General features: G+C 42.4%; 3 protein-coding genes across 5 annotated transcripts; all 3 read right to left on the reverse strand.

Moving 5' to 3' along the window:
* Positions 1-7911: 7911 nt before the first annotated feature.
* Positions 7912-19354, reverse strand: LOC108940860 (SHC-transforming protein 4-like). Its single transcript, XM_018763266.2, has 11 exons — positions 18750-19354; positions 15541-15611; positions 13146-13209; positions 12693-12812; positions 12364-12417; positions 11256-11307; positions 10755-10881; positions 9707-9881; positions 9537-9609; positions 8569-8864; positions 7912-8423 (listed from the first exon to the last, which is right to left on the reverse strand). The coding sequence occupies exons 1-11, from the start codon at positions 19227-19229 to the stop codon at positions 8292-8294; spliced, it is 1644 nt and encodes a 547-aa protein (XP_018618782.2). The 5' UTR covers positions 19230-19354; the 3' UTR covers positions 7912-8291.
* Positions 19355-22325: 2971 nt separating this feature from the next.
* Positions 22326-38423, reverse strand: LOC108941272 (SECIS binding protein 2-like). Of its 3 annotated transcripts, XM_018763980.1 has the most exons (18): positions 38236-38423; positions 32325-32512; positions 31375-31699; positions 31128-31257; positions 30388-30608; positions 30085-30109; positions 29858-29964; positions 29535-29684; positions 29332-29421; positions 29032-29199; positions 28647-28788; positions 27826-27995; positions 26823-26955; positions 26566-26728; positions 25581-25801; positions 25117-25271; positions 24803-25022; positions 22326-24564 (listed from the first exon to the last, which is right to left on the reverse strand). In XM_018763980.1, the coding sequence occupies exons 1-18, from the start codon at positions 38254-38256 to the stop codon at positions 23945-23947; spliced, it is 3249 nt and encodes a 1082-aa protein (XP_018619496.1). In that variant the 5' UTR covers positions 38257-38423; the 3' UTR covers positions 22326-23944. The 3 variants fall into 3 exon arrangements, with proteins under 3 accessions (XP_018619496.1, XP_029112293.1, XP_029112292.1); XM_029256460.1 differs by lacking the exons at positions 31375-31699; positions 32325-32512; positions 38236-38423 and having other exon boundaries at positions 30081-30109; positions 31128-31251; XM_029256459.1 differs by lacking the exons at positions 31375-31699; positions 32325-32512; positions 38236-38423 and having other exon boundaries at positions 30078-30109; positions 31128-31251.
* A 1048-nt stretch (positions 38424-39471) lies between these two features.
* Positions 39472-45720, reverse strand: LOC108940959 (COP9 signalosome complex subunit 2-like). The gene is made up of 13 exons (XM_018763364.2): positions 45594-45720; positions 44083-44196; positions 43827-43904; positions 43386-43511; positions 42928-43017; positions 42743-42820; positions 42271-42445; positions 41764-41942; positions 41334-41386; positions 40987-41084; positions 40765-40847; positions 40602-40660; positions 39472-40077 (listed from the first exon to the last, which is right to left on the reverse strand). The coding sequence occupies exons 1-13, from the start codon at positions 45645-45647 to the stop codon at positions 39933-39935; spliced, it is 1332 nt and encodes a 443-aa protein (XP_018618880.1). The 5' UTR covers positions 45648-45720; the 3' UTR covers positions 39472-39932.
* Positions 45721-67811: the final 22091 nt, after the last annotated feature.

The raw sequence follows: 67811 nt of genomic DNA on the forward strand, positions 1-67811 counted from the left end.
ATTTAGGCTCATCTGCAATCCACCCATGCTTATCTTACGAAGGTACCTCAATAAAACACTAAAAGAAGAAAAGACTCTTCTGACAAATACATACCTAAGCCACACTGGGATCTGCACGTAAAGTTTGTAACTGTGGGAAACTTGTTTTCCCCAAAGTGCTCCGCATTCCTGAGTCTTTACTGACCCCAATCTGACAAAAGCCTTTTGCAAAAGAAGAATGATGATTAATGAGACTCAGACCAATGCAAATGGATCCTGGTGGGATACGAGCTCTTCAGTCCAGTTGTCAACAAAATGCTTTCACCAGTGAGTCACTTTTTTCAAATAATCTTCTGAATATCTTCCTATTGATAGCTGTTGTGTAATCCATGGCCAAAATCATTTTTTTTTTGTGGCACTCTGTTTTTGTCTATTGGTTTCGCAAGGCTTATAAACTACCTTGTAAACCAGCTAATGAAACCCAAACAAGCAAGCGGATGAAGGACGCATTACACAGATATCACATTTGCATTTATTAAGTATAATTTTAGCTGGTACATAATATTTGCGTACGAGGTGTGTGATGATGTGTCTGTGTTAGCTTGCCATTAAAGTGTCATTGCCTGGTTTTGTTAAAATCATTATTTAGGAATATACATAGTTCTCATTAGAACTTGACCTCAGGCACCATTAGCCAACTAGGGGCCACTACCAAACTATTCACTTCCAGCATGATATATAATGATCAATTTACATTTCCATGTGAGAAACTATTTGTTTTTAACTAGTAAAAATCAATACTTTTTAATCAGTGGGTCATTTGTTACACTGTTAGCATTATTTTTATATGAATCGTCTGACCTCATGTCCTCCAACAAACACAATAGAAAAACTGGGGAGCAGTTAGGCAATGGCCTGAGAACTTCAGATGAAGACTTCCAATAAGCCAGCACCAGAAAATAATTTTCATGCATATTAAAGCTTTGAAGGGGCCACCATTTTTCAGCATCAATGCACCTAGCTGCTGCCAAAAGAAAATCAAACAGAGGACTAAAGCCCATGCAGGACCAGAGGGTACCGAGACCTGGAACCAGCTCCCAGGCCCCAGCCAATGCTCGCCCATGAGCCTCTTGTGTGATGACTGTGCAAGATGGCCGGCACTCAAAGCACAATCAAATAACCATTTGAGTGCAAGACCAGAGCACAAATAGTGTGTGATTTGAGGGCACGGGACAGAAAAGATGATATCAGTTCTACAGGTATGACTGCCTGTCCAGAACAAGAGTGAAGGCTTGTGCTGTGACTGTGTCTGCGCACCAACCAGCTGCCTACCAGCTGCCTTGTCATCAATAATACTTCTGATTCTGCCCCACCCACTCCCACCAGTCCCCCCAAGCAATCTTTACAGCATGCAAAAAGGCTGTACTGGGAACACAGTGTCTTTTCTGCCAGGGCGGTGCTCCTATGAATACATCGAAAGCATCTGGAAACAATAAAGAAACAATGGCATGTTTAATCATAAGATAATAGGGAAAGTTACACATTCAGACAGCAATTCTGCTGCCTTCGAAAAGCACCTCTGAAAAACCATGTGAAATATTCAGGAAGGGTAACCCACAGGATTAATCGTCTTTACCACTGGCAGGATGATACTATTAGAGTAAAACTGACCTGGATGTGGGAGGGAAATGTACCAGAAGAGTTTGTGGCAACTGCACACTGGAGGTTAGCCATAAGACCCAGACAGGGACACATTGCAAAAGAGGACCTTAAATGAGGTGAAAAAAGAAGTTTTCCAAGAGTAATTTTTGTGTAAGTGCTTGGCAGTAATGAAAAAGAGCGTATGATAATTACATGAAGAGTGTGGTAGAGTGAACATCGTCCAATGGCCATCTGTAATGTGTAAAAGTAAATATACTGTAGAATGCAAAGACTCCAATTCATCACATTAAGTTGTGCTTAAAACTCCGTCCATCACATCACTCATTGGGCAGTGTTACAGAGTACTTGAGTACGTATTAATACAGAAGACATACATTACATTTTCTGTAAACACTTTTTTGTCCAATCAAACACTACAACATAACAGAATAGGCACTACATTTAAAGGCCTGCAATTTCCATTGCCTAAATAAAATAAGTGATTTTTAGGATTACTTATGGAATCAATTTTGAGCAAGCTAGTTAATCATTTTAATCAATTTTTTTTGGTCATTTTGCACTAAGAATAAGAATTGGGAAAAGAAACTTCAGAATGGAGATGAATAAAGTATATTAAAATTATAAAATAACTGGGTCCCTTTGTACCTTTACATTCGACATCACTGCTTTGAGTGGGGAAGGCAGTGCTCTCCTTAGATGCATTCTAAATACATATGGCCTATGACTAAATTTGCACTACGGACAGAATAACAGTTGGCATATCTGACGTTATTTTGACGCTTTGTTTTGCTTACATTTCCTAATACGAAAATAAAACATTCTTGAAATTTGTTTAATGTGAACAGGCCAGAAATGAAATATTGCAGATTTGCTGAACTTCATAGCCTACTGTCTATAAACATCACACTGAGTGATGAGCACCAGATAGAACTTGTACAGCAAAGTTTGGTTATGTCACAGAATGTTGCCTTGATTTGACATCACTGGTATCTGTGTGATCTATGTGAGCCAGTGTTATGGAAGGAGAAAAACAAATGCAAATAAAGGCAGTACTTAACAGAACAACTGTCAAAATATTTAGAATTTAACTGAAATACCAGAGGTATTTTTAACAGCAGGAATAATGAACAATTAATAATGATTAATTGAAATATGGTTCAATTCTAATTTATTCTGTTTTAAAAATCTACACACACACACACACACACACACACACACACACACACACACTCTGAAACCAGAGCCTAACCAGGCAACACAGGGTGCAAGGCTGGAGGGGGAGGGGACACACCCAGGACAGGACACCAGTCCATCACAAGGCACCCCAAGCGGGATTCAAACCCCAGACCCACCAGAGAGCAGGACTCGGCCAAACCCACTGCACCCCCTTTTAGGAACCTAGAGAAACATATTTTGCTGATGCAAACACGGCTACTAAAGTTGTCACAGACTATCACAAAATAAAAATAATACCTTCCAGTGAGGCTTGTCATGCATGTGATTCTTTGCATATTCTTGAGTGGGTTAGCAAATTCTGTGTGGTTTTTGCAGTAATTTCACATTGTTATGTTGTTAGTCAGCCTTATCTACTCTGGCCAGCGAAGTCAATAAATTTAAGATATTCTTTAAGAGGCACTTGGGCTGTGCAGCTGACCTGCTAGGGAAAAGATTTAAATAAGTCTCTGTCTGCACATACATTTAAACAGTGCTTGGAACTGCAGTTTGGATGTTGTGTCTAGTTCAGCACAAGTGACGTAAAAGTCTGTTCAGTCTCCGTGTTCTTGTTTCGAGTTTTATTGTGCTTCTCTTCACCCCGTGCTTGTTTGTTGGAATTAATTGCTGAATTGCATTTTAATATCACTGCTTATGTTTAGTCATTTTAACTTACTTTAATGACAACCCTTTGCTTCATAGCTCATCTAGCAGGGTAAAGGTAATGCAGTGGTGTCAACTACCATGTAAAATTCTGTAGTGAGGTTGGGACAAATGACAATTCAGGAGAGGAAAACAGGTTTATCATACTAGAGTGCTTCTGGACCCTGGGAGGTGGGCAGTCTTTGAGCAATGACTGACCCTAAATCCAGACTGATATTCATCAAGAAGATGATTCTTGGTTATCAGTGTGAATACCTGAATGTAAATGCCAAGTTCAAGGACTTTGGAAAGGAAAAGGAGGAATCTGTATTTTTGCACTGATTTTGTTTTCAGAGAAAGTCTGAAGGTCTATCTTTAGCAGACAGTACTGGAGGCAATTTTTAAAGTCAGTCAGCCATCAAGTTCATTTCACAAAAGGAGATCCTCACAAAGAACAATAGTAACAGTAATGAGAGAAAGTCCTCTACAGTACACATCAGCGACACAAGCAAGAATACAAGCTCACCAGCAGATTTACGCAATGTTAGCTCTCCCCAGCTCCACAGGCACAGGAGAAATAAAAGATATGGGGATGTCACAGTCACACACTGTACACCCTATGAGGAAGCACAGCAAATCATGTCCTGTTCACCTGCTGTTTGCCACTCTACTCATATACATCCATGAGCTGTCACCCAATTACCCATTTATGCCAATTAAACTCTTAAGTGATTTACCAGTTTTGTGGTGCACAGCTGCAAGCCAGTAAATCCTACTTTCAGTTGTCGATATTTTCAGATCTTTGTTTCCATGCTTCCTGCTTCCATCTGGGTAGGGACAGAAAGGATAAACAAACCGGTAAATAAAGTCTCTGTTGACAACATTACAGTACTAATTGTGGATTTCTCCAGATTAAGATTGATGTTGCGTGTCAGTGTCTGGAAAAATGGCTGTGCACATCCCATAAATAAAGTCATATAGGTGAAACATGCCAGCTCTTGGTGCCTACATTTCTATCCAGAGCTCAGTTTGAGATTTCTTTGTGAAGCTGTTGCACAGAATGAACTCTGTACGCAATTGGAAAGCAGATGCTGAAAATGGGAGAGCATATCATTGCAGATATTTCATCATAAGGCACTTGAGCAGAGTCCTGCTGTCTCTGTGTGTTTCCCATTGGTTTGTATCTTATATTCCTGAATAAAATCTAGAATCCTTAGTACTTTTCAGATTTTCTGCGGCAGAGCTGCAGTCATAAACTAATGGTTAATTAAAATGAATGAATTATTGACTCTTTCATAGCTGTTGAGCTCCTTATAACCTGATGCATTGATTGAATTTTTTCTTAATCATGTTCATTCCTTACTTACAGACACCTCCTTCCATCAGTCCTGGCATTATGTGCAGAGTCTCTAGAAAGGCTCGTTTCCTGGAAGACCAGTTTCTTCTCCATGAGGGTTTGCAAGAGCAACTTGCCAGTTAGCCCCCTCAGCCCAGATGTTGCTCTGCTGGGGCCTTCGAAAGGCTGTATGGTGCTCAGAGGACCTGTCGTGGGCTGTGTGTGCGCACCAGTCTAGTACCTGTGTAAAAGAGCTCTCCAGGACGAGCCACACAAATTGCCCTGGTCACTGCCGATGGGGTCCAAGAGACGCCCATAGCAAAGAACAAGTGTTCCGTTTCTGTTAACTGGAGCAGAAACATTACCACTTATCGTCGCAAACAAGGTTCACACATGACTGACTGTCTGCATATTCACACAAAATTATGACAGAAGCACAAAAGACCCTTGTTGGAAAGGCAAACCGATATCCTCGGGTTTTCACTTTCTACTCAAACCAGCCAGTGGTATGTACAGTGTGGTCTTTTCCCTCATTTTTCTTCAGCACAGTCAGTTTCAGCTGAAACACATACATATTTAACTTGTAACCCATCATTGCACCAAATCGTGATCTTTGCTAAATGCCAAATGAGGGCTTTTTTTGTTGACTTAGATTTTTTTTGTTTTCATTTCAAAGCTTACAGTTCAGAAGGGATTTTAACTATAATTAAATAAAAGCAACAACCTATAACTGACTTAAAAGTCTGCATAATAATAGCAACAAGTAGGTAACTTGCAGTAACTTGGAAGATAAAAGAAACTGTAGTGTAGCACATCAACAGTGAAAGCATTTTTTCAGATTGAGATTGATGTAATCGTTCACACAAGCATTAAGTCCCCACTGAATGCGTTGTTATTCCCCACAAGACGCCGCACTGAGAAAGAACACATCTGACCCACTCATTTTGATGGATGGCCTGCTCTGCCAGTTGTGCCAAACCTAATGGAAGAAATCTGGAAAACTGGAGAGCCGCACTTTCAGGCGATGGGTGCCAGTTTGGTGACTAGCCTGACACGTGAAAAAGCAATTTGATCCAAAGTGCTCTTCCAGATACAGGGAGCGACGCCCAAATTGGAGTTTGGGTGGGGGGGGGAGACATAAAAAAATGATCCGCACTGCATGGCAGTGCAGTGGGGGCGCAGAAGCGGCGCAGTAACACGCATCTGCGCTGCGTTCACTCCTTGCCGTGTCACATGCACAGGAGCAAAGTGTCCTCAGAGGACTTGCACACCTGAAGGAATGCAGCGACAGAGTCTCGGCCGCTCGCCCTGCTGGCGCTGTATACGAGCCCAGGCCCAGTGCACACGTGAGGGGAGACGAACGAGGACTGCTGGGTGTAGTCTGATCTCACTTTCCCCGGGAAGCCCCGTAGAATTTCCTCTGATACTACACCCAGAGGACTGACATCAGCTCAGGAGAACTCTGCTCTGGAACAGAGCTGGCCCTTCACCCTGCGGATGGCAACGTGGGTCACTGGGTCTGTGCCGGAAACCGGCGCGCCAGGTGCCAGCGGACCGCCCTGCCACTTTCTGTCCTGCTCACGTCGTCGTCGTTCGTCCCCCAGCGAGCGCATCTCTGAAGGCCTACTGTTCGGCTAAATGAATATGTGTAAAATGTACACGCAATTCAGCCCAAAGGCAGAGGAAACTGCAGTTTTGCACAGTTTTCAGGGGGAACACATTACATTTGATAGTGCTTCGTGCTTCACTGTACATTTTGGAGTTAATGTCATCACTGAAATTTAAAAACATTAAACGTTATAACGTAACGTTATAACATAACTAGTGATGTATGCTTGCCGATTAAATCTTGGTACAGCACAATTTAAATAAAAAATAATAATTTGTAATAATCGCAGCTGCAGATTATTATTTGATTCTACAAGCTGCTTTCGAACAAATAGCTTTGTTTGCAGCAGCGAGAGGAACAGTTCGACAAAATGGCACCAGAGTTGGCGGGAGTAGCTGAGAGTGGATTTCCTGAGCAAGAATCCACACTGCGGCTATGCGGGCTGCCTGTGCGGTTTTAAATGCTGTACAACAGCGGCATCTTGTGGCTAACCAGTTTATGGGCCTTTAAAGTGACTGCACAGCTGTCTTGGGTGGATGTAGTGGTATAGCACAGCATAACATAGCAGGCCTAGCCTAGCCTAGCCTAGCGTAGCGTAGCGTAGCATAACATAGCATAGCATAGCATAGCATCACTGCCCTGCAAGTTTTCCACTTTCACCAGTTTTGGGTGAATTCTCCCAGAGTGAAAATAGTGGGGTTCCCCATTATGTACAATACTATTTGAGCTCAGTACAAATGACAGACCTGAGAAACAGGTAGAGGAGTGATTAGGTCTCTTGATTTGTAATTCAACAGTCCTACTCCTGCTGTAGTACCATTGATCAAGGTAGTTACCCTTAATTCATTCAGCAAGAATACTGCCCTTCTAGCTCACTGTACTAAAACCTAAAACTGAAGTCAGCTTGGAGAAAGGCGACAACTGAATGACAATTCATGCTGCCAGCTATATATTTACTACAGGGAAATATAAACTGCATGTATTTTACATTCTGTAATACTTGACTTCAAATATGTATATACAACCTGGAAATGAAGCCATTTAATCTCTCTTTTGAGACTACAGGGGAACCATCCCAACAGTGCTCTAGGATAATGAAATATTGGTATAGACTTAAAATGTCTTATTTGTAAGTATTTTGAACTGGAAACAAGAGGCATTGTCTCAAGTGCATGACAAGAGAGGAAAAATATTTATGGTCTCTTACAAAGGAAACAACTGGATTACAATGTCTTGCATATTTTAAGACTCAGTTTTTTAATTTACCACTAAAACTAGACAAAAAAATAGAATTGATAACTTTCAAGTCAAGCTGCCTGTAATATTAATGATGTATTATCAATATATTAATAAACATACTCAGTGTTAAAGTGCCTTCAAATGAATACACTAATCAAGTATAGCATTCACTTAAGAGAATTATATAAATCAAGCAAACATTAAAAATGAAAGAAGGAAAAAAAAAAAAAAACTCAGCCACTACAAAATTCATTCTACAGCTGTTAACAAAATGTGGTATAAACCTACCGCTTTGACCCACATTAACTAGTCAAGGCACAGATTCAAAAATAAAAAGAAAAAGGAACATTTTCACACACAGCAATAAGAGTCACCCGGTTTCTTTACAGCTTAAAACTTGTGCTTTGAAACACTAGTATAAAATGCAAGTCATTCTGTGGCCTTTCATGACCCAGTATAATTAATGGTTACTAAAGCTGGTGCCTGAAGCAGTAGAATATCTGTTACTTTAAAGGACGAGGACATGCAGGCATCGGGACTCTGTAGAAAGTTCCAGAGTACTCGGCCGAGAGCCGCAGGGCTGTCCAGGGCGAACACGTTCCCACATGCTGGTCAGTGTTGTTTCTGCACCACGGGCTGTTTCAGACACAGCTCACTGCCACATGAAACTATGGGCCGCTGACTGTCCATATGGTAACGGATGAGGTGTCCCACACTCTTGAAGATGTGATCCTTTGTTCTTACCTGTAATGAAATCAATGGATAAAAAAAAAAAAAAAAAGGCAGCACAGGTGAGCATTATACATTTTCTCCATATATGGTTAAAAAAACAGCAGCTAATAACCATTCAACTCCCATGATGTATGACAGCATGAATGGTCCAGCATACCATTCCTTCAGGGTCAACCAGCAGCAGGTGTTTGGCTGTGGCTCCCTGCAGGCCACTCAGCACGTACTGGCCAGGCAAAGAGCTGCTTTCGCGCACCAGGAAATCGCCACTGTCCATCAGCAGGCTCTCCGCCTCGTGCCGGCTCATCTGCCCATGGTACCAGGCCTCGCACTGCAGGAGCTCCTGGATGTGCTGGAGGACGTCTGGGAAGGTGCTGGCATCTCCTAGTGTGCTGTAAGCCGCCTCTGCGCCCTCCACACTCTCCACCGGGATGGGGGCAACACCCTGCTTGGCATCTGACGCATGCAGGATGGGGGTGACTTGAGTGAATGCCGACAAACTCGGGTTTCCCAGTATCATTTTTCATACAGACAACTTATTGATTTGAAATTAAGGAAGAAACAATATCCTGGTAAGTGCTACAATGATAGTGCCCAGTCAGTCCTTCATGGTAGAACAGATACTTCCTGTAGGAAGTCACTGCCACATCTGACAGGCCCTTTTCAGTCTTGTTGACTCTACATCCTCTGTATATCAAGTATCTGTGTCCTGCAAGGCTGCCAATAATCTTGCAAACATATTGCTTTTGGGGGCGGGGGGGCACTGAGAAAAATGAATTTCAAGCAGATTTCTCCATTTTAATCCAAAGGTCCAAGGGAAACAACAATTCACATTTTCCTTTGTTTTCAATAAATTTCCAATTAAGTCAGCTAAAGTGTAAGAAAAAAAGGAATAAGTCAGCAATCCCGGATTAATAAAATGATGGGCATTCCAACCACACAGCCTGCAGTCTTTTTTAAAAAAAAAAAAAAAAAAGTCCTTCATTCTTCCACGATGTCTTCACTAACATCCTTCAAACACCCAGGATGACTCCACAGCAGTATCAGTATCACACAGCGCTCACCACACAGCCCTTCGTAACAAAGGTCCTGTTACATGTGACCACAGATGTCACGCGTCTGTCTTACCTGCAGCGGAAAGGAGCCGTTTGCTGGTGAGAGCACAGTTTTCATATGTGCTGACGTTCTGCGGACAGCCAATCTGCAAGACAATGAAAACAACGGGGGGATGAGTCACTCAGGAAGCTGCAGCATGAGTGTTATGCGATGGATTACAAATGGGAACTGGGGGGTCTTACCCATTGGAGCTTCTCATCCTCCATTTGACAGCCACCAGGAGACACCAGGATTGCTTCCGTTTTCACCCGCATATCCAGTAGCCCACCTGGGGGAGGCTGCTTGCCAGGAATCTCGTTGTAATACTGGTGAACCTCAGAGCTCTCCGGACACCAGCCGCCGTCAGCAACCGCCCCCCTGCCCGTAAAGAGCCCCAAAAGAGAGGTGGTTGACAGTGTAACAGAGCAGTTTTAACACTTCAGCACAGCCACTGTTGGGGTGATAGTTTAAAAAAAAAAAAAAAAAAAAAAAAGAGGACTCCAGACCAACCAGTCTCCCAGATACCCATGTAGATTAGCACCCTGTTTCCATGGATACAAGAGCCTTATTCACATGAGGATTAGGCAGGGAGAAAGTCCATTGCAAAAGATCCCTGTGATAAACGATGGCTCAGTTTCAGCCGTTCAAAATCTGCACCAACAGGCCAGAACACAAGCAGGGTGTACTACAGCTGCTGTCTGGGGGGGGACAGGGAGACCACAGAAACCACAGGACTTAACAGCTGGATCTGCACTTGCAACACACTGACTGTCCTTCCTTCAGTGAGGAACTGTGTTGTGAGCAGGTTAAGTAGCAACGTATTTTGCCTGAAACCTGAGCCGAGCTGGAGAGAACAGTCACTTCCTGCTAATTTATCACATCAGTGCGCACATGGGTGGCACTGCACTGTGGCCATGAACCTGGAAGGGTACACAGCCTTCAGAGATGTAAAATATCTAGGTGAGACACTGCATGTTATGGACTGTTGTATGCAAGACATGCATTTAGATTAGACAGGAATGATCTCTCACCTGTTGCAGATGCTGTTCAACAATACCCATCGAATACTCAGCTTTTAAACATGCAGTATCATACATTAAACAAAGTCTATTGTCTTCACTATTAGTTCATCACTAAGATAAAGTCACTTGCCACTTGATGTCATCGGACCTGCCGAAATCCTCGGGATCAATAAGACAGAATGTGAGCAGGGCCTTAGAGACAGCCTCATGAAAAAGAGGAGACACTGACCTCTGTGTGGTTGCAAGTAGAGCAGAGGGGTTGTTCAGAACCTGCCGGAAGCGCAGCTCAAACGCTTGTCCAATTGTGTTTATGACCTCCTGAGCTACTCCATCTGGGCATTCCAATATGTGACATGCTGCAAAAAAGCATCAAATGCAGCAGTGCTAACATGCACAAATGCATTGTAAGTGTCGTCAAGTCAAATCTGACTCATAGTGACCACAAAAAGGGTTTTTATGGTAAGGCAAGGTAGAGAAATGGTTTACCATTGTCTTCCTCCATGCACATCATTGGACTGCAAACATGTGGAGAGCATATAAACTCCACTCCCCTGAGCTGGATTTGAACCTACCCCCAAACACGCATCTCAGGGATTGTGTGGCACTCGTATTACCCATTGCACAACTGTGCCGCTTGGACTAGCAAGTTCACACCACTCTCATAAACAGTAATTTTATAACAACAGCACCTTATAATAATATGTTTGCCTGGTTTTTCAGGAATACTCACCCCTATGATTAACTGGGTCTTTGGCAACATAAGCCACATAATCAGTAGTGTCCTGTAAGACAAGACAGAACAAGAGGAAACTTAGGAGTACATACTGATCAAAATAAAAGAAAAACTAAGTGCATCCAAAACCAGAACATATTTCCCTCTCTGTTACAGATGGAAGTACGTTCTGGTACAAGCCCACCATGGAACAGCATGCAAGTCTGTGGCTAACAGAGACCTTCTGCCAAATGACACCCTCTCCACACCACCAGAAATGGTGGCAGAAGCCCCTGTGGGACCTGCAGGAGAGAGCACCTCCCCAGCCAAGAAGGCTGCTGAAGGAAGAGGGAGCAGACAGTGTTCTGTGAGTCAACAGGAAGCCGACCTCTCTGTTTGCCGTTGCCCACAGAGAAGTAATTAACAGTAATTTAATGACATGGTGCGTGTCACATATACTGCTGAGATTATGATTAATACAGAAGCAGCATCAGGAAGTGGAAGGTGCGCAGGGGGAGGACTGTTACGTTAATGAAATCACCGCGTGCTTATCAACCCTGCATTACATCCTCTTCTATATTACAATCACCTCTTACATCTGCTTATTTTGTAAGGCACGGTCATCAAAAAACTGTGTCTATGCCAGCTGCTCTCTTCCCACTGCTGATGGCAGTCTTCTTCATACGAGAAGCAGAAAGGCCGCAGGAAATCAGATAAGAGAGCAGTGCAGTAGGATACCCCTGGAACTTCTCTCTGACATTTTCATGTGCAAACACCACATCCACACCCCCAACTGTAGTCCCCACCCCCATCCAACATATCCAGTGTCCAACCTCCAGCCGACGTTCGACGGCAAACCCTCACGCTCCACCCAACATTGCTAACACAAACCATCATTCTTTACCAAACATCAATAACCCAAATCCCCATTCCTTACCGTGCTCAAATCCTGAAAGGCTGAACCTCTGCCTTACGTCCCCATCCGCTATTTTCTACCCCATATTCCAAACATCAACCCTAGTCATCTATACCACATTCTCATTCACCATTCACACCAAACAATACCAGCACCACCCCTCACATAAACCGCACAACTCCTACACAAATATAATTTAAGTAAACATACAGGGTCCCCTCCAGAGGCAAATGATATGGACTGCATGTGGTGATGGACAATAGTCTAGAGAGGAGAGAAACGGGAAAAGATTAGTGTTAAATCCATAACCAGCAGTACAACGTGAGCATCAGTGTGGGGCCAGAATTGATCCAAAAGAGTGGAGCTTGCCGATATCCTGCATTTACACCAGAAAGATGAAGCTACCATTTCTTATAATCCTTTGTAAAAATATTTGTCCTGGTCTTCAGATTAAATTACCATCTTGGTTAATGCAGCAGTTCTTATATAGCGGTCTTCATTTTTTGAGCTTGTACTGCAGCCGAGTAAATACTTCTTACCTGTTGAGAGCCAAGGGTGGTTAAACTCAAACTGTTTGTGGAGATGTTTAATTTGATGTTCATTCCAGAAAACTGCAGATTGCTCTTGCCCAGAATGGCTGAAAGTTCTTTATTTGGAGGCTGCGGACAGATAAACAATCTGTTCATCTAACTTTACAGCACACATAACCTGTGGGTGTATATGCATACTGCCACATGTGACATAACGCGACTGAAGGCCAAACCATGAACCAATTGCAGCCATGCAGAAGCTCGGAAGTAACTGTCTGTAAACACACACGCACTGTGCATTTTGTAGTGGGGCAGGCGTGGATGTGTACAGATAATTGAAAAGTGTGTGTTTGCATACATTCATGCAGTTGCATTTTTGTTGATACACTGTATGTGTGTATGTATGTTTATGAGGACATGGAAGTGCCTCTGTGTGTCTGGCTAGTTCCTCACTCTCCTTACCTTCCTGTGCTTCAGTGCTGCCTTTACTCCAGGCACACAGTCACACAGGCGACTTATGGCTTCCCTGCGATGATCAACAGCACAAAACAAGACAGGAATTTTACAGTAACTTGAGTAACAGGATATGGTATCTATCCAGTAACTGCCGTATTGACCACTGGCTTTAGTCTACTTTAAGAGATAATTCTGCATTCTGCTTATGAGACTTTGTCAGTGAACATCTCCAACATAATAGCCCCACAGTTTTATTTGTTCTTATTATAGCTTATAATTTATACTGTGGCACGCGTGTCCCTTGTGACTGAATCTCAGAGGTCCTGGAGATGAAGTGATGTCACAGAGCGACAAACGCACGTTTGAGCTCCGAGTGTTTCTGGATCTGCATCATTCTTACATGCCTTGCAGTGACTCACACGCTGCACAGTAATCGAACGCAGCGCAGCAAGTGTGTGACATTTGATTTCCTCTTCGACAGGGGGGGGATAGGAGGGATGACTCCAGGGGGCAGGAGCCAGTGCAACTACAAGATATACAGTAATAAGGAGGATTTTTCATCGGCGTTCTGTTACTGGTCAGTGCATGGCTAGTATAAACCCTGCGTGCTTCTTTTGAAGGCGAGCAGACAGACCTTCAGTATGCATCAAGCCCCCCCCCCCCCACACACACACACACACACACACACACACACAAGAAAACAGCTCAGGTATTAAGGAAAAATTTGTATGTAGAGTAATAAGTACTGAATCACAACAAAGTAAGAGTGGAGCCAGGAAGAAGACAGGGAACACAATATAGAAGCACACATATCTGCACACACACCAAGACCCATCCACGCCTGTGCAAACACACACAGGAAACACTTGATGAAGGTGCAGTCAAATCAATAGCAGATTTTCCAAGCGAGCTGTAGTACCAGTCAGGGTCAAGCGGTGGGGAGGGGGGGTGGTCCACAGTGAGAGCACAGGGAAGATACTGATGCCTTTCAGGGTGTACTGGCACCAGGGCTATAGCTCTGCTGTCTGAAAAACAGCCTTTCCCAGAATTTCTCACATCCACATCCTAGAGCTGCCTTCAGGAGCTACAGCTTACTGTCTGAAAGAGCCCCGAGTCCTACCAGCATCCCAAGAGGAGTTTACAAGGAGAGAGCTGGGCCTCCAGAGCTTTGAGAGGACAGGCCTCCGAGTTTAAATAAGAGGTCGTACTAGGGAGCATAAATTATAGTCATCATAATTTCTTGATTATGACAAATTTATTCTCTTTTCAGATCAATTAATGGAATAAAGCAAATGTTGCTGTAGTACGCATATTGATTTTTGAGGAAAATCAAACTGATTTATTAAATGTCATGCACTTGGGTTGAGAAGATGAAATGAGAACGAAGAGCTTAGAGAGGAATGTTCAGTCCCAGTGAAATCTCCACCTCTGACAGCGGGAGGAAGGGGCAGTGTGGGTGTGAGCTGATGCCCAATGTACATTGCAGTAAGAGTCTGGACAAGCTGAAATTCTCAGCACCAGGGATTCAATTACACTCAGTCAATTACATCAAAGTTATTCAAATAGATATCATATCAAACAGATATTGGAAGATCAAATTTCCTTTAATGATTGTAAGTTCATAAAAAAATTTAATAAATAATCCTGGGACCTGTTCTAAAATCTGGGGGGTTCTTGAAGTACCAGAACAACTATTCACTTAAAGGAGAACAAGTATTCATGTTTCAATACCACTCTACACAAAGTATTTATTCTTTTTAAGAACAAACTGCAAATGCTGAACTATCCAACTTTTTTAGACTAAAATTCTATTAGTCTATTACCAGGAAGTCTGTTCAAATGTAATTTTCCAGTATGCAATTCCTTGAACGCGATATTAGTCTAAACAAAGTTCTTATCAAATTCTTATGTTCTTGATTCCCTTCGCTTTGATAACTCTAGCAATAGAGCTTATAGCTCAACGAAAGCAAGAAGTTCTGTTTCTTATAGGTTCTTAGGATGAAACTCTAGATTCCTTTAGCTGCCTTGTTAGGATTGCAGGCTGCTGGATGGTAACATAGTAGATGTGCACACCAGCATGTGTGCACGCACGCACGCACGCACGACAGAACTGCCTTCCTTCATTCTGTAAAAAAAAAAAAAAAAAAAAAAAAAAAAAAAACAGGACTGGCACACAACAAACAAAATGTGATCTCATTTAATGAGACACAGGAAGAATTTGCCCGGTTCCTAGAAGTGTTTATGTTGATCACGTTGACCTCCAGGCAGCACCATTTTGTCAGCTGGCCGGGACCAGTTGGAACCCAACCCTGAGTTTACTGCTCCTGGGCATGAACCGAGTTTCACTGTGGGCTCTACTTGTTTATCCGTTTTCTTGGAGGATTGTGACACTGGGTCCTACCGTGTGACTTGCGTTCTTGTTTCGAAGTCCAAGAGCCTCATGGACTGCATCACTTCCAAGCAGCCCATGTACTGTGGAGTAAACAAGGCAGAACTCAATCAAGACGGGTCCACCCCTGTCAACCAGTGCCCTTCCCGAACGCCCCCTGATGTTTCGGCCTCATTGTCAAGGACTACGTTAACCCAACTCACACACAGCAACAGTCAAAAACACAGCTGAGACCTGCAGTAACTTCACTCACATACAGATTCAGACAAAGAGGATTCAGTGTAATTTTGTTGAATTTGCCTTCTCTGAGTTGTATGTCTCTTTGGAGGAAAGCATCCACTAAATTAATCAATTTAAATGTAAGGTTCAATGTGCCTAAGCCTCAAGCTTTAACCTGGCCAACAAAATCATGCTTGTCTTGAGATGAGTCAGCACTGTTTTACATGTTGCCTAAAGCTTGTACAAGTCATGTTAATGCCACCGGGAGATGATAGTTTTATGTGATATTACAAAAAACTGTTTTCATCCATCATAAATAACTACTTGTCCAGAGCCTATCCTGGAAGCACAGGGTATGATGACAGCATATACAGCAGATAAGACAGCACTCCTTTGCAGGGTAGCTACACACAGCCATCCACTTATACACACACACACACACACACACACACACACACACACACACACACACACACACACACACACACACACAGAAACCACTTGTCCCGAGCAGGGTCGGTGCAACCGGAGCTTAACCCGGCAACATAGGGTGTAAGGCTGGAGAGGGAGGGGACACACACAGGACAGGACAGGACAGGACAGGACGCCAGTCCGCCACAGGGCGCCCTAAGTGAGACTCGAACCCCAGATCCACCAGAGAGCGGAACCCGGCCAATCCCGCTGCACCACCACACCCCCCCTATATGTACACATGCTTTAGATAATTATGAGTCCTTGTTCCACTGGAAACACACATCCTAGGCATGTGGGAAAAGACTGGAGCACCTGGAAGAAACCCACCGAGAACCTGCGAACGCTCTACAAACCGAGCTGGATTCCACACCATATCTAAATCCACAGCTCAGCATCTGTGAGGCACCAGTGCTACCTGCTGTGCCACACATTTCAGGCAACGTATTCAAGAGTGTTCCCTAAGCTTTGTAAACATCACCATGCTTCTTTGGCAGCAACTTTTGGTAATGAGAAGGGCTGCATTGGGCAGCGTGTGGTGTTGGGGACAGGTGAGCTGTTCCACCTTCTAGCTGTTACACAAAGGTCGCGACGCAGCCCTCCATAGCACAGGGAGGCAGAGCAGTGCAGACCCCAAGTCCACTCGATGCAGTTAGATACGGCCCCTCGAGCAGCGCCGCACAATTCAGAAAGGCACTTTTACTATTCCAACCTTGACAGGACAGAGCCTTCACAAGAGCAGGTGAGTCATACCACAAGCTCACACCAGGATGAATAAGTCCACAGCTGTTTCCTTGGCCGGGACGTGGGAGGCTACAATGCGCAGTGCAAAAATCAATACCGCGCGCGTGCACGTATGTGGCCGAGCGTGTGCGCGGACGTCTATATCCATGCACGTTTTTTTGTGTGTCATGTTAATAAGAATCATATTTTTAGTACAAAGAATCATCCACAAAAGGAGCGCAAAAAAAAGTATTTTGTTCTGCTTCACTTGTTCCCTGTTTTAAGACTAAGCTCATTATGAAACAAGGTTTCTCTAAGAACAAATTCTTTACAATAGTTTTAACCTATTTACTTGACAGTGAATCTAAAGGGCCCCAAAATTGAAGGAGGACTGACATGACATGTTGAACGATACACAGGGGAACTTGTTCGGAGCGCTCTGTTGAATAGAGAGACAGTGCTGGGTGTATGAGAAGTGATTTCCTTCAACATATTTGTGCAATATTTTCTTTGCTGCATTGTCATGTGTTGTTACATGTTGATGGGAATAGATTTTGAACTGGTCTTGATGTGCTTCTGGGGTACTGTGGTCCATGTGGCCGTGGGCGCTCCAAACGGAGTCATGCTCTGCCCCCACCTCGCACCCCGCACCCCCCCGGCGTGAGCCTGCATCTCTTTGGCCCGAAACTCAGCCTCACAGAAAGCCCACGGAACGTCACAAGCGCACGTTGCCGCGGACGTGTCACTGACTGAATATTTCTCTCTGATCCAGCAGATCCAAACTAGAATATTAAGAGGGGATGAGTCATTTCTGGTTGCACAGGAAACAGAGCCAGTGTGTAGGTGGTGGTGGAGGGGTTGCGAGAGGAGGGCGGATGTGGGGGTGTACAGTTCCGTCTGCCTCAGATCTCAGTTTGCCGTCCACTTAAAGAGAAAACTGCATAAACTCCACATACTTTGACATGGCAGTTCGCACAATGTTTTGTTCCGATGTTTGTTCCACGCAAATTGCCTCAATATCCTAAGAGCGGAAAAGCTCCAGATTGCAGAAAGAAGTTGCTGGAGGAGGACTGGAAAGAAGAAACTAACCAGGAGCAAACTCCACCGTGGCTAATTTCACAGAAGGGCCATAAAGAGTCTTGCCTCTTGACTGTAAAGCAGTGGGTTCAGCTAAACAGAGAGCGACATTTTTAATGAGACGTGTTACATTCAGGACGTTGCGTTTACTATGATATAAAACCCGACGCGCACCCGCTGTGCTGTCATCTGCTCAAAGCTTCCTTCAGATGTTCCGAATTACAGGTTTAACTTTTGACATAACACCGACAGCCTTCATCTTGCACCACAAAATTTTACACATAAAGAAATGTGTAATTTTACACATAAGTCAGCAACAGCCAGGGAGCGAAGAAAAATATAGTCTTGATTGACTGCCATGTGTTCACATAAAAACTAGAGGGGTTATGATGTGGATGGAAAGTCAGGGGCTGCCAGTAACGTAGTGCTTAGAGCTGCTGCCTTTACGACCCAAAGTTTGCAGGTTTGAATCCCAACTCCAGCTATAGAACCACTGAGCAAAGTACTTACCCTAAATTGCTCCAGTAAAAATTACCTACCTGCATAAAGGCGTAAATAATTAAGTAGTTTAGTACTGTCAGTTGCATTGGAGATAAGCATCAGCTAAATGAATAAAACATATTTGAGATGCAAGGACACACAAATTGACATAGTGGTCTATACTAGTGTGTTCACATGCATGCAGTCCTCATGCAAGCCTTGCTACTACATCTCATCTCAAGTACACATACCCTGATGTTGAAGGATGTCCCCAACTCCAGATGACTTTCACACCCCAGGCTGGGCTTGAGGAAGGAGAGTAGTCCTTCAGGCTGGGCAGACCCCCTTTCGCTGTCAACATGGGGTGGGGACTGGAAGAAGGCTGCTGGGTTCCTGCCAGGGCTGCAGTCGGCAGTCAGTTTGCTGCGAGGGGTCTGCTTGGAGGACAGCGCCAGCCCTTTGAGTGCGAGCAGGCCAGAAGAAGTGTTGATCTTCATGCCGGCCATCCTGGGGATCAAGGTGCAGAGAGTAGTGGCTCCCTCCTCCGGGGCACCCGTTGGAGAGTGCGGGGCACGGAAAGCCGGCCAAGGGGCCAGGTACGGCAGCGGCGTGGCATTGGGGCAGGGGGCCGGCTTTGCGACCGCGGGCAGAGCTGTCGGGCCCCCTGAGCTGTCCTCTAGGGAAGTGACCGAGTCGTTGCGGAAGCGGCTGTACTTGGTGCGGTGCAGCATGCCTGACTGTCCGAAGTGCGTGTCCCCTGAGCCCGGGCTGATGCTGCTCTCTCATAGCCAGAGCCAGCAGGGAGCGAATGGCAACGCGCGCACACACACACACACACACACACACACACACACACACACACACACACACACACACACACTCACTGTCACTCACTCATTCACTCACCGCTGGGACACCAGAGGAAAGAGCAGGACAAAGAAACATATCTGAGAAACAACCAAAAAAAAAGAACAATTTCTCCTTTCCCCACAATCACAGTGCAAATCCAGACCAACGCGAGAACAGAGAACCTTCTGCGCAACTTTTCCTACAGAAAACTGATACCACTCATGCGAGGAGTTGCTGCTCCAACCACGATTCATCTAATGCGCCACATATTCATTCATAAAAAACTATATCAAGTAAAGAAAGCATTAGCTAAGTTCAGTGCTGCGGTTGGGACGCAGACGTAGTACCTTCTGGGTGTTGAACCTACCAGCCCCAGCGCTGTGACCTGTGTTCTTCACCGTCTATTGTCCCCCCTCCTCTTCAGCCACACCGTGACATTTATTTCATCGTCCCACGGGCACACACGCGCCAAGACACGTGCTCATCGCTGCACTCCCCACGAACACCACCTAGTGAAGCCCCCCCGTCCCCCTGCCCTGTCACTTCTCCGCGCACGACAGCTGCCTTCTCATGAATGAACTTTTCGCTTTTTTATGAATGAGTTTCCCCCTCTGGGCGCGCATGCTCAGAAAGGCGCGAGCGAAGCGAGCGTTTCCTGTAATTGGCTGGCAGTCCCTTGGGTGTTTTTTTTTCCCTTTAAGTTACCGTCCAATGAGGGAAGGGCAGGGTGACTCATGCGCGATAAATACAAGACAGTCGAAGCGATTTGAATGTCCTTCATCATGATAGCGGTTTACCGGGGCGTGGCAGCATCACACGGGAAACCTACCAGTACTTTTAAAACAAAAGGTGGACTTCGTAAATGGAAGGGGAACAATCTTGTTTAGTGCTGCTTTTTCCATGCGTTTGGGAGGTGGAACTGAGGACCTGCGTTACTTTTATGTGCGGTGATTCCATGAGAAAAATGAAGATGTTTCTCAAATAAGAACCACATTCATTTTTTTTTTCCAAGACTTAATGTGCTTGTCCAGGGTAATATCCAGAGCCTATTCACATGAGAGCTGCAGGAGCTGGCGTTATATTAAGCGATGTATTAACAGGACATTCCCTAACGCCTCTCTTGTAAACTGATCTGATCAACGAGGTCCGCCTCAAAACTGTTATGAACTTCCGTTAAATAAAGAAATGTCCAGACGGGCACACTAAAGTAAAAACACTCACTGAAATGTTTTACTTAGTAAATCGTCTAGTACTAATTATTACTTAATAGAAATCACAAATTTACTTAATTGATGTCTATTTGAAATTACCTGTAAAATGGAGAAAGCTGAAAGTGTCAAATATAACAAATGCGCCTGAGTGCCTATATTATGATATTATACTATTACTCCTATGTCTAATAAGTACACTTAATAATAACAGTAGAATAACCCTTCTTATGTGCCAAAGGTACAGGGAGGGTTATTATAGTCTTTCCTCTTATGATTTTGTAGTATAATTTCAAGTAAGAGAATCAGAAGGAAGCGAACAAAAGTGACTTTTTAGGAGTGTTAAGAGACACCGAGAGCCACACAGAAGCAGCAGATCAAGTTTAATGTTCATCAGACTGAAGTGTATCGGTCACAAAACGTGAGTCCTACGACTGCACTGGGTCGCGACCCCTTGGGCACATTAGGAAAGCGCAGGATTGGGACGCTGTCCTGGGGGGGCGGGGTCACGAGAGCGTTCAGGTTTTGCATTTTTTGCCTCAGGGATAGCAAACTCCATCCAGTTTCTGAGCTTATTTGTAAAGTTGCTTATGTTATGAAGTAAATTACTATACTAATAGCAATAGATAGGTAGGGAGTCCTTTAATTTAAGTTGCGGTTAAATATTCCATCAAAACGTTTTTTTAAATCCAAATTACGTTAAATCGGTTTAGACCACACCTCCTGCTTTAGTACCCTTGAGCAAGGTACTTAGATTATATTTACACAGTAAAAATTGCGCGACTGTATAAATGGGTAAGTAATTGTAAGTAGAGTAACACTAAGTGGCTTTGCAGAAAAGAGTCATCTTAATTAAATGTAAACCATTGGATATGTTTCCAGAAAGCCTGCCAACAGTTGGGACTCTGGTTCCCTCTAGTGGCTGTAAAAATAACCACAGTCGAAAAGCGCTCAGTCCAGTGCAGCTTTCTTCTGTTATCTCGGATATCTCGTATTTAGAATACTGCATTGAATAACTCAAATACGCTTAATGGGTTAATTACTTCAAATCCGGCAAAGTGTGAACGTGTAGCTGACTAACGGCATGCATCTTAATTTTTCCAGTGGCTTGAACCTTTTGTACTAATCCAGGAAAAAATCCCTGGTTTTTAGCCTGTCTGTGTGTGTACCACCATGCCTTCCACAAATATATCCCATTGCTTGTGTTTCCCAGTTTAATCTGAAGACATACATTTTAGTTTAAGTATTTTAATATTAACATTTAGTCAAGATAGTCACACAGTATAACAGACATGTATAAGAAGCACCTATAAGTTGTCAGTGCAGGACAGTTTCAAATAGCCATCCTCAAAAAGCACTATAAAGATAAGCAATGCACACAAGAGGTTCTTCAACACCACTCTTTCACATTAGTGACACATTTTACTAGTATGTACATAGTGCAAAGGACGCATTTGCTATTACCACACACACACACACACACACACACACACACACACACACACAAACTGCATAGACAAAATAATGTATAACAACACAAAGCCTCAACATATCTACAGTACAATACACCCAACAAGAGACCTTCATTAATCACTTAAAATTACAACCTCTTCCCAAGGGGGAGGAGGAGGGGGAAGGAGGGGGGGAAGAGGGGGGAAAAAAAAAAAAAAACAAACTGTTCAGGAATACCATCTTGCAACCATCCCTTAGCAGCATAGTCACATACTGCAGATGTAAGTGGTGAAAGATGGGCAACAGCATTTAATTTCCTTTAAATTTTAAATCTTTAAAACAAAGATTTCAAGTTACTTAAAAAAAATGGGAAAATATGTTTTGCTATGTAATCATATATAGCCATTTATACAAGTTAATAAAAGGTCATAATCATTGGTAATCTGAAGATACCAAGGGATCTGGTGCAGACCTCAAAGGTGAAGGATAATGCCTTCCTGTTTGCAGCTGAACCGTGATCATGTTCCTGGTCTTCAACTTCATATTTCATACAAGGGCTGTGATCAAACTGCCATCTGGAAATCACAGTCATCACACTGTGTAGCATATAAAATGGAAGGGATTCAATGAGAGTAAACGGAGATAGGGAAGAGAAGAGTGGTCCCAGGAAAGGATGAGGAGAAAAGAAGACGTGAGGCACCAGCTGAGAGACACTGATGGAAACTGACAGATGTGGACACACCTGTGTGAGCTACTCTTTACAAAGCACTCCTCTGCAATTTACAGAAACAGTCTGACCTTTTAGATTCAACTGCCTCTCTCCCATGTCTTCAGAACTGTTTCAACTGAACCAGGAACGCTAGTGTCATAATGAATTACACAAATTCTATGCTATATTCCACACAGAAGCAACATTTTACATTCTACTCCTGATAACTCAAGCATTGGTACCAAGAAAATGCCAAAGAAAAACACAGCTATAAACCAAATTACAGTGCTGCATTAGACAACCCTCTTATCAGTTCAAACTCAGCAACACAAATATTACAGATTAAAGGATGTTTGAGTAAACTACATTTTGAAAATCTGGATTATTCTGCGATTTCAGCTTCTTTTCATTTTAGAGCACCAAAGTCCTGACAATCTTTTCTGATTTGGGGTTGGCATTAAAGGTTTCAGGCATATGACACCATGTCAAATGTGTTGTTCTCCATGGTTCTATCCATTTCAGTGTACACGTTGATATGTATACCTGCTTAAAATTCCACAAACTGAGAACTCAAAATCCTGTTTAATGTACCTCAGAAGTAAACTGACTATTGCTATAACAGATATAAAAACAACCGTTTTCAATGCCAAGCTAAATCTGAAAAGTATAGTCTTCAATGTCAGCAAGATTTGCATCCTCAGTGTGATGTAAAAAGAGGATTAAAGAAAATGGGTTGCAGTATCCTTATTGCCAGCACCAACCGTAATGCTCTGTATGTGGAACACTGATTAACTTCAGGCATCACAGAGTAGAGGATCGACCATAAAGAGGGAAGCAAGGCTACTAAAATCTGAATGGAAAACTCATACTCGTTTCTTAGTAATGGAAAACAATCCCAACAATATTTAACAAATTTTCCTCAGTGTTTTGATAAAAGAAAATGTTAAGACTTTACGACTTCAGAAAACATGAGGAAATTTTCCATGACAGAATGGTATTCTCTAAGAACACAACAGTAATACTGAAATGACCAGAAATGCTTAAAACATGGACTAGGCAACTGGACAGTGTTCCTCTTTGTGTTTCAGAGTCAGTTGGTCAGGTCCGGATTCCTGAGTTACCACGTCTCCTGTGGCAGTCCAGAGTCAAACCGCCCCACTGAGCCTTGTCGGAGAGAAGCTGCTGGTTGGTCACTGGGATGGAGCAGGAGTCTGCAAGGGCCGGTGAGTCAACACAGGATGTTCTTGGGCTCAAGTGCTTGCTCTTTGTGGCCTGGTCCTGGATCCACCAGCTCTGCACGGTGCAACTCTTCCTCCTCGCTGTGTCCAACCTGGTCCTGCTCCTCTTCATCCTCAGTGCTCTCCCGACTCTTTCCTAGTTGCAGGTTCTCCAGAGTCTCAGAGACCCAGGACTCAATTCGGCTGCTGAGGGGTGGCACTTCCACAGAGATGGGCTCGGGGGCATAGTCTTCCTCCTCTTCATCATCCTCGTATTCCTCGTCACCCTCCTCCAGCATACCAGGAACCAGCGTGCTGGTGGTGCTGGTGATAGAGGAATTGAGCAGGTCCCGGCAGCTGCCATCCAGGGAGCCTGTCTCCGTGCTCTGCTGGGATGCCCACTCCAGCCTTTCATCCATCCTCCCCTCCTCCCGCTCAGTGGTCCCTGTTTTCCCAGGGGCTGGGGTCACAGTGGGAGCCTTTGAAAGTACACCAGAATCCTCCCTAAGGTCCCTGCGAGGCACGGCTACCAGCCCGCTTTCGACAGTAGTTGCACGGCCGCTTGGTTCTCTCTCACTCTCTGCGGCCTCTAGAGCATCAGATGTTTCCACCATGTTCCTCCAGTTGGTCTCTGAGAAAAAAAACAAATAAAAAGATGCTGAGAACAACATAAAAAACCAAGCACAACATACGGGAGAACCCATGATGAATTTTCAATACTTTTACAAAACTGAAGCTTGTGAACCAAATTCGAGCTCAAGTTTCCATAAAAGACAAAGTCTCTTCCATAAACCTGATTTTTACAGAATACTGTGTAGCATTTAAGCCTTCAATGAATGACAGTCTTTCACACAAATTAGTGTCCTCACCATATTCCTTCTCATTGACCTCAGAGATGGGCTCTGAGATGACACTGCAGAAAGAGATGGCACTGGCAGCTGAGGGGTTCCGGGAGTGACCCATGTGGTGAGGGACTTTCTTCACATTCTTCAAGGCTTCCTCAGCCTGCTCCTGCTCCAGCGCTGACACCATGTCCTTGTAGGCCTTCCTTGCCTCCTCTGTCAGAGACACCAGCCTGTTGAAGAGGTTCTGTATGGAGACAGTGACTGTGAGAAACACTACCTCACCAGGCAGAGCAGACTAAATTGGGCATGGGGCTGATAGAGCAGCAATCCACTTCTACCTCTGCTCCAGAGTAGTTGAAAATGCCCACAACGCTGACCGGGACCAATTTGTTGACACAACGACCAAGGGCTTTCCGGCCCAATGCAAACACAAATGGAATCTCTTGCTCTCTGGCCATAGCGATGACATTATACAGAGCTTCATCCAGACCCCCTGGCCAAACAAACAAAGAGAAGTCATCCTCATTTCTAAACATATCTCACTTTTATTCCCTTTCTCTTATTCAAATTCATAGCTAAAACTAATGATTTAGTGAAACACAGAAACCCCAAATCTGACAGTCTTTTAATGGAGATTTTACACACACACACACACACACACACATATATATATACACATATACACACACACACACAAAAATAAAATAAATTACTGATTATTTTTACCCGTTTATCAAATACGAATATTGTAACAAATTCACTATCCAAAAACAGGAAAAGGAGGTTGCAGGTTCACACAAACCTTTAGACTGAATCTTTTCACAGTTGGGAGATATGATAACACATTTAATCTTGAGCAGCTTCATGTGCTTGGTGACCTCACGCAGCCCCATAACCAGCCGGCGCTTGGCCTTAGCCTTGGTGGGGTCCTTCTGGTAGACGCGCTCCTGGAAGCGTACCAGCTCCTGCAGTAGCAGCGTCACACTCTCATCGATCTCCTTGTTCAGCACCTGGTTACAGTACCTACAGAATTGTAAATGCAGAAACACACAGCAGAATGTGTCAAGAGGTGCACCTGGGATTTAATAACATCTCAGTTAGCATACATTAGTCTCATCAAAATGTGCACTTGCCATTCTTCATCACAGGCAGATGAACACCACAAATCACTTATGTTTTATTTTGTAGAACTACAATAAGGGCAGAAAAAGCCGTAGGAGGACCAATGTCGTTGAAATGCAGAATGTGTAAGGCACGGGTAGGCTGGGACAATGTGCTTACTGCAGTTGACTTTTTACACAACAATGGATTGTCTGTATTGGGTAGCATACATTGTGTTGACTACAGAAGACAGTGCAGGGCACTAGTACCATACACTGTACAATCCGTTATTGTATAGTTCTTTTTTAAATGACCCCATTAACATTCACACAGGAGGCCTCAGTTCTTGGAAATCTTTTTTTCTTCCCCTTCAAGCCCAATATGCTATATGGGTGGGCAAAGAATTTGAGTAACTAACTCTTTTCCCCCTGCCTCCCAAAACTACATTTTTTCCTGCCTCCTTAAACATGTGACATTTCAGCTTTATGTAGAAATTCTTCAATACCCGCCAGATTCATAAACTAATGAAGTTCAGAACATAACTGCATTCAAATAACCAACTCCTGAAAGATAAATGTTTATGCAAAGCAATGCAGTTTAGATTTACAACACTGAAAAAAATGTTTAGAAGTTTTTCAGTGGCATTTATTTTCATAGGAAAATAAATGATGGCAAAAGAAACTCACTCTCGGAACCTCCTGCTATGAATTTTGGTGATGGCCGAGGTAGCCATGGGGCTCCCGATCCCAGAGCTGGCTGGAGACCCCTGGGACACGGGCGTGATGCTATATGGTGAATTCTGACTTGCTGGGGACAGTGAGGCATCACTGGGCACACTCAGACCATTCTCTGAAAATGTCACACCACAAAAGGATAGACATTATTAGCTATTAGCACTGTGTTTATATGAACACCGTGCTTTAGAGATGGTCCCCGTACCCACCATCTTGGGATACTCCCTCATGACACAAGTTGTCCGTGAAGAGCAGCTCATGGTCAGCCTGATCCTCTGACCTCACCACATCCTGATCCAAGCAATATTTGCCCTTCTTCACTTCTCTCTCTTTCAGAATAATCTGGACACACAAAGAAAATTCACTGAGGTAGGGCTGGCAGTGGAGAAGTGGGAGAGGAGTGGGATATAAGTAGCATTAACAACCACCACAGGCAGGGCTATGCAGCCGCAGGGGCAGGTGCATTCACATACCTGTGTTTGAACACGAAATCAGGATAGCTGAAAGCGTAGTGGTTAGAGCTGCTGCCTTTGAATCCGAAGGGTGCCGGTTCAAATCTCACATACTGCTGTAGTACCCTTCAGCACAGTACTTACTTTAAATGGCTCCAGTAAAATTACCCAGCTTGTAAATGGGTAAGCAGCTGTAGGTAACTTAACATTGTAAGTCACTGTGGAGAGGAGGTCAGCTAAATGAAAAAATACACACACACACTTTTAGAACCGCTTGTCCCATACAGGGTCACGGGGAACCGGAGCCTACCCGGTAACACGGGGCGTAAGGCCAGAGGGGGAGGGGGGACACCCAGAACGGGACGCCAGCCCGTCGCAAGGCACCCCAAGCGGGACTTGAACCCCAGATCCACCGGAGAGCAGGACCGTGGTCTAACCCACTGCGCCACCGCACCCCCTACATGAAAAAATATAAAACTACCAATATAAAAAATTACAATAGAGCAGTGTTTTGGGACAGCTGACACTGGTTAGAGCTGCTCTCTTTGGATCCAAAGGTTGCTGGTTTGAATCTCACCACCTAGGTACTTAGCCTAAATTGCTCCATTAAAATTCACCCACATGTATAAATGGGTATGTAACTGTAGGTGGCTTCTAAGTGGCTTTAGAGAAAAGCATCAGCTAAATTAATAAATGTATGTCACTATCATCTCCCTTCAGAGCTTACAGGGCAATTGCCTACATTTCTTACTCTACTCACCTTCTTCAGGGCAGTGGGTCTTTTCACCTTCGGGACCTCCCTTTCTTTGCCCCTCTTCACCCTTGGGGCAGTAGAGTCCAGGATGTTGTGAGGGCCGTGGTACGACTGACACTTCAATCCCGAGGCTTTACTTCCCGAATCCTTGCTGTGGAAGGGAGTTGTCGTGCCCACTAGCAGATGTAACAAAGAAATTCAGAACAGCTTGGAAATGATACTCACTCACATGCCATCTGCCCCAATTTAGATTTCCTACACCAAACCAATTAGTAGTACTGAAGGGTACCTACATTTCCCTTATATTTTTCTACATTTCTCACATTAGTGAGCATGATGGGTTGTTTCTTTAAAAAAGAAAACCCCATGTACTCACATCCTTTAAAAAACCCATGCATCGCTTCCACCACTGAGGAATTGTTTTAAACACTTAAGAATATGATGAATTTGATACATTTAGTGTGATGAATTGAGTTTTAAGTTTCGGTTTACACAAAACTGAGGAAGACAACACTGCAGAAATTTTTATTTCATCATTAGTTGATCAACCGTTGAAGTCTAACAACAGCAACATTTTAAGCTTAATTATAAAGCAGTTGTACTGTATAATGGAAGTCCATTTTCCATTAAATACATTTCACTCTTCAGAATGCTCCAGTGCAAGATAATGAAGAAACAATAGCCAGGGGCAGCACCTTCCAGAGTTAATGGGAAGAGAGATACTTGCCTAATAAGACAGTAAAAGAAGTGGGACTGAAAGTATACTGCTTCCAGCCAGCCTTGCAGAAGGAACAGTGAGGGTGGGGTGTAGGTACAAGGTGGCGTACCTGTGTAGGACAGAGGCTTGGTGTTGGTGAGCTGCCGTGCCTTCATGGCCTGCTGCTGACGCTCCAGGGCTGCCAGCATATCTCCCAGGTCCAGCTGCACTGGAGTCTTGCTCTTCTTCCCTGCAGCCTTGGTCAGGGCCTCCTGCAGGCCACACGGTAAGGGAAACACTCACATATAGAGTTAAGTTCTGTTGCTGCTGATACAGCCCATAGTTGTTCCACTACAGATGGGACATCACATGCAGAGTTCAAACATCTCTCAGCCATCCTTTGCATCAGTTTGATCTTCAATATGCACAAAGAAAGCCGGTAGAAAATATTTTGTGTCACGTAAGGCTTGAGAAATAATTTAAAGAGCAGAGTCAGGCCAGAACCATGTGCTCACCTGCAGTTTTTTTTGCTCCATGCTGATCTCAGAGTACTCTTGAGCCGTGGCTAGCGCTGCCGCCAGTGCCTTCTTCCTTTGGCTCTTGGCCCTCTTAGGGACGGAGGTAGTGATAGGAATGGGGGTTTGCACGATGTTGATGGGGGAATTTTCAGGCAAGTTTGCAAGCTGCAGAAATGTGGAGAATACCAAACAAGCCTCAAATCTTGAGCAAGGCTGGTAAGATTATATCAATACCATAAGACAAAAGCAGGGTATAAATGAACTAATTTTATACACACTACAAAGAGCTGCACAAACCAGGTTCTTGGTGAGCTTGGGTTGAACCTGCTCAGGTTTAGTTCGAGATGCAGATCCTCCAGAAACAAGTTCAGGAAACTCGTCTTCATCCTTAAGTAAATTTACCACATTGTATCGAAACCCGTACAACAAAAGTTTCATGGACACATTAGTACTACAGTTGTTGAAGAAAGAGCAGAGGACCATTCAGAGGGGTGTCCTACCTCAAAATAAAGGGATTCTGTGGCAAGCTGAGGTACACTGGATTTGGGGGAGACCTGCACAGTCCCCTCCTGCAACCTTTTCTGCTGTCCACAACCTTGCTCAGAGGGGGAGCCGCAGCCACGCCCATTATATCCAGCCTGGAAGTCCAACTAGGAAAGAAATGACTATGACTTCAGATACATCAGAGCAAGATAATGATACCCTGTATATTTACACAGACCACAAACAATAGTATCAAATTTCAAGCTTCCATAAAAGAAAATTATAATGTGCATGTAAAGTTGTTGCATAGTAGAGATCTATGTGAAAGACACTGTGGTACCTGGGCAAAGTTCCTCTGTACAGATGGGCCCCCTGTTTGGTAAAAGGAGTTTCTTTCACCCCAGGGCTTCTGCGTGGCCTGTGATGCAACACTGACCCAACTGGCAGCTGAAATGAGAAATGTTGCACAGAACTTAAAATGAGTGATTGTCATCATTACATTTCTGGGGGGGGGGGGGGGGGGGGGGGGAACAAAAAAACAAAAAAAAAAAAAAACACACCACCTACTTGTTGTGGCTCCAGCTTCACCAGCCTAAACAAGGCAAAATAGAGCATTACTTCTACTGTAAGTGACCATAACATGTTTTTAATAACAATATGGCAGTCACATGAAAAAGAAAAAAAAAAAAAAAAAAAACATACTACAGAGAAATCTGAACAGAACTAAGAATGCAGTAAAATGTGAATAACAAGACGGAAGTTGGAAAAAGAAGACAAACAATATCTACTCTTTGAAAAGGAGAATGTACCTCATACATTATAAGGTATTAAATATGACCTACTATACTATAAAAGGTTGAAGGGATGTACCGTGGCGGTTGCAGGGTCAGTAGGCCGCAGGGCACCTCCAGCAGTTTGGTTATGCTTGGGGCTGCAGTAGCCACTGTCACTGTCAATGTCTGCTTCACTGGCGCCGTGCTCGCTGGAGGACTCAGTCGGATGGGATGCTCGTCTCCGCCGCGCCTTGTTCTTCCACAGCAGTGAGCTGGCCATCTCTGACAGGGGCCGGCCAGAGATATCGCCTGGGAAATCTGAGAAACATGAAGACGGAACGTCACAGGCATGACCCCACATCATGTGCTGCTCATAGACACCTGAGAGTTCTGCAGTCCACAAACACCTCAGGTGTCATCACCTCATGGCTTAAGCACACACAGGCACTGACACAGCACTTGGCCCTAAATACACATTGCTGCATGTTCAGACAGCAGATTAAATCCAGCTGCATTATGCAACTGCTATGTGCTACAAAATGCAATTAAACCTTCTTTACAGCATTAACTCCTAATACACAAAACTTATGTACGATTAGCCCTAAGGACTAAAAATTCAGTGACTCACTTTAAACCAAAATCAGAAAGTGCAAAGTACAACCCACAAGACAGATGAAAGAAAATACACTGCAGAAATACAGTGATTAAAACAGTGTCCAACCACAAAATACTTTGACACTGTGTTTTATTACTTTAACATAACATTGAAAGCTCCAGTTACCACATATTTCCTGAGAGTTTTCTTGCGGCTCTTGGTTCAACAGGGGCCATTTGTACCTGTCTGCTGGGCAGCATCCACCAGGAGGACCGTCCTTGATCGGCCATTGGGGCCAGAGGCGCTAACCTCCTTCTGAACTGCGACGCTCCGCATTGGGGGTCTCTTTATTCTCATTGACTGAGGAACTTGCTGTTGGGACAAAGCAGACGGGAGAAGCAGATCAGGAGCGGTGCTGAAAGTACAAATGGCTACAAAGCAGCTCTAGAGCATGGTTTCATGGTCACTTGAGGAATTCACAGCTCTCACCTTGGGAACCACAGTAGCTCGAACTACGCCCCGCCCTCTGGGGCTGTGCATGTTGAAAACTTGGCCAGGAGGTGGGGGTCTCTCACTGCAATCAGTTGATAGTGCATTCATCACCCCTGTTTGCAGTGGAGCTGTATAGGGGGCGGCGAAGGGCTGGTAGAAACCCATAACTGGTGGGCAGGGGGCAGGCATTATTTGGTAATAGGTATAGTCACTGGACACAGGGGGTTGCGGTGAAGACAAAATGGGGTATGCCAAGTATGGCCCCCCTGGGTTGGGAGTGGGCTGCTGCCATCGTAGATCCCCATTGTACAAGGGTAGCTGCCTGTCAGGGAAATGGACTACAGTGAGCAGAGAATTTCCTCATATTTCTCACGCACATCATACACCCATGAAAAGCAAAAGTTATATTCACAGAGCCTGTGGAAAAAGTACTACCAGACGGAAGTTTTTTTTTTTTTCCTTCTTTCAAATTTATTTATTTTCTTTCTGCAGTAAGCATTTCCTACAATTGAAAACTAAAGGGAAGGAAGCAAGGGCAGAAGTGCCCAGGGGACCACAGTATTATATCAGTATCACAAAAGCCACAGTACTTACAGGATGCATATGCATAGTATGCATTCAAACCCATTTTAACCTTTCAGTCGTAGCAGACGTCTGACAATGTTTCAGATCAGTGTTTAAAATATTTTATCACTACATCAGAGAGAAACTATAGCTGGATATATAATATTTGGTTGTTTTGCTTAATGCAGCTCCAAAGTTATCAGAGCATTAAAAATTCACATGGGGGGAAAAAAAAAAATTGTTTTTTCTCCTTTTTTTCCAGTGGAGATGCAGGCATAACTTGGGTCCCAAATGGAAATGTTACATCTGCAGACAAGGCTAGACTCATGCCCAATTCTTGTTCTTCAACCCAGTGCAGTGATCAGTTTCAATGTGGGATGTACCTGTTGGGCTGGTTTTCTTGAACAAAGGGGTAGCAGGTGATGAGATAGCTGGGAATGGGTGTAGCCTCCACCCCACTCCCACTGGCACCAGGTGAGCCCTCCCCTGGCAGATTCATGGCCACCAGGGCTGTCTCATGGCCCTTCTTCTGAGGGATGAAAGGCTCTACTTCAGCTGAGAGCTTTACATCCTGGCAAAGCAAGAGAAAACACCAGCAATATACTCATTCATTCAGTCATTCTCGGTAACTGTCCAAGACAGGGAGGGTGACAATGGTCCAGAGCCAATTAACCTGAAACACAGGTGTTTAGGCTGCAGAAGAAACCAAAGGACCTGGAGGAGACCCATGCATACAGGTTGACAGCATACAAAGTCCCCACAGAACAAACTGGATTCAAGTCTCAGCTTCAAGTCTTGAACAGGGTAGCCCACTAGAACTACCTGCTGTGCCACCGTGCCACCCTGTGATACACTCACCCAGTCACTTCCATTAACTGCATATACTAACCTGGATCACGACAGTCAGAATCACTGGATGATAGGCTAGGAAGGCTGGACGGAATGCAAGTCCATCGCAAGGTAGCCACGCACGCATAGATTCACACATTTGCAATTCTGTCTCTGGACTGTGGGAGGAAACTGGAACTCCGAAAGGAAATGCAGGCAAAGACGTGGAGAACATGCAAAGTACACAGAGACTGACCTGGATTTGAATCTATGCCTGAACAACTCAAGGTGTTGTGAGATTGCAGTGCTACCTGCTATGCCACCAGGCTGGCCCCCCAGTGATATTACATTCAAATTGACATATTCAACAACTAGCTGAAATCAGCAAGTACTCCTGTTCATTAAAATATCCTTTGATTAAATTTAACTGAAAAAAATGTTAAAAGAAAAAATATCCACTTCACATAAATGTAACTCTTGAAATAAGAAATTATGTCCAGGTGAAGGTGTAACCTTATAACTACTGCTTCACAACAATAAGCACTCTGAACTTACAGTAAAAGCTGTGCAAGAGAGTTAAAGAGAGAACTTAGCATGTCATTTTGATGAAAAGAGACATTGTTTAGCATAACAACCAGTTGTGGCCAAAAAAAACAGTGCTTCTTCTCATTTTCTTGTTCTCTGCTGAACTGTTCAGCTCATTCAGTAACCCCATCATGAGCTCAAAACTGAATCCGGTTGACAAATTAAGGCAGAGGGAAATCCTAAAGGGTTACATGAGATGTGCAGGTTATTTGACTTCTGACACTCATGTCTATTTACAACCATGAACCTACTCAGCGTTGGCCTTCCAGTACAGAGAAAGCTTTAACAAGATTATCAGCTTAAGACAATAAATTCATACAAGTCTTCTTATCAGAAAGTACCATGTTGCAGGTGCTCTAGGGGAGTCCACACTGTTCTGACCTTTACATGTTATCAACCTTTTTACTTGCTGTGTTACTTCTGGTTTAAAGAAAATCATATCAAGTGCACTGAGCACTAAATACCTCTGTTAAACACTACTGTATAGTTGCCACTAATACAACTGCAAAAGGCACCTGGCATGGAAAAGTTGGTAAAAGCAGCACGCTTACCTAGTCCCAGCATACCAGCTGGGGACAATGACATTCTCACCCGCAGCCTCCTCTTTGTAACAGAGAGAACAGAAAGTAGGTCATGTTTTTTTCAGCCAATACACACAGCGCCTGGGTCAGTCCTCAGCATGCAGCCTATAGTCCAGTGAAAGTGGTCATGAGTCACGTGATGCAAGCAAGAGCTGCATGTTCATGATGGGCTGCATTGCTGGACAGTTATGTGTAGTGAGCTAAGTGCTGAAGACTAAGTCTTTGGCCTTTTGTCTATTTTAATGGGAAGAACTGTGTAGCTGAAACATCAAATATTATAAAACCCAATTTACAGTTGCCACTATGACATGAGGGAAGAAACATTGTCCTTATCAAAGGCATTCATTTTAAGAAATGAACTGATCAGTATCATTTATTCCCCAATGAAAACAAAAGTAAAGGTCACCCAAACATTCAGCTGAGCTGGTAAACACACCAAAGTTGTTTTCTCACTGTGGCAAGATTATGAACCCAATCAGCTCATAGGCAAGCTAAACTATTGAGACTGGTGGTGACTTCAGGACACAATAAATCATTTAAGATATTCAAAACCAAATCCCAAGTTTGTACCTACAAATGCATAACCAGGCTTTGCTTTCTTTGACTTTTAATGAAGCAATACATTGATGAATGGAAACAAATAAATAATCAGTTTAAGCCACTTAACCTGGAGCAGACTGGGGGTAAGACAGAGCAACTAGTTTCAGACAGAAACGCAAAAGGTAAGAACCACCTAACTCATAGTTTATTACACAGGTAGCACAGATCTTACAGCTTCATGTAAATTTTTTTAAAAAAAAAACAACATGTGCCAGCCCATTTAAAAGCCTCTTGAAAGTTACTGGAGGTGTTTCAGACTGAATCACCCTCAACAGTACACACTCCCTGATGGCTAACATGTTACCTGATTGACCAAGGTTGGTCATGTTCAGGTTTCTGTAATTTTTCAGCTATTAAACATTTTATCTGTGTATAACCAGAGCCAAACACAAACTTCACAGTGCAGCTACACTAAGGACAGTCACTGGGTAGAACAGAGGGCAGCTTCTCACACTGTACATTAGATTGAAGATGGCACACACAGGTAATTTTATTAAAGCACACAAGGATGATCTAGCCCTCCTAAACTTAGCCCACCACTGTTCCCCAGTGATTATCTGATCAATTTACATAATCCACCTGTCAGATTATGTTAATTGGAACTTGGATGATTATGCAAGTGGAACAAGTTAGTTGCAATCAGGGCACCTGCCAATACGTCATCAAGCAATGTGGAGCCAAAGCTCATTGACATAATGGAAAGAGACAGATTACATCGATTTACAAATGTATTGCATGACACAGTACACACCATGATGCACATGGACAGAAGGTGGGCTATAGACACTGTTGAATAGTATGGGAGCACAAACCTCAAAAATACTCTTAGTTCAGTGCCAATTTTAGTGAAAAAATAATGCAAAAAAATTTGTGTCACTCTACCGAGACAAAATTTTATTAATGGATGACACAATAATTTGTGTCTTCATATAAAAAAAAAAAAATAAAGCAGTCAGAATAAAAGCAAAAGTCAAAAAAACCCAACAAACTTTGCACCATTCTTGCTTTGTGAGACTTCCTCTTGCATGTAGCCAAGGCCAAACAATAAGCCCAAAAAAGTGAAGGCAGAAATTGTGTAAATGCCGATGGGCATGCGAACAGTCAGGCTTTGTCCCCAGTGCCACAGATTGTGAGAAGCCAATTCTAAGGACAGGAAGCATTACAATCCCAAGCACGTTTGCCAGTGGATGGTGTAAATGTAAAACATTAACCTTGCACACAGGCATATATTTAGGATCTATACATTTGAAAATATCCCAATAAACTCTAATGCCTAAATCAAAGTATGACATTTCTTATGTACAACATTTAAGCAATGTGCTATGAACATATTACAGAAATGTGATTTTTTTTTAAAACAAAAGCAAGGCACTATAATGAAAAAGAGGTGGTAAACAAAATAAAAATTCATAGATCTGTGGGTTTTGAGACCTATAATAGTAAATTATGAAATAAAATTGCTTACAGAAGAATCAATGCAATAGTATTTTTTAGCTATTGTAAAAAATTTGTATAATTAGTTCAAGTGAATTTTGTTAGACCCTACATTACTAGACCCTATGACAGACACAAATATGTAAATCTACTAAAGATGATAAAGAGAAAAATAAACAACACTATTTATACTTGGATGTCTGTGTATCCAGAGGAAGTTTAAACTACAGGATTAAGGCAAAGACACTACACATAAATGCTTTGTATGTTCTGAGGTAGAAGGTTGGACTCTTTTGGCTTTTATGATGCTGCAATATGAAATGCTACTGTATTTGCCAAGGTGTGTCCCTGCTGAAGGTGGAAAACCAGAGCTATGAAAATGACTATTATTTTGTTCTTGATTCAGTTAACATTAGACTATTGTCAAAGCTTCTGTCGTATAAAAAGGCAGTGTCTAAAGGAAAAATGACCAATTGTTTGTTTGCCACTGAGGTCAGCCCCAGATGTGTATTGAGAGAAACAGCACTAGCTGGATGCTCCAGTATTTTGCTGTACTTTGCCTCTGCTTTTTGTTTGAATACTTCCAGTCTGAGAACAGAGAAGATCACTGTTCTTGTACAGTGTACACTGATACAGAGACCCATCTAAGTAATAACAAAACCTTTGCATCCAATGGTTAAAAAATTCAGATGGGTTCAAGAGACTACCAACATGTTTTAGAACTTCTTAGCCATCACCACAAAACCAGACTGGGCATTAAACTTTAAATGTCAGATTCTACTGCAGTATTTGACAACTTGGTGATTTACATTTTGTACTCCACAATGACCTGAAAATTCCATAAGAAACCCATATATTTACACCTACAATTGGAAATAATGCACTGTCTAGTATATAAGACAGATTAAAAGTCATAAAGGGAGTATCTTGAGGATCAAAGTCAATGTTCATTTAAAAACATGAGTATCCTCAAATAATTTCAAATATTTTAAAATGCACAAAACATTGCAGGGAGACTACAGTATATGAAGCTATGATATGGATATCACAGCTTCAAGTCATCTGAAGTAGAGGTATTACCTTGAACCTCACCGTTTCCATCTAGCAATTTAATATGTAACTGGAAACCACTTCAAAACAATCATTTAGTTTTTTTTTTTTTTTACAATAAGTCAGAAAATTAGAACCCATGTGGCATCCTAACAGTAAATATATGTTGTACCAGCTTTCAATAAACTTAAGTGGATCACTTGTTTCACAAAAAAAGCTTGACACACAACAAAGTAAGGGATGGTTCTACTTAACATTTTCAGTCAGTGTTGTCAGGATATTAAGAAAAAGGAGATAAAGCAAGCAATAAAATCCTAAGGTCATGGTATCCAGAGGTAAAGCACAACTCAAAGCCTTATTCAGTGTGACATCAGCATCTGAACACAAATTGACTAACAGCATATCATGATGTGTTCTATCAGCAAGTGAATTTTTTCCATTCAAAAATAAGTGTTTGCAAATAAACTCAGGAAAAGCACCTTTACATGCAGTACTGTGTGGTGATTTCCATGAACGCAGTCCATCACCATCCCTAAACAGGCTAAGGCTCACTGCTCCATTCAAACTGATCACCTGTCCTGGCCTGTCCAGCTCGGCAGAATTTTTGGATTTTTCCCGCAACGACCAACGTACCTAAAAAAAAGACTTCGAAATAAACACCTATCGATAAGACAATTAAATAATTACCTTATTGTAAAACACGAAATCTAACTAGTCTAAAGGTCACATTACATCATACACACGTAACGAGAATTACTCGGTAGGCAGCCTAGCTGTGTTTGTGTCATAAAACTGGCCTGGAGCTACTAGTTTTAAGTATTTTTATCGGCTAAGACGAAGAGGGCTTAATTAACTGACATTCGACGACAGCGTTAATTATTAAAGCATAACGACGGACGTCTGTGAGAGAAGGCAAGGAAGGACCAGTTGTTGGTCTGACAGAAACCGAACTTCCAACGAACGAGCGACAGACTGAGACGGCAGCTGTTGAACTGCTCTGTCAGCATCTGCGTTCACTTTCAATGTGTACTAGAAGCATCCAGTACAGAGTCATTACACTAGTGAGCTCGCGACCTAGTACTACTGTTACAATACTGTCACTACTGTAGCCCGCCAAGGCCCCGCGAGGCCGGCGACCAGCAGCAGCTCTGACGCCGTCTAACTAAGACGCCGGCAAAGCGAACACGTCCGACTCGCCAAGAAGAAGTGTGCTCACCTTGCTGTCGCCGCCATCCATGGCAATGAGTAGCGGTGGCTCGGCCGACGGGGCCACTAGGAGTGCGCTACCGGTGTCAGGAGGACGCTGTTATTCTCCTCATCTTGGAACGGCTCCGCCGTCAGCGAGAAACACACCCAGCTCCGCCCGCTCCACAACAGCTCGGCGGAGCTGGGTGTCTACGCTCAGGAACGATGACGGAAACTCAACAGGGACAAACAGGGCGGAACGGCCACAGTTCGGTACAGTACAGTATTTCCTCGAGTACAGGGGAGGGGGAGTTGTCCGATACTGGCGAATATCCGAAGTCTCCGGAAGACAAGTAAAACCAGTCTGTCACATTACAAATTATATCTTTTGAAGCACAACGCACCCATTTGAAAAATGACAAATTTCACTATAAATTATACTATCATGCATTGATTACAAAAATCATTGACTCAACCTTTTCAACAAGGAAAAACGCAATAGGCTCTGTTTTAGTGTTACTCAGAAGAGGAATCGCTTCGCCCCTCTTCCACACATCAGCGAGGCTGTTACGGGGAAGTAGAGAAGTACATGGGAACCGGGAATCTCCAAATGACCATGTCATCATGAACCTTAGAATTGTGTCCAATTGAGCCCCCATATTTCATACAGGCACTCGAGGACAAAAGAAAAGACGGAAAAAATCATGAAAATACAAACGTTACCCCGCGTGAGCTTTCCGGCGTAGGTTCGAATCCAGCGTATGGAGCTTGCATGTCTTCCCGTATCCTCCAGGTGCCCCGTTTTCCTCCCACTGGCCAAAGACACACAGTTCACTGCACTGCTGACACTAAATTGTCCATTGTGTGTGTGTTGCTGTCCTGGCACCGAGTACCAGTTAGAACTGAGGAATCCATACCCCCTTAAATTAAAACAAGACTGAACGCTCAGCTTGCAAACTAACTGCACTTTCTTTGGCAGAGAAACAGTCTGCTGCTGATCCCTCTCATACCCTTCAGAACATCTCTACACTTTTTACTTCATACTTGTACTTTGCTATACGTACAAAGAAAAGACAGTCTCAACAGAATATTTTGTCAGGTACATAAATACAATGAAGTACAAAATAAAGTGAAGTGCAGCTAAAATCATTCTGCACCTTGGCTTACTTAGATGTCTTTTTCAGTTTTGTGCTGTGTGGTTCACCTTGACATGAAACATCCTCTCACTCAGTTTTATTCTGTTATATGAAATGTGCAGTGGCAATTGTTTCACAACATGCAAGTATCTCTTTAATTTCAATACATTTTCAGTATCTACATGACATTTTGCAAATTCATCCATGGAAAAAAGTGCCCAAACTGATTTACATTTCAATGTACTAAAAACTTATTCTAACTGAAATGGAAACAATATAGAACATTTGTAATGTGTAACAAAACACAGTTCATATGTATTTAAAAGTTGTTACAAAGTATTCATTTCAGGCAGTCCACTACCTTATTTAAATATACTGATAAATACTTAATGTCAAAACAAAAATCCAAAGATGTTTTGGTTTTCCAATGAATACAAAAGCCATCTTGAACAACTGCAGCTGCAAATACAAACCAGTCAGACAAAATACTTCTATGAAGCTCCACTTAGAAGGATAAACTAACCAACAGCAGAGTGCCTCTTTCCTGTTATTTGTCATTCAACACCAACACCTTTTGACTGATATTTGTTTATTAAGCCAACTTGCTAACAATGGCTTGATGGAGGGAATTGAGCTGATGTGTCCATTTGTCCAAAGCAGTGTATCGTGCCCCTCCCCTTTTCTGATGATCCAGTTCCAGAAGCTGGTTGACTTGATCAATCCTGCCATGAATTGTACTACAGGTGAAGAGAAGGAATAGAAATGATAACCCCTCTGGATTATTACTGTTCCATGATTTGTACATTGGTTTGACATAGAATTCAAAAATGCCCTTAACCAATATTCCACTTATCATGCATACACATCTCAGAAAGTATTAAGAAGTATAAGAAATATACATGCAGGAGTTAAACTCTCAAATCAGAGCTGCCCAGAATATATTTTATTCTCCAATTACAATACTGAAATATATGCAACCTCAGGACTACAGATTTTAAAGAATGCTTGAGATGCTTGCAATATAACTTAAAATAATAGCATATTTCATCCTAAAGACAATGCTGAGATTAACAGGGAAAAAAGGCAGAATCATTTTATTTGTTCAAACCCTTCCCCTGTGGCAAAAAGCCAATTCAAAATTTAAACAAGATCTCTTGACAAGGGGGAGGGAGGAAATAAATAAAACTGAGGAGCACGGAAGAGGGAAGGAGAAAAAAAATAAATAAATTGTAAAAAATAATAAAAAAAATATATATCTTACTTGTCCAATATGCACTGCACAAGCAAACCTTCAACATCTGCAACATCAATGTTCAACTCCTAAAGAAATGGAAAATTGCAGAAATTTGATCAATTTAAGACAGGTTAAAGAAATTATTTGATAAAAGGAAAAATATCCCTTTAGATATTATCCAAAATGTTACCTTTGAAATAAAAGGTATGTGTATCCTTGTATAAGGCTTAATTAATTTGATGAGCACTTGTGTTCTGATGTTGCGCAACAGCTCTGTAACGAAAAAACAAAAAGTATTTGAAAATATAAAGCCCATTATATCTCTGCAACAGATTTAGAATGTTTATCCCTGACCACATTCATAAACATTCAGAAATGCGTGACTAAAATCAGACAAGCTGTGTAAACTTACCCTCAATGTGCTCCCTTATGAAGGGATCATCCATTATGTTACTGTGATTTGTTTTCAAAATTTTCTCAAATTCAGTGATGTCATTATTTTGATAGGCACTGTAAAGAAAAGAATGTTTTAAAAATAATTAAAAACACACATTGTGTCTACTCAAAACAATTACATTGTCATTATTCCTCAATTTACAGATAGAAAAAAGTAATTTTTAAAATTTAAAAGCTAGATTCAAGCTTTTTAAATTTCCCTTTTCTATTTGGAAAAAAATTACAGAAAGAATTTCTTGACTAATGCAGCAAACCATTATATTATTCCATTTCATAGAAAAACCCAAAGAAAGGCATGCTTACCTTACTAAGTTTGTCATTGCAAGAATTTCTGGGTCATTTTTATAAGGCTTAGCCTACATAGAAAATATAAGATCACATTGCTTGAAAGCAATATTCAACAAGCTTTATTTTCTTAATGACATTCCATATTCTTTCTAAGCAGCTTTTCAATTTACATCACCATCTACTATTTCAAAGTGCATGTCAGAAAGGCACGAAATCTTTCTGATGCTGTACGAACTTTCAGTGCAGATAGATACATAATTAAAATTGAATAAAAGAAGGCCCAAATCTGTACCCAAAGATACTCAGTGAGGAAATCAAACAGTGAGGCTAACTAGAAACCCTGTGCATCACTGTCTAAATAATAAATAATTCAGTCAAGTAAAGAGGTTAATAAATACATAGGGGGGGAAAAAAAAAAAAAAAAAAAGTCAAGATGAATTTATACCTCCTGAGAGTCGAATGGGTTTATTCCTGACTTCATTAGCATATTTGCTAAAACCAAATACTTCAAACATGTAGTTCGTCTTGGACTCCCCGATTCATCGTAATTTTTGAAAGCTTCAAAGAAATCTGTGTGAGCCTTTTCAAACTCCCCTTCTCTCAGGTGCATTTTTCCACCACATTCTGTGAAAGAAAAAGGCAAAAGTAGTAAGGTAAAGTCAATGTGTGTGACACTGGAGAATAAAAACGCTTCATTGAAAAAAATACTAGTTTTTTTTTTTTTTTGATGAAGAGAAAAGCTACTCCGGAAAAACTAAACACAAATGACGCAGTTCCAGGAGGTATCCTTGCGCAACTGATAAAGGAACTTAAGTTAAATGTAATGTAAATGAAAATTTTCTAGCATTCATTTTAAAAAAAAAAAAAAAAAAAAAAAAAAAAAAAAAATTCCACATCTTTAAAAATAATACAATGGATATTTTTCAACATTTAAAAATTGTCCATACTTTACCCCTGATCACACCCATGATGAGAGGATGAGGTATTGCAGATTTGATATGCAAAGACTGCTCATAGAGTGCTTTTAACTTCTTGTTGTTCTTCTGTGCTGTGTACATCTGAATTTCAAGGGCATATATCTCCAGGAGCTGTGTTCCTTTCTTTAGGTCATCTTCTCCATCATCAGTCTAAACAGATACTTCAATATTAAAAAGCGTAATCAAAGAGAAAGCAGAATACCTCACGTAGTATGTTTCCATAAATTCGGTTAGCTTTTTAAAAAAATTAGAATTAAAACTTACATAGGACTATAAAAAAGATGTGCAAGTGACTTCGAAGTGGCTAACCCATCACCTCAGTCATGTTCTACAGCTTTCTGAAACATCTGCCAGCACAAGTTGTATGCCTAAACACATGGCTACTTAAACTCTACACAAAGAACATGCATTAGGTTCCTGCACATAAAACTGGAAAAATTTTTTGACCTGACAAGACTGGTGCAACTGTCTCAGGATCTTCTGAAGTTTTCCATATTCCTCTCGCTCCAAGTACAGTTTGCCAAGCTACAAAAAAAAAAAAATAAAATAAAAATAAAATAAATTTGGTGAAGGACACATTTATGCCAAAGCTGGTTATATTTTTGCATGCAATTATCTAAAGTATACAATACCTTTGTATTTGTTTTAAACCACAACCTGTCATTTTTGGCATCCTTTAATGCCTCCAAGGTTGTTTCATAAAATTCTTGCAACAAATCCATCTGCAAATAAACCACAGCATGATGACTTTCACTTCTTTATAGTTTCTGAAAGGTGTATAAATTTCACATTTATGAATTATATTATTTTCTTTTGTTTTCCAACTACAGAAGTTACATAAAAGATAAATGACTTACCAGTCCATGGCAAAGTAGCATTATTAATATCAGGATGAAATTTTTCCTCTAACATATTTAGCATTTTTTGCATTTTCCCAAATAACATTTACGTGAGGTCAAAAGGTTGTAAAACTGTATGCAATGTGGCACAGCACAACACAGTGGGCAGCCTTAGAATTTACTGACTGTACCACAAATGTTGTTACACCATTACATTTGTTAACCTGTGTCTTGCAAATAGCAGTTCTTACCTGCTTAGAAGTAGAAATATAATCAAGTATGGAATTAATAGATTTCTCGGAGTAATTCCTAGTGACAGCACTCCGGATATAAGTTAGCAGCTGTTTGTATCGGTTCATCATTTCAGGGAAGTTTGTCTGAGAACAAAAAGCAGTTAATAAATACCTTCTGCTAAGTTATAAAATGCATTCTTGTTTCATCACCACTGATTTTTATTTTAATTATATGCTACTACAGCTTTTTATACAAAATTAAACTTCAGTGTTAAAATAATTTAAGTTGATTACACACGATCTGCTTTACCATATTGTTCACACCATGCAAAATTAGTATAATCTGCTAGATAGAAATGGATAGATATTTTAGAACACAAATTACAAAATCAAACACTCAGGGACACTGAAGTTTAAAAAGTTAATGAAGTATTGTTATTTTCTTATTAAAATTCTTACCAGTTTGAAATTTATCTTGATCATCTGTTTCAATGCTTTAAAACCCCATTCACCCTTCTCACCTTCAAGCTCCAGCACCTGCCAAGAAGGGAAAAAAAAAAAAAAAAAAAAAAAAAAAGATTAATATAGAGCAATATTTTAAGAAGTCTCAAATACTACTGGCTGCTTATGCATTTAATTATACATTTTCAAAATTTGTATAAACATTTGTAGCCAAAAAGCCTTTGAAAAGGTTGTGAAAAGTTTTGCATTTAACCTTCTGAAAGCTGCTCAGGGCTGCTTTGGGGTCATCTTCCTTCAGTGCTTTGGAATTATAGTACTGGTTCTCCAAGTCAACATTTGGTTCTGAGTTGCTGTCTTCCGAGTATTCCTGAAAGAAGAAATGTCACAAAATACATGAATGCACATCAACACAGATCACACTATGCAGACAGATCCAGCTGTGCTGCATCAATAAATCATGTCTACAGAATAACTATAAAAGTACAAGTTTAATCACTCAGTGAGAAACATACTTTTGCAAAACAAACAATACATTTTCCTTAAGAATATCAACTGGAGAGCATTGTTGGCATATCTTTTCAGCTTAGACCCAAACTGTACTCCACCATACCTTATTCTAACAAATTCATCTTTGCCACAACTAACTAATGTAATGCTCCCCTCAATGGGGCCTTGAAGTCCACATTAAACAAGCTCCAATACTTTCAGACCTCTGTAGTTAGAATTCTGACCCAAATCCCTGCACCGGCTTTACAAGACTTGGCACCTCAGCACCTCTTAAATCTAATCTTTTACCACTCTACTCCCAACCTCGCAGCCTTCATTCATCTGACTCTCTCCTCTTACCTGTTCCTCAAGCTCACCTACACTGTGTGGCAGATGGCCTTTCACCTGCCATGACCCCAAACTGTGCAACTGCCTTCCCAAGATGACCAGGGACTCTCCTGCTCTAAGCACCTGTAGGTCCAGGCTTGCATGGTTACAGTTTACTACAAATTCCCTTCTCGCACACCAGAGTACTCCTCCTTTCTCTCTCATCATTTACTTTACTGTTATTTTCTCTCTATATTATTTTGTTGTCTTTAGTCAATGTCTTATTACTGCAAAATATGTTGATGGGTTTTACATCTGCTTAATTATTGCACTGTCATGTGTTTTAAGGGACGTATTAATTTTATTACTTTAAATGCTTACGATCAAACAAGGTTACCAAAACGAGAAGAGGAAAATACTGTGTTATATTGCCATTGGGACACCGACTTTCCAACTAAAACGAGGTACACCACAATATTTTACAAAAGTACTCTACAGTGTACGATTACAATTTATATTGACAAGAGTTCCTGTCCTGTCAGCGGGCCGTGACAGACGCACACGAACGGGCCGCTCCCTCAGGCTTAGCTCAGCCGGCAGGACGTGGCCGCTGACTGACAGCAGCAGCCATTGACACCAACCACAGTGCAGAATCCCAGTGCGCGGGTGTGTGTGTGTGTGTGTATCCATCACTCTGCTCTGAGTACAAACGCCGCTGTGTTCGCGTCTCTGCTCCCTTTACTCTCAGTGCACGGCGGTTCCCAAAGCAAAGCAGTGTAACTGTACAACAACTAAGTTACCGTCCGTGCTCAACGAACAACTTCGTCTTTGCTGAAGTAGCATGTTCCTCATTTTCGCCCAGACACGTCATTTCTTACCGTTTTAGTACCACAAACAGCGACATTACTATTTACAATTCCATTTCAAACCGCCAGCTCAGCCATTTCTCACCAAATCATAGTCCTCTTCATCGTCGCACATAAAATCGTCTTCCATATCAGACATCTTGCTCCTGATCGAGCAGTACGTTCCCACAATCCACCGCGACACAAACACACGGCCTTCTTTTTGGGTTGATAAACCGTATGCTACCCACAATCCACCGCGGTACAAACTCACGGTCTTCTTTTGGATTGATTAATCTGTTGCTACCCACAATCCTCTGCAAACACGTTGGCTCCTCAGAGAGGTTGAGATAGTATAGATCGATAGATGGATTAAATCTATTTTGTCACTACTCTGTGGAAATAATATAAGACAAATTCACCGGGCTTTTTCAAACACTTTCTCGCAGATTAAATGTATTATCCAGAATTATGTTTTTCACGCGCGTAATAAGATTTTATTAACATACCCGGGCCAGTTAACCACACACAGGCCTACGGAAAATAAGCTACTTTAAAAGATTTAAAAATGTATAATTTGGCATATTGACTTCTGAGGACCTAAGCATACCGGAAATACATAATTGTGTTTTCACTGCGAATACCTGGTGCAATTATTCTGGGAGTAAAACTGATTTATTAAATTCATTTAGGAAGAAAAGGGTTCCAAGGGCACTCGGACGACACCTGTCGATTTGTTTTCGATGGCTTTGAGAACCGACAGATGGCGCTCTCACACCATGTACAGCGCACGTGAGCGGTGCACGGAGTGGAGTGGAGCGGACTGGAGTGGAGTGAAGCGGACTGGACTGGAGTGGACTGGAGTGGACTGGAGCCTTCAGAGAGGACCAAGAACCGGAATGTATTTGTACAGGAATCGTATATTCTTGGCAAAAGTAAAAGGGCAACGATAGTGGCTATAATACACAAGTCAAATGTTGCCTAACACGTTTTGGTGCATTATTTATTATTTCTTCATTTCATAATGAAAAAGGAAAATGTCAATGTTGAAGTTTTACATTTTGTTTTCTGGTTTTGTACGTTATTAACACGTTTCCAAATACATAAACTGCTCTAATGAATGATTCCCTCCCTCCTGAATTAAAAAATAAATATATTTTAACACTGACTGAGACTGCTTGTCCCAAGCAGGGTCGCGGAAAGCCGGAGCCAAACCCGGCAACACAGGGTGTAGGGCTGGAGGGGGATGGGACACACTCAGGACAGGATGCCAGTCCATTGCAAGGCACCCCAAGCGGGACTCAAATCCCAGACCCACCAGAGAGCAGGCCCCGGCCAAACCCGCTGCACCACCGCACTCCCGACTACACTCAAATAATACTGTTCAATTCAGTGTAAACTCAAAAGTATTTCTTAATGTTTTGAGCATGAAAGGTGACACCTGGGCCACACAACACCTGGATTCGAAAGTGCCGGGTTCGAATTCGGCTCAGCCTATGTGAACTGGTACTCTGGTTTCCTCCCACACTTCACAGACATGTTAAAGGCTCACTGGTGATTGTGAATTGCTCATAGTGAGTTAATGCATGTGTGGCGCCCCTGCCAGCCTGACTAGCTTAGTGTCCAGTGGTTCCAGGACGGACTTCGGGCGGAGTGAGTGAGTGCAGAAATGTACCAAAAAATTAAACTGTTTATGTTCATTTTGACATGGGAATATATTGGGATTCAGCTAGAGCAAAAGCTGGTAGAGACATTTCCGGTAGGAACTAGCATATATTCCTCATAAATATGGAGCGATAACTCTGAGAACTGAACTCAGGTTCAAGTTTAGACCGTGGATCAGGTTTAATATAAATATATATATTTTTTTTTATACAGCTTTGCCTGCTGTTTTAAAAACCATTGGCATCAGTGTAAGTCCAAATCCTTCTCAGTTACAGAAACCCTACATCAGTCAGTGAACAATTTCATTTCCAAGAATTTTTTTTTAAAGAACATTCCTTCTAAGCTCTATGCAATGCACTTAAAATGTTCACCCTCATTTTATTTCTATAAGGATAACAAAAACATTTTTGATTTTTTCAGCATTTAATGCTCTTTGAGTAAGATTTTTTATTCCATTTAACAGGATAGAAAAATTTGGCTCAAAGGTGCTTTAAAATGTAACGTAATGTAAAATTTCCATTACAATATGGAATATGTACAGTATGATTTGTGAGAGAGTGAGACAGGTTGATCAATAAGCTGTCCCGACAAATGTAACATAAATACAAATATTTAAAGATGACAGTCACTCAAAGCAGTGCCTGTGATGGGACTGTGTCCTGTTTTCACAGAGTAACTGCCTTGCTTGTACCACCATTTATCATCACGCAGCCAGATGGACACACTGTTTCAATCACACCCCATATCCACTGTGCTGTGCTTTCCTCCCTGGAGTGTTTGGGCCTGGCTGCTCCGTCAGTGTTGCTGCTGAAATGTTCCTGCCCACTCGGGGCTGTCCACCTCCAGCCCAGCGGCGTGCTCTGCGGGCCTCATCGCTTTCCCTCCGTCTCTCTCTCTCAAGGTAAATCACGGGTCCGTCGAACACACGCGCACATGCGCACGCAACATAGGCATTCACGTTGTGGGAATCTGCCGGTGGAAATGAAGACCAGACATGAGGAGGGAAGAAGAGCACTGCCCTGGAGAAAATGCCAGCAGATGAAGACAACTACATCACCATGCTAGTGTCTTTCAGTACATTGTCAAACCTGTGCGCTTGTACATCCGTGTGGTCAGGTGTCAGCGAGGCACCTGTCAGTTACTAATACCGCTTTAATGTCAGAACAGCGGTCATCAAGTTTACAGCCTTTGGGGAACAGACGTAGGTGGTTATGGTATAATGCACGAATCATAATGTATGCAGTGAGTAGTACTTCAGTGAGGCATATGCACATGAAGAAATCTTGCGATGAATTCAGTGGTTCTTGATTTATCCTGCTTACACCATACTTTTCACTTGTGATTCTATGTCCAATTCATCATTCCCATTGAAACAGGGACCTTAAAAATAACTCTTCCATGGGACGTCTGCATGTTTCGGAGAAGAACATAATTGCAGTTCTCTTTCAGCCATTAGGATGGTCACGCATCTGTTTAATCAGACAAATGGAACCCTTATGGACGTTCATGTTGTATCACCCTACCCGTAATTCCAAACTGAAGAGACAAAGATATAAAGTTGCTGCCGATATAAAGCTGTATAATCATAAGGTAAATTTTTTATCAACTCTGAGTAAACATCCTGTAGTCACTTACATTTGGAACTTCTCTGTCAGTGACTTTAATTAACCTAACTACCCATAATGCCCCTCTGCTCATTTGCTGTCCTTAGCAATCTTAAACCAGCTTTGAAGTCGTAACAGCTCTGTGTCAGAACTCATAAACATCACGGGGCCATCTTTTCAAGTTAAATTGTCATAAGTTGTTCAGTGATTCATTCCACAAAATGTTGCATATTAATATTACTCACTTGTCAGAAATTTATACACATGGCATTATCTGCCGTTTAATTTTTCGTTGCCAAAAACTGTTTTATGCGGAACCTAATGACCGTAATACAGTTAAACTAATCTTGTTTTTGACAGTTACTTAAACATTACCAGAACCTTTTAGAAGGCTCCAGCATGGCATTTGGGAAATAAGGGTCTGTGTTCTTTACACAGCATGTTACTTGATTTTATGTATCTTGAAATGTGTTTTCCAATTAAGTGCTCACGGAAGGCTGCCCAATTCCTGCAGACTTGTGCCAGTGTTCGCCTGGGGTCATACTTGCACAGACTGACTATACTCTTACCTCAGCCTGTGAATGATGCATGACTAAACATTTCGTTTTTCGGCATTGTCTTTTTTCTGTTTTATTTTACTTTTTATGCACCAATTTGGGTGAACCTAATAAGACATGCACGCACCCCTGCAGGACTGCACGCAAATGTGCACACCCCAACTGGCAGCCCATGGGCACAACACGAGTGAGGATTATGGGGGATGCAAGTGCAGGGGCTTGGCTGAGCTGCAGGTGGTCGGTCGTGTGACGTACCACCCAGGGCAGCTTGACCCAGCTGCAGCACTGAGCTCAGCTGCAGGTGTCCAAGGGAAGGCAATCAGGAAATGAAAGGGTTCTGAAGGTCCAAGCCAAGGTCCAAGCTATCATACCGTGAACCTGCAATGGAGTCTACCTGAGACATCACTGTAAGGAAACCCAAACAGTCAAATCAGTTCCATAAAATTTAGTGTGCTGCTGAATGATGTCCTTCAGTTTTTACTTATGCAGGCACAAATCATGCCAATGACAAAAATACCCAGTCTAAAAAACATATTTGGTAAATTGCAAACTGGCAAGACAGACAGATGCCAAATCCAGTACCCATTTGCCAGTGTTTTTTCAAACTGGGTTTTGCATGTGTGTGTAGGACTTTCCTTTTTGTGTCTTTTTCTAACAAATCTCAAAGTTTAAACCATCTGGTAAAAAGGAAAAATTATTTTCAGATGTTCCGTGCAATGCTTGTGAATTTCCCTTGATTTCATGAAAAACAGTCTGTGTGGTGGAGGATTCCCCTGATCCAACACCTTTATGTAACATCCATAATAACCATCAAACCATAATAGACAGTTTACACGCATCCAAAGGGTCTTCATTTCCCAAAATACCATTCCTGTGGAATCAGTCAGCATTTTTTAGAAGTCAGCAGCGTGGCCTTGCCCTCATAGACTCGGCTTCGATCTAAGTCTATATGTTCCTTTGGGAGTTCCTGCCTCTGAATGACCTGCTTTGCCTCTTTGTGTGAATGACACAGGTTCCAGCTGCTTGGCTCTGCTCCAGGGCACTGCCTCTCTAGCGCTGACTTTTCAGCTTCATTTTTGACCTTTGCGATTTACACGTCTCCGTAGAAGCCTCCGTTAAAGCTGAAACAGGGGCGTAGAGACCGACCGTGTGGTGGTCAGTAAGAGGGAAACCTGCAGGAAGAAAATGGGAACGTTGTTCATGCTGGAAAAATGTTTCTTGGACTGAATCCTTGATAATACTCATGATGACAACAGTGTGACCAAGTGCTGATCAAAGGCTGTTGCTGGACCAGAGTTCCCACTGTGAGCTGTGCTTGTCTGGACTGACGATGAACAACAACAGAAAGCTGCATTCAGTTTGGGTCTGTTTACTCCAGATGTACGAAAGCACAGCCTGGTGGTCCTGCTTCAGTGAGGTCTTTTTTAGGGGAAAACCAGCTAAATTTCTACTTTTCCGTTCTTCTCTGAAAAAGAGTAAAAACAGTTTTAATATGCAAAGGCCACCCATATCTTTATCCTTGACGTGTGTAATTATTGCCTGAAAAGTCAGAATGAAATAATAAAAATATACATAAATGTACCAGAATAATAAAAAAATACAACTAATCAGAGTACAGACAGATACCGATTCACTCTGCTCTCCGAATGTGTGTGAGCTGTTTTTAAGGTAAAGTAAAACTACACACACACACACACATTTTCAGAACCGCTCGTCCCATACGGGGTCACGGGGAACCGGAGCCTACCCGGTAACACAGGGCGTAAGGCCGGAAAGGGAGGGGACACACCCAGGACGGGACGCCAGTCCGTCGCAAGGCACCCCAAGCAGGACTCGAACCGCAGACCCACAGAAGAGCAGGACCCGGTCCAACCCACTGCGCCACCGCACCCCCCAAGTAAAACTACAAAAGACCTTAAAACCACATACAATTTGACTACTCCAAAATAATCTTCTTAAGAAAAACTGGCACATAAAAATTCACATTGCTTTCAGGTGTTCCCAGGAAGGTAATGAGAAAAGTCACCCAAAAGCAATAACAGAAATCAAATGTGAACATTCCAATCCATTCCCTGGATAAACAATAGTAATATCAGTTACACCTGAGAGGCATGTGGGCAACAGCGTTGCAAAAATAGTTAAGGGAAAAGTCCAGAATGAGGGGGTCTGTGCACATTGTTTGCACCACAGTGTATTGGACGCTTCATTCAGGTGGGCCTCCCAGAATTAATCATCAAGTGGTATCTGTAAGTGCCGTCTTTGATTTTAGATTTCATTTAAATGGAAAACATTCCTCGGTGCTGCATGAAATAATATTTCTCATCACTCTTGTCAGTTTTTCATTTTGTAATTTTTATTTAACAAGCTCAGATCAGTATCATTATTTTGATGCTGCCAGAGAAAAGTTGTCATTATATTTTGATGCACTAATATCTATCTATCTATCTCTCTCTCTCTCTCACACTGGCCGAGGCCACTTGTCCCAGGTGGGATTGTGGGGAACCAGAGCTTACCCTGGCAGCACAGGGCAGGGGGCTGGAGGAGGAGGGTACACATCCAGGACAGGATGCCAGTCTGTTACAGGGCACCCCAGGCGGGACTTGAACCCCAGACCCTCCAGGGAGCAGGACCCAGCCAAGCCCACTGCACCACCACACACCCCGACTAATATTATGTTTAGCTAAATGTTTTGTATTAGTGGTTCAAAATTTTTCATAAGAGAACGAATGTTGCATAAGTCTGTATGGAAACCTATCTCTAAGTTTGTGCTGAGATAAATGTTTAGAAATTCCAAGTGAATGATTTGTCAACAACAGAATGGGCTCCGTTAGACCGGCATGGCTAATGGAACACGCAGGAATATTTCTCACCGCAGAAGCTCTGCAGGTTGCTCTCAGCTGGACACGAAGTGGAATGCTTCTGTTTCAAACCTCATCTCTGTCTAATTTAATTCTTTTAACCATCTATCCAATATAGGGCTGTTTGAGAAGTTTGTGTTGTGTTGTAATTGATGAGGAATTCTTCTGAGAAAACTTTCATAGCCATCTATATTTGGCCAAAGTGAGGAAAATGATTGATGAAATGAAGAAAAGCATACAGGATGTATAAAATGTTGTTCATGTACCCAGATGACTTATTTAATTTATTTATTTTCCTACGCAGGCGATCACCGTCATAGTCAATTTTCTTCCTGCCTTGGTGGAACGTGCAGAGGTTCAATATGGTTGTGAGAATTAAAACGGTGACAGAAACAGTTCTGCTTCTGCTTTCCCAAGGTAAAAATTAATTCCTTTATTACATATATTTCAGTGAATCAGTAGACAAGCTCATGCACACAAACCAAATAAGGTGTGATTATAAATGACTGGCTTAATTCTGTTTTAATGGGACATTTATATAACTCAACCTACTGTGCTCAAGGAACATGAAGCTGCCAGATGGCGAAGCTTTCGTGATCACTAATTATTATGTTGAAATGAAGCAGACAGCCACGTTTCCTTCCAGCATCTGGGTGGTGGAATACCAGGAGGGTATCCTGTCCTGCCCTTGAAATCTGCCCTGCGCTACGTCACTCAGCACAGAGATGCCCTTCCTTTGTTGCAACCAAACATGTCCATGTGAGTGACATCCAAGCTGTTTGTAATTGAAACATGTGAGCAGGAGGCAGACACACCACAGGTCTGTTGGGCTCCTTTCGGGATGCTTGCACGATATCTTGTTTTTACCACACCCCCCCCAAGACCCTCTTTCTCAACGTCAAATCCAGCTATCTGATATCCTACATTTGCTGCACTTTTGACCATAAGCTTAGAGTAATGGTTTTCAGATTCTTCAAGGTGGCCTGAACCTATGCCAGACTTGCAAATGAAAACAAAAGCCCCACATTCTCTGTTCTTTCTTAGTGCAAAATGTCAGATGATTACAGAGATAAGTGGGATTTTCTCTTACATGTTTCCATTTTATATTCATGGTATACTGCAGACAGGTTAAACTTCGCAGCAACATTTACAGAAACAGCTTTCGGTGGAGACACACAATTGTCAAAGCACAGTCAATTTATGATTTTTGTAGCTTACAAAATCAGGTGTGTGGCGGTGAGATATTTGGCAAAGACTGAAGCAGTTTTCATTAGCAGGACAATTTGTACAATCCACTAGATTGGCATTGCTGTTTTTAAAAGTGATATTTTGCACATCCCAGCTTATAAAGGAAAAACATTCAGTATAATTTAAAACAAAATAGACACAGCTTGCAGAATACTGGTGCTCTCCACTTTGTTTTCACATTCATGCCATTATCTTTACCAAAAATGTATTTCCTTGGAAGGGGGGGGGCGCAGTGGGTTGGATCAGGTCCTGCTCTCCAGTGGGTCTGGGGTTCAAGTCCCGCTTGAGGTGCCTTGCGACGGCCCGGTGTCCCGTCCTGGGTGTGTCCCCTCCCCCTCCGGCCTTACGCCGTGTTGCCGGGTAGGCTCCGGTTCTCTGGGACAAGCGGTTCAGAAAGTGTGTGTGTGTGTGTGTATTTCCTTGGAATCACTGGTATTCTATAGGTGTGGTGTGCTGATTGAAACTCCAGAATGTTTACTTTAAAACATGTGTTCAATTTTTTGTTTTTAAGGAAATTAAAGTAATTAAACTGGGTATTTATGGGATCTCAGACTTAGGTGTTAATGGACTGACACGTTCCAGGTGTTAGTATGAAGCTGTTGCCCACCCTTCTGACACGCTATTTTTCTTATTTTGATATGTCATGCTCAAGGGTCCAAAGCCAACTGGCCAAGCAGCAAGTTTGATCTGTGTTTGGATCTGAGAGTGAGCAGCCTTCTAGGAAAGATTTGCACAGATATTCATAAAATGCCCTCTTTTACATCCAAGTGAGCTGCTGTAGATCCAGCTTACATGTTAACGGGATCAAAAGAGCTGCATGTCAAACACAGCCTACACATCCCTTCTCACCCAGCTGCATAGAAGACCATAGGTGTGAGTTGTTGTCCAGCTCTGGATGAAGCTATAGATGTGGCTTCCTGTAGCAGACCGCACTGAGTTCAAAATTCTGGTTGTGTCCCGCAAGATGGTCAAAGGATCAGCACCCTAATATCTTCAAGATCTTCTAAATCCCTACATGCCAGCAAGTGGTCCTCTGCCTCTGGCTACCTGCTTGTCCTACTTACAAGGAGTTCATAAGAAAAAGCCTGTCAGTTCTCAGTCTTGGTCCCAGTGTGGTGGAATGAGCTCCCTTGGAACTGCTGAATCCCTTCCTACATTCAAGAATGGTGACAAAACTCTTTCTCGCCCATTTCTCTCTTTTTTGACAAGTTCATAAAGTAGTCTATCACCATGTGTTACTGTTATCTATTATATGCTAGTAATATGTCAGTAGTATAGGCAGGTATGTGAGTAATGTGTGCTGGCAAAATGGTGGTATGAGACCCACAAGACGAGCCTAATAATTCTGTTTATATCTAAAGCTCTTAATCCGCTGCGAAACGCACCTTCGTTTACTTTGAATTGTACAGTATGTTGCTTTGGAGAAAATGCTTCTGCCAAACACACAAATGTAGGGTTCCCCTGATGTGGACTTCTCGTTGATTGCTACCCTTGAAGGTGGCTTACCTGTGGGAAGCAGCAAAGTCATGGGGTTCTGCTGAACTATCTACTGTTCTTCATCCGAACAGAAAAGGATCACTTTTGTCGCTTGTCTAGATGGTCCTACACTCAGAATAGCATCACCGCAAAGTGCCCTGGCAATTTGCCTTGATACACAGATTTCTGTTCAGCTCAATGCCTTGTTCAGATTTTTTTTAAATGTAAAAACTAAGTGAATACAGAGATTTTTTTGTATAACAAGCACAACATTTCTCTTAGACTGAGTGAAACTGAGCGTACCTTCTTTTAGGTCGAATACCAGTTCTTTGCTGGCCAGAGTTACTTTAGAAGAAGGAAGTGCTGAAGAATGTTTAATAATAAAAGCTTGTGTTTGATGGCAAGCACATCAAAGGACAGTGATTTTCAGAGTTATTTCATATGAATCTTTTTACTTATAAGGTGAATAATAGTGAAATTAAGATTCCAACCCCAAACTATCAGCCACGGAGGAATGGAGACTGAAAAGAAAATAGTGGACAGAAATGTTCTTGTGTACATCTCCAGTATGAAACCATTACACTGACCACAAGTATGAGCATATGCATTTTACATAAATGACCTTGGAGTCTTTCTTCACTGGATTTCAAGACTGGTAAGATAATTCTGACATTTAAAGAGGCTTTGGGTCGAAGTTTGCGTGCAACAGCTATTCTTCTCTGTTGCCTGACATGACTGATAGTTTCAAAAATTTACCATATGTGAGGACCCACATGCATGTTTCATTAGTAAATGGTTTCTTACATACAGTGTTCCTTGAACAATTAAAGATACCACTTTCTATACCTGCTCAACAGACTAAATAAAGAGCAAATTAGATTTACATTTTAAAACAAATTAAATTAGTTTTCTCAAGGTGCTTTAAACTGCAAGTAGTCAAGTTATCATACGAGAAACTTCTGAGCTGGAAAAAAATGTTGTTAACTTTTAAAATAGAATAAAATTACTCTTTCCTTCCTTCTCAAAATGAGTCCTCTGAGTAAGATACATTTACTATTAACTCTCAGCAAGTATATAGACCCCAAATGAAACAAGTATTAGAGACAAATGAAACAAAGTCAGAAATAATTTTTTTTTTTTTTTGGTCATTCCAACACAATCAGTCTGAGCAGGGCAGCCATGAAGCCAGTGTTTGTAAAATAAAAACAAAAGACAAGGCAGCGAGGCAGGAAGCCAGCAGCCGGAGGGTCAGTCTGGCTGCTAATGTGTAACGTGACAAGGGCAGCACAGTCCTGAAGGACTCTGAGGTGATCTGGCTAGTAAAGTCTGGCCTGCAAAGGGTGGTCTCTGAATCAGACTCCGGCCCTGGCAAGGCCAGAGCACTGAAATTGAAAACATACGTGTTTGGAGTTTGTTCTTTGAGTTACTACTGTTCAGCTGTGATTTACAAGAGCGTGTGAGATATGGAAATCTCTCACGCAACTCCAGATACGCCCCTGAGTGAAAGCACATTTTCAATCTGTCAGCTCCACAGCATTCTGAGTGAATATTCCTTAAAGAGCTATTTAACTCATTTCCTTCAGCGTCTGGCTCGTCACCCTTCTTTAGCATTATCTAAAAATACTTCCTTTCTCAAACAATCTTCTTGTATTTTGCAAAGAGTCCGAGAGGTTCTAAAAATAAAATGGGTAGGAATAAAATGAAATCTGTTATGATTAAACATGTAACATAAAAATTCTCTCCATTTTTGTTGCTATTTATACCATAATTTGTTTGAATGATAATGAAAACATTTGAGATGCGTGCCATTGCAAAGAGTCTCGAAAGGTGGCAAAGTTCCGAGATAAACTAAAACATATGCCTCCTCTCCTGGCTGAAATATATTGTAAGTACATTCAGACAGCAGTGCACTCAGCTTATAAAACAGAACGACTTGGGATATAATTGACTACAAGAGTTATTTCCACTAGCCCACAGCCATGCTTTTCGCGTGCAGGCTCTTAAGCAAGTCTGACCAGCCTTCAGATCTTAGCCCACCAGCAGCACATCAACTGCTACACATATTTATGCTTTTACTGGTTAAGTTATTTACATTCTGCTGGAGCATTTCAAGGCTGAAAAACAGTTATAGAATCAGTTAGAGTTTATATTTTAAGCCTGGTACATATTGATAAACTCTCCGTACCTTGAGACAATGGTTCACCAAGACAAAGTGGTGCAGCGCTTCCTACAACGTGCATGTTTTCGCTCCATGTAGGAAACTGTAGTTTATGTATGTTCCTGTTATCATTACAGAAGCTACTGGAGGCTGCCTCAGAGTAGGGATCACTATGAATCCAGCACTACCAAAAAGAGATCACCGGTAAATGGCCATAAAAATAATGCCTGACCACAGGTCGGATACTGTATATGCATTCAAAACTGAAACCTGACTATGCATCTGAGGTTGAAAATATGCACTAGACTGTACAGATTAAAGGATTCAAGGCTGATTTACTAGTTCACATAGAGATATACTTAGAAAGGACTGGTGTCCCATCTAGGCTGTACTCTGCCTCGCACCACATGCTTCTGGGATAGGCTTCAGGCCACCATGACCCTGCACAAGCAGTTATTTATAATGGATGGTTGCATAGATTGGTACATATAGGGTTGTTAGCTGTTGGTTAGGGGGTCCCTAGGTTTAGCTTACAGCAAGCCTGGATGCCATATTATTATGTAGGACACCTTATGATGCATTATCGTGCACCTGTGATGTGACTGTATTTACCAAGTTTGTCTGTGTGGTGATAACTTCCATTGTTTCACTGAAATTACCACACTCCATGTACTAGTATTACATTGCCATAATATACATGACGACTACATGTATAAAATCGCAACTGGCTTTGGAAAAAAAGTACTTGCTAAATAAATGGAAATGATAACATAAAATCCAACCAAAATAAATATAAATACCCCTCCGTGAACCGCCCCCTTACCATGGTGGAGGGGTTTGAGTGCCTGAATGAGTCCAGGAGCTATGTTGCCTGGGGCTATATGCCCCTGGTAGGGTCTCCCATGGCAAACAGGTCCTGGATGACAGACGAGACAGAGTGCGGTTCAAAAACCCCTTATGAAGAAAATAAAATCAAGGCTTTCGTTTACCCCGCCCGGTATGGGGTCACCGGGGCCCCATCCTGGAGCCAGGCCTGGGGGGGGGCTCACATGCGAGCGTCTGGTGGCCAGGTCTATGCCCACGGGGCCTGGCCGGGCTCAGCCCGAAGCCATGACATGGAGCCGCTCTTCGGTGGGCTCACCACCTGCCGAAGAGACCGTAAGGGGCCGGTGCATTGTGATTTGGGCGGTGGTCGGGGCCGAGTGCCCGGCCGACCCAAACCTCAGGCGCCAACTCTGGTTTTTGGGACTTGGAATGTCACCTCACTGGCGGGGAAGGAGCCCGAGCTGGTGCGGGAAGTTGAGAGATACCGTCTAGATATAGTCGGGCTCACTTCCACCCATAGCTTGGATTCTGGAACCATTCTTCTCGACCAAGGGTGGACTCTCCACCATTCTGGCGTTGCCCAGGGTGAGAGGCGGTGGGCGGGTGTGGACTTATTGATAGCCCCCCAGTTTAGCCGCCATGTGTTGGAGTCTACCCCGGTGAATGAGAGGGTCATCTCCCTGCGCCTTCGGGTCAGGGAACGGTCTCTCACTGTCGTTTGTGCTTATGCGCCTAGTGGCAGTGTAGAGTACCCGGCCTTCTTGGAGTCCCTGGAGGGCGTGCTGGAAAGCGCTCCCACTGGGGACTCTGTCGTTCTACTGGGGGACTTTAACGCCCACGTGGGTAGCGACAGTGACACCTGGAGGGGCGTGATTGGGAGGAACGGCCTCCCTGATCTGAACCCGAGCGGTGAGTTGTTTTGGATTTCTGTGCTAGCCACGGTTTATCCATAACAAACACCATGTTCATGCATAAGGGTGTCCATCAGTGCACTTGGCACCAGGACACCCTAGGTCGGAGGTCGATGATCAACTTTGTAGTCGTTTCTTCTGACCTTCGGCCATATGTCTTGGACACTCGGGTGAAGAGAGGGGCTGAGCTGTCAACTGATCACCACCTGGTGGTGAGTTGGATTCGATGGCAGGGGAAAAAGCTGGACAGACCTGGCAGGCCCAAACGCATAGTGAGGGTCTGTTGGGAACGTTTGGCGGAGGCCCCTGTCAGAGAGGTCTTCAACTCCCACCTCCGACAGAGCTTCAACCAGGTCCCGAGGGAGGTGGGGGACATTGAGTCTGAATGGACTATGTTCCGCGCCTCCATTGTCGGGGCGGCGGTTCGGAGCTGCGGCCATAAGGTCTCCGGCGCCTGTCGCGGCGGCAATCCCCGAACACGGTGGTGGACACTGGAGGTAAGGGATGCCGTCAAGCTGAAGAAGGAGTTCTACCAGGCCTGGCTGGCTCATGAGACTCCTGAAGCAGCTGACGGGTACCGACGGGCCAAACGGAGTGCGGCTCTGGCAGTCGCTGCGGCAAAAACTCGGGCTTGGGAGGAGTTCGGTGAGGCCATGGAGAGGAAGCTGAGGCCGGGGACTTGGAGGGGGACTCGTCCATTACCTTGGCTGAAGTTGCTGAGGTAGTCAAAAAACTCCTCGGTGGCAAGGCTCCGGGGGTGGGTGAGATCCGCCCCGAGTTTCTCAAGTCTCTGGATGTTGTGGGGCTGTCTTGGCTGACACGCCTCTGCAGCATCGCGTGGAGTTCGGGAACGGTGCCTCTGGACTGGCAGACCGGGGTGGTGGTCCCTCTTTTTAAGAAGGGGGACCAGAGATTGTGTTCCAACTACAGGGGGATCACACTCCTTAGCCTCCCTGGGAAAGTCTATGCCAGGGTACTGGAAAGGAGAATCCGACCGATAGTCGAACCTCGGATTCAGGAGGAGCAATGCGGTTTTCGCCCTGGCCGTGGAACACTGGACCAGTTCTATACCCTCACTAGGGTGCTGGAGGGCTCGTGGGAGTTTGCCCAACCAGTCCATATGTGTTTTGTGGACCTGGAGAAGGCATTCGACCGTGTCCCTCGTGGCATCCTGTGGGAGGTACTTCGGGATTATGGGGTTCGGGGCTCACTGCTACGGGCTGTTCGTTCCCTGTATGACCGGAGCAGGAGCTTGGTTTGCATTGCCGGCAGTAAGTCAGACCTGTTCCCAGTGCATGTTGGACTCTGCCAGGGCTGCCCTTTGTCACCGATCTGTTCATTATCTTCATGGACAGAATTTCTAGGCGCAGCCAGGGAACGGAGGGTGTCTGTTTTGGTGGCCGCAGGATCTCGTCTCTGCTTTTTGCGGACAATGTGGTCCTGTTGGCTTCATCAAGTCAAGACTTGCAGCATGCACTGGGGAGGTTTGCAGCCGAGTGCGAAGCGGCAGGGATGAGAATCAGCACCTCCAAATCCGAGGCCATGGTTCTCAGTCGGAAAAAGGTGGATTGCCCCCTCCGGGTTAGGGGGGAGTTGCTCCCTCAAGTGGTGGAGTTTAAGTATCTCGGGGGTCTTGTTCACGAGTGAGGGAAAAATGGAGCGGCAGGTCGACAGACGGATCGGTGCGGCGTCCGCAGTAATGCGGTCATTGTACCGGTCTGTTGTGGTGAAGAGGGAGCTGAGTCGTAAGGCGAAGCTCTCAATTTACCGGTCGATCTACGTTCCTACCCTCACCTATGGTCATGAACTCTGGATCATGACCGAAAGAATGAGATCGCGGATACAAGCAGCAGAAATGAGTTTCCTCCGCAGAGTGGCTGGGCGCACCCTTAGGGATAGGGTGAGGAGCTCAGTCACCCGGGAGGAGCTCGGAGTAGAGCCGCTGCTCCTCCACATCGAGAGGAGCCAGTTGAGGTGGCTCGGGCATCTGTTCCGGATGCCTCCTGGACGCCTCCCTGGGGACGTGTTCCGGGCTTGTCCCACTGGGAGGAGGCCTCGAGGCAGACCCAGGACACGTTGGAGAGACTATGTCTCCCGGCTGGCCTAGGAACGTCTTGGGGTTTCCCCAGAGGAACTGGAGGAGGTGTGTGGGGAGAGGGAAGTCTGGAGGACTCTGCTCGGACTGCTGCCCCCGCGACCCAGCCCCGGATAGTGGAGGAAGATAGATGGATGGATAAATATAAATAATTTGCTTTAAAATTCAGGAAAAGTAAGTACTTCTCAATCAACAGCTTTGAACTGCCTACAAGTCAGCACCTTAATTTGGTGGGAAAAAAACAGAGTGGAAATGATTTTCATGTGAACAACTTGTGGCAATCCTTTGCAGTCAGGAGCAAGGCACCACATGCAACAAACTACACGAGTGACCAGCTGCATGAGTGACAAGCTGTGGGGAAGGTGGGTGGAAGCACCGTGGTTCGTGAGCACAGGACAACACACCTGCTGGGGGAGCCACAGACAGCAGACCATGTGAGTCTCTGCATGGAGCACTCGTCAGGAAGTCTGTCATACACTTTCAAGAGATTCTAAGGAAAAATAGAAAAAAAATTAAAGCAATATTTGTAAATCATATTTGTAAACCAAAGAAGCAATTTAAAATATGAAGCTTTAATAATGTAAAATTTAATTTACCCTAGCAACTTTAAAATTAAACTTAACTGGAAAAGTTATAGACTTGCCTCTTTTGTTTACATAAATAGTTATTACCATGGATGTGTGTAAGATATCAATTAATTATTCACAAAGGACCTATTAATCAGTTGTCTTCTTAAATAATTGTAATTTCTGATTTCCAACAAATCAGAAGACTATGTTTTCCTATTGATATTTTCAACATTTCAACATTGCTCCGCCAGTCTTTAATGAAACTGGTCCACCAAGATTTCCGGTTGTAGGTCAGAGATGGCTCTAATTTTTGGATTCATACTAGAACAATACCTTAAGTACTAGCAAGGTTTCTCGGGCTCTTGTGCTTCAGTGCTTCCCATGGCATGTAAGGGCTTTTCAGCCAAACCAAGCGGAGCTATGCACAGCTTCCATTAGCACAGTATAGGTAGAACAAGGGTTGCAAACTGTCTTGCTGACAACAACTTCCACATGAATAATACAGTATTTTACATTCTGTATGCATAGAAGTTAGTGTTTTTCTTTTAAATAATCCCTTATGTAAACTGCATGTCTTTGGACTGTGGGAGGAAACCAGAGCATTCAAAGAAAATCCATGCAGAGAGAGGGAGAACATGCAAACTCCACACAGACTGAGCAGGGATTGAACCCACTTTTTCTCACACCACCGAGATGCTGTGAGGTGGCAGCACTCCTTGCTGAATCACCATGCTGCTCCATGAAAGTAAATGTGTAATGTACTTTTTTAAATGATATGAGTAAATGTATCTTAGCCTTAAGTTTCACAGTGCAATATTTTGCTGACACATAGCTCTGTTAATGGGCTAGAGCTTAATTACTACTGAATGAAGTTGAATAAATACTCAGTACATTATTTCCAGTTCATCCATTTACCCATAGCAGTATCATTAGTAATCTTTTGTTCTAGTAGTGGGGGTGCGGTGGCGCAGTGGGTTGGACCACGGTCCTGCTTTCCGGTGGGTCTGGGGTTCGAGTCCCGCTTGGGGTGCCTTGCGGCGGACTGGCGTCCCGTCCTGGGTGTGTCCCCTCCCGGGTGTGTCCCCTCCCCCTCTGGCCTTACGCCCTGTGTTACTGGGTAGGCTCCGGTTCCCTGCGACCCCGTATGGGACGAGCGGTTCTGAAAGTGTGTGTGTGTGTGTGTTCTAGTAGTTTAGAAAAGAGCTCCACATTCTTTGTTTTATTATAAATGCATTAGATATTCAAATTGATGTTTATTCTGAGCACCATACCAGAAATAAATAGGTAATATTAAATAGGTAATATTACTGGACAAGTTGTTAATACTGCCAGACTAAATCCAACAGTGTTGAGAGTGTGGTCATTTTGCCCGATGAAACCAAAGGTCATGCTGACACTTGGCAGACTTGCCTCAGAACGTTCAAATGAAGTTATACAAAAGACTTTTAAACCTTTGTGTCTTGAAAACAAAACAGATGACAATGACGTCAACCCCATTAGAGGCTTTTAGTAAATCAGTCAAGTCCGTATTTAGAAGTTGGATGTGGACCAGCGACCAGAGCTAGATAGGAACACCAGCAGATGTGAACATATTTTTTGACACATTGAGCGTGAATCAGTGAAAAGTTTAAAGGTTAACTTACTTTGCAATTAAACTGTTTCAACCAGTGCATCTTCTCTGGTGTATGTGGATTAATGTTACACTGAACAGCCAAATACAAGCTGAATTATAAGGCCTTTTTAAAAATTGAGAAAATTAAAAAAAAAAAAATAAATCAGTGACGTGGGTTCTGTCTTTATTCATTCTCAGAAGTCCAGGGGTAGGACAATGCTATAGCTGAGCACTAGAACATTGAGCGAACTGTTCAGTCCTGTTCCTGTCTTTATATGCATTTACAAGAGGTACCATAAAATGCAGAATTTTCCTTTGCTGAGTTTTGAACAAATTCAACTCTTTGTTTAACATTATTTTTAAACAAATTTAACTCTAGATTATTGTAAATCTTTTTGTTTGAGCACTGTCATCTTTGGAGCATTGATATATTTTTAAATGTTACAAAATGAACCTATTGTGTTTGTGGTGGTCAGGCAAACCACACGTGATGATTGACATACTGAGATAAAAAGGTTCACCAAAGATAACATAAAGACTAAGTGAGTAAAAGACTGATCCACACCCTGTCTGGTATAATAAACATTATAGTCTTAAACAATCAGATCCCAGTAAATTGATTTTTAATGATGTAGAGCAACAAGAATCTGACATTCATGATTTATAATTACTAAGTAAATTCTCCTGATTGAATCTGCTGTAAAAACAGATGTATCCTATGGTATTTATAAGGAGGCAGACTGCCAAATGTGACACCAACATCTGCATAGAAAATTATGCTATTGGATGAATCTTGTTTCTCTTCCAGAATTATCTTCATCGCCATATCCGTTTGCGACAAAAAAAGAAAATCAAAAAATTTGAAGATTCTGAAGTCCAAAGTGAAATAGAAAGTTTGTACCACCACACTAGGGTCAACATCAAAAATCAATACATTTTGCTTTTGGGACCTCCCATGAGATGGAGCAGAATTGTAGTGGCATGGCATAGGATCAGGTCTTGGATTTCTGCTGTATTTATGCCATAAATAGACACACTCACTTATAATGCCATGTTATCTAAATTTCAGCGTTGGTAATATCTTGATACATTTGTTAAGATAAGTCAACTTATTTCATCTGGACAAATAAGTCGTTAAAAAAAAAGGCTTTACCATTGCTCCTATGCCCCAATGTCAGACTTACTAAAATATGTAGGTGTTTTTATGTACATTTATGTATCTGAACTAATCCACAAAACTTTTCTAATATATGATGAATTTGTACAACTACATTAAGGCAAATGAACAGACAGCATTGCATTATGATACAGTATACTACATCATAGTAAAGCTTGTGTTGGGTCTCAAGCATATTTGTAGTTAAAGTTCTCCACTCTTCTTTTTAAGTGATAATGCACTAAAAACATTAGGCATTAGGAGTAATGGAGAGATACACTGTATTGATTAAAACTACCATTATGTATGGCTACATTTAATGTAAATAGTGCATTATTGACACAATAGTGACCTAGGAATGTGACATTCAACTACATAGATGGTATCCGGGGCTAATGGCTGATGTATGTAATAAAGCAGTGATTGCGGAACAGGCCACAAGAACCTTCCTGTGCCAGATTCATGAAATGCATCATTTACTCCAGAGCAGTTTGATGTATAGTGTATGTCACATGCTTTGTGCAGCGTAACCTGTGTGTTATTGCATACCCTTCTGTTTGCAATATTCTTAGCTCTTAAAGTGGGACTGTGCAGTGAAAAAGCACAGCAATAAATTGAACTGTTTTTGTTGCACGTAAGTCAAATACCCTATAGGCTATCAAAATAACAACCTGTAAAACAGATGAAACACTGGCCTCCACGCAAAAGTCATCTGGAAATATTTTGGACCGAAGAGGAAGATGACCATTGCAAAGAGGATAACAGTTATGATGAAAGCTTGTAGAAGTAAAAAAGTATTAGAGTTCAATATCAGGTCACCTTCAAAATAACAGTCTGCTGGAAGTATTTATACACTGAAGGAAGATGTAATCAAGAAAGAGTAGACCCAGTTTCTAAATTAAATAAAAATGTTTGTCATTAATTATCCAAAAGGGTCTGGATGAAATCTATGAAAATGGGCCTGTCCTTCTCACATTTATTACAAGGAAACACTTCTTTAAATATCCTGATCATGGGTACAATGGGGATTTGAATCCAGGACTTTCAGATTACAATATGAAGGCTCTAAGTATTGCTGCACCCAGTACCAATTTTTAATATCAGGAAGGTAAACCATTTAAATAGAAGTGTGCTTCTCATAATCAATGTTTAAAACTATAAACTACATAACAGTACACTCATCACCTATAGAAATGGTTCCCATACAATGATAAATCACTTTTGGTTCCCAGTGGTGTTAATTTGGCTGTTTTCTGGCCATATCTACTGTACGAACCTCTACATAACGTTCTTCCACATCTGCCCACTTGGTGGTCCCACGCATGAAAAGAAAAGCACGGAGGTTCTCGGTTCTGGCTCCATTATTGTGGAACGACCTCCCCCTCTCACTCAGAACTCCTGAATCTCTGTCCATATTTAAAAAGGGTCTTAAAACTCATCTGTTCCGGATTCACTTCACCCATGATCTCTTAAGTGTGTTCCACTGATGTATGGATGAGTGACCCATTGTAAGTAGTGTATCTAGCAGTGTAAGTAACCTTGGTGAATAAGGTGTGTGGGCTGATAACACTACACAGAGATCATTGGAAGTAGCTTTGGAGAAAAGCATCTGCTAAATAAATAAATGTAAATGTAAATGTAGTTCATGTAAGGTATAAATGTTCATGCCCATAAGGTATAAATATTCATGATCATGCTCAGATCAATCCTTTACAGAGCCACTCCTGCAATGTAACATAAATGTTTATATTTATACGTATCTCAAAAAAAAAAAAAAAACTATTAGGAATGTGATTAGGAATCTGCGATATTATGGTAAAGTTTCATGCAGCTACTCGTGTTATGAACATTGGTGCATATGGTGAAAGAAACAAACTAACTTTACTTAAAAATCACAACTATGTAACTATGTCTCTCTTTCTCCGAATCTAATGCACAAATAGTATTTTCTGACATGTATGTCACTTTGGAGAAAAGCATCTGCTAAGTGAATACAATGTAATTGTAAATGTACATTATCCTAGAAACAATGACTAGTAGCATAAATAAATGTTTAATGTAGATCATCTAGCTACACAGCTCCACTAACAGCACAGTATCTGCTGTTTCTGAAGTGGAAGACATAGGCAGTGATGCCGTGAACTGTGTTTATATCATTTATTTATATAATCATATCTGTGACCCAAATTATCAAAATGTACTAAGATTGAAAAGAAAGCGGAAAAGGCTGCAAAGGCAAGTAGGGTACTGAGGTATTTGTGTCATACTCTTCATTACATTCTGGCGCTGTGTTGAAGCTAAAGGGAACAAAACTTTCTGACATCAAAGACTATCAGCACTGGAATAACCTAGTTCCATATAGGATGGGAAGGTAAATTACTCACAGTTATTCATTATTCATAGTTATTCACAGACCCTTTATTAGGTGAGTTCTGGAAAAAATTGCTATTTCCAATATTAGAAGACCATTTAACTTAAGTTCTAAATGCTCAGATTTGACATATTTTCAGAAAATGAACAATTTCTCAGAAAAAAGTCAGAAAAAATCTGAATCATTACCACCCAGAATATAGATATGTAATCTTTTCAGTGGTGTTTTCAACTAATATGTCATTAAAGAGGTACAAAACTCTTGATTTTCAATACTCTAATGCCAATTTGGGTACCTAAATACTATATCCATGCTCTATACTCTCATATTATATAATAGTGAATTATATGGCAAGTATAAATTTAACACTCCTTCAATTTCAGTACCTAGACTTTCAACACAACTTTCCAGTAATTTAAGGATAACACACATTGTCTGAAACTGTTTGTCCCATGCAGGGTCGCAGGGAGCTGGAACCTAACCTGGCAACACAGGGCATATGGCTGGAGGGGGAGGAGACACACCCAGGACAGGATGCCAGTCCATTGCAAGGCACCCCAGGTGGGACTTGAACCCCAGACCCACTAGAGAGCAGGATCCAGTCGAACCCCCTGCACCACTGCGGCCCCCCTTATGGATAACACTTATGAGTTATTTAAATACTTTTTAAAAGTCTCTCTAAAGGAAAACAGCAAAAAAAAAAAAAGAAAAAGAAATTCCATGAAAACAAGTTAGAATACGGCATATAGTACAACTGGATATGGTGGTGCCTCATAGTTTCTGACATGCTTGGTGGTAGTGGGAATCAAATTCAGCTTGGGGTGAGTGACGTTTGCATGTTCTCCCCATGTTTGCACCCCAATAACACGCACAGAAGAAGCAAATGGCGAACCGCTTCTGTTACCTCCCTCGCCATGGAAACGAAACAAGTGATCATTATGAGTCGGATTTAACTCAAAGCCACATTCATCATCATAAAGTACAACTGAATTTTATTGAGCAATAGTACTTGACCACAGACAGGATAAAGTGTTCATTTTTCATTTATAAAAATGTTAGAACATGCTGCTAAAGTTGGAACTCCATATTTACTAATGAAATGGCATTACATTTTCCATTCCCATATTCTTTGTATCAAGTCTGGTTAAAATTTTTTGCTGCAGTAACCTGTTCAGGGTGCACAGTGGTGCAGCGGGTAGCACTGCTAACTCACAGCACC

The sequence above is a fragment of the Scleropages formosus genome, chromosome 11, assembly GCF_900964775.1.
Source record: "Scleropages formosus chromosome 11, fSclFor1.1, whole genome shotgun sequence".
Taxonomy (NCBI): Eukaryota; Metazoa; Chordata; class Actinopteri; order Osteoglossiformes; family Osteoglossidae; genus Scleropages; species Scleropages formosus.

Coding starts and splice junctions, on each gene's coding strand:
- LOC108940959 (XM_018763364.2), bottom strand. CDS start 45,647: ATGTCTGATATGGAAGACGATTTTATGTGCGACGATGAAGAGGACTAT. Junction 44,197..45,593: donor ATGAAGAGGACTATGATTTG/GTGAGAAATGGC, acceptor TTCTTCTTTCAG/GAATACTCGGAAGACAGCAA. Junction 40,078..40,601: donor GTGCAGTGCATATTGGACAA/GTAAGATATATA, acceptor CTTCACCTGTAG/TACAATTCATGGCAGGATTG.
- LOC108941272 (XM_018763980.1), bottom strand. CDS start 38,256: ATGGATGGCGGCGACAGCAAG. Junction 30,110..30,387: donor CTGACCCTGCAACCGCCACG/GTACATCCCTTC, acceptor TGCCTTGTTTAG/GCTGGTGAAGCTGGAGCCAC. Junction 26,729..26,822: donor TGAGGGAGTATCCCAAGATG/GTGGGTACGGGG, acceptor TGACATTTTCAG/AGAATGGTCTGAGTGTGCCC.
- LOC108940860 (XM_018763266.2), bottom strand. CDS start 19,229: ATGCTGCACCGCACCAAGTACAGCCGCTTCCGCAACGACTCGGTCACT. Junction 11,308..12,363: donor TTGCCTCTGGAGGGGACCCT/GTATGTTTACTT, acceptor CTTGTCTTACAG/GACACTACTGATTATGTGGC. Junction 9,882..10,754: donor CTACTTGCAACCACACAGAG/GTCAGTGTCTCC, acceptor CTTTACGGGCAG/GGGGGCGGTTGCTGACGGCG.